Below are 70,754 nucleotides of genomic sequence, written 5' to 3' on the forward strand. Positions count from 1 at the left end.
GCGAGCAGGGACAATTCGTGCGACGATGTTAAAGCGGGCTCTACCACTGCTCTATCTTAAAAGTAACAAGATAAATAAAACAAAATTTTACATTTATATAATCTTTTATCGTAAAAAGTACTATATTTAATAGAAAATGACTCTACCTAAATGTAATCTCTACGTTGTACTGAAATAGTTACGAGGATCTAACATTTCAGTGGTGCTATTTGCAGTCTGTTAGTTTTATACTCTATGACAGACACGTCATAGAGTATCGTAGGCTTATTTTTGTGTCGTAGCCGAGTCTCAGTTTGAATAAAAACGCTATTGCGAAATATTATGAAGTACTTATTCATATTATTAGAGCTATAAATATACTTAGAATCTATTTTATCTGCAATTTTTCTTTTTTTTTTGTTTGTTAAAGTAAAAAGGTATATCTGAATTGGAAAGTTTTAAATAACTTCTTGTTATTTTTATTAGTAAAATAATATTTTTAAAAACTAAAACTAAGCAAAACCATAGTAGAATTTAAATTTTCGAACGTAGACTATTAGCGGGAAGACTGCAGTAAACTTTTGAAGGTCACATTTGCTATCTATTAATAAAAAATTAATACTAGAATAATTAATTACACTATCTTAATTCTAATTCCTAATACATTGTGTCTATTAAACAAAATACCTAACATTTATATTCCACGAAATTATTATAAACGTTTGCAATATGTCGGGTAATTAACAGCCGTAGCAAAGATCTGCGTTTAAAGTGGGTCGCGAATAAATCTACCTAACATATTGTGTTACACAGACTATCCGAGATAATGTACAGAACACGTGTCTTATATGAAGTGAATCTTTGCTATTAAATGTGCAAAATATTAAAATAATCGTTTTTTATAACCGTGTTTACTTTTTCGTAAATTGTGTTTGTTTCTGTGTGTGTGTCTTGATTCTTTTTATTATCCGTCTGACAAGAGTTGATGTTTTTATTCTTGAGGAATGGTATGTATAAAAAATCTTTTTTTTTCGAAGTTTTCGTGCATATTCCAAAATAAGAAATGTCACATAAAACATTATAGTTTATTTCTTTTTAAATTAAAAATTTCAAAATCGTTGTTCCAAAACGCGGATAATAGATGGCGCTATTTCATCTATTGTTTATTCAGTCGCTTTTTTAATGAAGATTAGGTTATTTTTTAATTAATTAGCCCTTGCCTTATAACAGTAATTATTTAATATTAGGAAAATTTATTTTCCGCAAATCACGTAATTGTTATTCTTTTTCCTTGCATTATGTGAAATGTTTATGTTTAATGAATTTAGCGAAGCTTCTAACAGATGCATTTATTTTGGGCGCGTTCGTTTTAATTTCGTTAACGTAACATTAACTCTGCCTTAACTATGGATAATTTATTTTAGCGATGATCAGGTGAACGCGTCGATTATATACATTACCATTAGACGTCAAACTTTACATAATTCATTCATACTTTAAAATTGCAAAAAATCCTAACCTCAAAAATTTTAAAGGTTACATTTTGTTTACAAGATTCATTTAAAATGACTCTTCTAATTTTTAAATTATTAGTTCAATTTATAATATTGATGTGATACGAAATATCAAGTCCGTTTATAAAATTATTTAACAATCCACTGCGACATATATTACTAATATTAAAAATGCGAATGTTTGGATGGATGGATGCATGTTTCTTAGAAGGTATCTCCAAAACGGCTCAACGGATCTCGACGTAATTTGGCATAGATGTGGAACAAGTCTGGAAGAACATATAGGCTACTAATTAAGTTTTTTTTTTAATTCAACGAAGCCGGAGTTAGGCGACAGTTAGTTAAATATATTACGTATCAGCTTACGAATTATTTACCGGACATATTTATCAATCGGTTGAAACAGACACAAATAACAGAGTCATTTTAAGCGATTTAACGCTCGTAATACACTTTATACGAACATCAAACAAGAAAGCGGTTACAAATTCACTTTAAAGTTCTATAATAATATATTTCAAAACTGATTTAGTATTAGAAACTACTAATCATTAACGATAACTTGAATAGCAGCGTACAGTCAGCTACATAAATATGTTTACATTTACAAAGCTACGAAAACTAATATACACGCATACGTCGTATTCTTCCGACTATGATTACACCTTATAATTTAAACCGAGTAATTTTTAAACTGAATATTTATATAAGTTTCTAAAGTTTTGTGAGCATGCGTGTGTATGCAGCTGACTGCACAAAAAAGTCTGCACAGGACGCATAGAAAGGGGAAACATGCTCTTTCTATGCATCCCTTGCTCTTTAAAGGTAGGGCAACGCATCTGTAATTGCGGATATTTATGAGCAACGTTCGAGCCTCAGAGAGCCTCAAGTTGGGGAATCAGCTTTCCATAAACTTATACTAAAACATACTTCTCTGTATTTACAAAGAGACCGTGAAGAAAACTAACGATAAGATGGAGTTACAATTGCGACAAATGAATGGATTGGTTGAGGAAGTACGGGGATTGGATATAAAAACTTACAAGTGTCTATATTTATTATACAAGGGTGATTATGTTAAGAAAAATAATTGCGATAACACCTTGCATTAGTCAGCAATCATTAAAAGTTTCCAGCCGTTGAAGATACTGAAGCTATGAGTCATAATTATTTTGCTCCTCGACTCTATAAATACATATTTTAGCATTCCGTTGTATAAATGTACCGTGGACAGAGATTAAAGATTATTTTAATTCTGTAAAATTACCTATAAAATTATATTTAACTATAACAATAACAAAAGACAAATAACATTAACATGCATTATTCTGATAGTCGTATCGGTGAATGGACTGATAGCGAAGAGTTTCGACCAACATCTCAAGAAGCTCTCGCTAAACAGTTGGATTAAGGGCCCGATACAAAAGGCAGTTATCCTAGAAACCGCATACATCGTGAGAAGGTTCCTGTCTCTGCAGCCCTCACCACTGGTTGTTTGACTCCGCAGCCGGTGGTGCTATATTTTTAATATAATATATAATATTTTGTATAATTTTTAATTTTTATAAGAACTGTAATATATTAAAAATAAGTTTAATAAATGAATAAGTATAAGACAAATAATAATATTCTTTAGGGAATCGTGTTTTAATTTTAATGCAACAGTTAACAGCCTGTTGTCTTTTGTGGCTAATTTCTACTAGCAACACTACCTCAGTTTTTCTTAATTTCATTAGATCCTGAATTTTGATCGAATGTATGTATTCAAAACTAAATAAACTAGACTGATTATACTAATATGTTTTATCATTTTGTGTGAGTTGTATTTAACTCAATTAATACACAAATAACCTAAGAGTGGTAGAGCCCGCTTTAACATCTTCGCACGAATCGGCCCGGCTCGCCCGGTGAAATACCACGACCACACAGAAGACAGATGTCAAGTGGAAGCAATTCTGCATTTCGTCTGATGAGTTAGCGTCCCAGAGGCCTAATTTAGTCCGCTTTCCTTCCCATTACTTTTTCCTATAAGGAAAGGATGGGAAGTGGAAGTGGACTTTCCGGATAAGAGGATGCATGGAAAGGGAAGATATTTTCTTTCTGTTTCTCCTCCGTCGATTAAAGGTAGGCAACGCATATGCAATTGCGTAAGTCTATGGGTAACGGTCACTTCGCTATTTCAGCGATTTTAGGTGGCCGGTATAAAAAACATATTAAAATGAATCATTTGCGTGAAATACGATAGAAAATAAATCCATAATTAAATACTCTATTCATTCATAAATTCAGTTTGAGATTTTTATCTTTAATACTTTGCAAATTTTATTAAAATGACATCTGTTTTTAATATGTTTGAATATCAAAAGAAAAGACATTTTAAATCATACTGTATAATTAAAACAGAAGGAACTGCCTCACATGAACGTATCAATAACCCATCTGTTATTACTAATCTTATTTCCACGTAAAATTATTTTCATCTCTTTCCTTTTCATAGAAAACAATAAAGATAACAAAATTATACAATTTTTTTGACAGTAGAAACCCAAGTTATCACTGAATTGCGATGGTCAGGACAACTCCTGTCGTAAGATCCATAAGAGCGTTAGTGATATCACAGGATATGAAAATATATTCATCTTAAGCTATTTGTAGATTTTACTACTTGAAGTATTAAAGATTTGTAAAAATGTCTACGACTATTCTATTCTACGGTTCCGAATTCTTAATTAAGATAGCATTTCTGTGACTCTGTCAAAGTCAATGTCGTATTCGAAATTAATGCAGAGGGTAATCTGCGCATTTATGTAAGATAGAAATATAACTGTTATAACTCTATTGTTATGCAAATTATTACATACTATCCTATATACATCGTGAGAAGGTTCCTGTCTGCAGCCCTGACCACAGTTTTTTTTTTATATCATAAGGTGGCAAACGAGCGAGCGGCCATCTGTAATCGCTGAAATAGCGAAGTGACCGTTGCCCATAGACATACGCAATTTCATATGCGTTGCCTACCTTTAATCGACGGACGAGAGGATGCACAGATAGAAAACATTTCTATGCATCCTCTCATCCGGAAGGTCCACTTCCACTTCCCATCCTTTCCTTATAAGAATAAGGGTGGGAAGGGAAAGGGGACTAAATTAGGCCTCCGGGACGCACATTCATCAGACGAAACGCGGAATTGCTTCCACTTCACGCCTGTCTTCTGTGTGGTTGTTTAAGTCATGGGATTCCGCAGCCGGTGGTGTTCTGTTTTTAATTATCCTATTATTTTTAGTTTTATTAATTACCGTGTTTTCTATAAAAAGTGTTCAGATTTAAAATCTTAATCCTTTTTTATTTTTATTACCTTACGAGGATTAAGTAAACCATTTAAAAGTTTATTACTTTTATATCGATAAAATAGTAATAAGAGATATCGTAAAAATTTACGCGGATATAGATCGTATGTAACAGCCGAATAGTGAATGTAAAACACATTCATTTGCACATATCTGTGTATTTAGGTATGTTTTCAATAACCGCTGTAATACTTTATCATGGTTAATTTCATTTTATAAACATTGATGTAATAGATAAGATACGGAAGGGCATAGAGTTCGGATGGTGAGCGCTCGACGTCCGCGGCGAGCGCGGTAGCAGTGCGCGGCCACGCAAAGCAGTCGCTCCAGTGAAAGCCAAGCCCGTCTGAAAGCGTCGCCCGCCCAACGGCCGGTGGCCCGGCGGCGCGCATCCGCCTAAAATGGGGTGATCGGGCGTCGTGGTGTCGTGTTCCCGGTATAAAAAGCAACCGCGCTCCCCGCCGCCGGTCAGAACGGCTTCAAACGTAAGTAGGCACGCACGTGCACGCCCCGTGCGATTGTGTTATCGTGTACCGCGAGTGTCCGTGTGACGTCGAACGCGCCAGCTGATTTGCCGATTGGATTTGGATTTTTGTGCGAGTGGTCTCTCCAGTGGATACCGTTTGTTTATTGATCGATGGTGATGGTCGTTGCGCGTTGAGTGTGAACAACAGTAAACGAAATAGTAAATATTACCAACGAGTTCGAACCGATTATCGTCCCGCCCAGACGCCAGTAACATTAACACAACACGACACACGAATAACAACAGAGGTACAGTCATACATTATACTCTCGATTGAACAATTAATTGAGCGAAAGAGGCGGAACGACAATCGGAATTCGAATCCATTAGCCATTGCCATAAAAGACAATAAACAACAAAGCACGATCGAGTAAATCCGCTGGCGGTGTTCCAGTGCGCTCCAGTGACGTAACATCCGCGTAGAGCCGATCGGGATAGCCAATAAAAACGAACGCACGAAAGTCGGGTATTACGCAAACGGCGTCCGCGCTGGCATCGTTCCCAAATCGGCCTCTACTCGGGTTACGGCCACAAATAGCCGCACGGGCGGGCGCTGCGGCGGCACTCGATAGCGGCCAGTCTAACGCGCTGTGCTCCACAGGAAGGCTCCAGGGCTGTGTTCTCGTGTCTCGACTAGCCCAAAGTCTCGTTAGCCCTCCGAAATGCCGAAGCCACAAGTACAAGAGGGCGAGGACCCCGATCCGACCCCGTACCTGTTCGTTTCTCTGGAACAGAAACGTATCGACCAAAGCAAGCCCTACGATGGCAAGAAAGCTTGCTGGGTACCAGACGAGAAGGAGGGCTTCGTGCAGGGTGAAATTAAGGCCACCAAGGGCGACCTGGTGACCGTCAACCTCCCCGGAGGCGAGGTAATTATGGCAGCAAGGATAAGTTAAAGTTACTTTCAAAATAAGTTTATAAACTTAAACTTAGATAAACTAACAGTTCACCACTATTGAGAGATTAAATTAAATCTAATGCAATTACCCCATGAAAAACAGTAAAGCCTTTATGAGGATATAGAACATAGATATGGAAATAACTTTCTTAAAGACAATTAAAAATAGAAACAATATTAGACTTAATTAAGTGAATATACTGCTATCAAAGATAACTTTAATTTTTATTTTAACTTAGTACTATCATTAAGGAATAACTTAAGGGGAAGTGCACGTTTGTAAACACATACTTAATGCATTTGTTGAATGAGCAGGAGAAGACACTTAAAAAGGACCTTCTATCACAAGTGAATCCACCGAAATTCGAAAAAGTCGAGGACATGGCGGACTTGACTTACCTTAACGAGGCCGCTGTGCTGCATAACCTCAGACAACGATACTATGCGAAACTCATCTACGTAAGTAGGCGCGAAAAGCGCCTTTACCACTATAGTAATAATGACGATAATATCTTTCCCACAGACCAAAGACTTCAAGAAGGATCTTGTAGCTCAAGTGAACCCGCCTAAGTACGAGAAATGCGAGGATATGTCCAACTTGACATACCTCAACGACGCTTCGGTTTTGTATAACTTGAAGCAGAGATATTATCATAAGCTTATCTACGTAAGTCAGGACTCGGCAGCGGTTGCAGCGTTCAAGTGTGCCCCGTCTCTCCACGTGCATGACTCCAAGCAAACTTCTCTTTCTACATCTACTCTCACATACTTGATTTGCGACCAAAACTTAAAGTAACTTCTAAGTTTGAAACTTAATTTTAGACTTTACATGTTCAAGTTTAAAAAAATATTGTTTGAAGAGAAACTTCAGAATAATTCCTTGGAAAGTTAAGTTACCAGGATAAATAACCAATAGTTTAATTTTAAATCTATAATTTTTATCAATAAAACAGAAAAACTTTTACAATCAACGCTTCATAAGCGTATTTAAAAGCAAAGTGTAATCAAGTTTTTACGTCTCTATTTATAACTTGTCTTAATTAGAACTTGAATTTGATTTGATGTACAATTAAGAAATTAGTACATCCAAACTTAATTTATATTCTACAACACAATTAGACAAGAAACTCAAAAGAATAATATTAAGATCATTTTGTAAGAATTTGGGAAAGTAAAAATTAACAAAGGTCGCATTCAAGTTTCCATTCCCTATCAATCCATTTCAGATTCACAGCCGATCTTGAACCCTTTTACACAGGACAAGTCGGTCAACGGACAGCTCGGCGTCTAAAAAACAATTCTTCTTAGTATAGTTTTCTCAGTGTTGTCATAGTTTTTTCTTCAGAAATTGCCGTGAATTTCTAATGACGTTACAATTTTATTCTGTATTGCCATCTCTGTTATTTTCTAAAGAGAAAGGGATGGCAATATTGTAACATTTACGAGCGTCGAGATTCACTGTTATTCTGAGTGTTTTCCAGACATTGGATATTATGACGTCCTTTGTTATATGTTATTGTGTTTTAACATAGTATTTTGTACAGACATATATTATTGTTTATATTATAATAAATATACTTATCAATGTATGTACAGAATATTTTGTTTATAAACTTTCTTAGCACATAGAGGGAAAGTATCATTACAATACAATCTCTGTGCTGGTGTGGTCATTTGAGTTGTTTTGTTATTCAGTTGTTCCTATCAATTCCCACTGCCGTAAGACTTGTACAAAAATATATTTTATCTCTGTTTATTCAAAGAGGATAAGTGAGATGACAGGATGTTTTTGTATATCTGTTACGTCAGTGGAAAATAGTAAGTTTCATAAATAAATATCGAATGTTTTTTAAAATATTTATCATGAAACTTTGGAATTTTTTACGTGTTACCATTATTACGTGTCGAATATGTAACAAAAATGGTCGTGTAAAAGCTAAAGCAAGAGCGTCCCTTCCTAATATTAGTACAGCAAAAAATTAGTCATAATCTTAGGATAGTAAAAATTGCCCATTCCAGTCACATTGAAATAATAATTTGAACAGATACATTAATTTAACGATTTGAAAGTCAAGAAACTAAAATCCAAAAAGCATACCCACGACCAATTTTCGTTACAAATTTCTCATTAAATTATTGTCTTCACCAGTACTAATGTTCATATAATCAACAGACTTACTCGGGTCTCTTCTGTGTGGCCATCAATCCCTACAAGAGGTTCCCCGTGTACACGACCCGATGCGCCAGGCTGTACCGAGGCAAGCGTCGCTCGGAAGTGCCGCCTCACATTTTCGCCATTTCCGATGGCGCTTACGTAAACATGTTGACCAACCACGAGAATCAATCTATGTTGATTACGTAAGTTATTATAACTTTATGAAATGCTACTTCAAGAAATCTTATACATTAAGGTTCCATACCTCGAAAGGAAAAAAACAGAACCCTTAGGATCACTTTCTCGTCCGTCTGTTTGTGTCTGTCAAGACCCTTTTTCATATTTCAAAATATTTAATGCAGAAACAAAATTTGAAAACACCAAAATAATCTCAAACCAATCCCCATTTTATGATCTTTTTACATTAGTAAAATTAAGGAAAATACAAAAGTTTACTTCTAAAAATTGAGGTCAAAAAGTTTCTTGTCAAAACTTAACACGACACTTGGAACCCCTGTTTTATACAAAAAATAACTCAACAGCGGTGAGTCTGGTGCCGGAAAGACTGAGAACACGAAGAAGGTAATTGCGTACTTCGCCACCGTCGGTGCTTCGCAGAAGAAGGACCCGTCGCAAGAGAAGAAGGGCTCCCTTGAGGACCAGGTCGTACAAACTAACCCTGTTCTTGAAGCCTTCGGTAACGCCAAGACCGTGCGTAACGACAACTCTTCCCGATTCGTAAGTATCTTTTTATACAATTTAAACCTTAGTCATAATATTTTTTTTAGTAATTTTACCTTGTTGATTCATTTAAATGCGATACAGTGATTCTTGACTTTATGATATGTTCAAATAGTTTCTTTTCACAATCTTAGTTCGTGATATTGACATATAAAATGTGCCCTCGAGAGTGTTTTGATGTCCAATTTATGTTTGTATCTGATACTAAAAGATCTTTTCTCTTCTTCTCCAGGGTAAATTCATCCGTATCCACTTCGGACCTTCTGGTAAACTGGCTGGTGCTGATATCGAGACCTGTAAGTTCTTCATCACCTGAATTAAGTAGATTTTGACTTAATGAAGTTTGTACTTAACTATGATTTTATTCTTTTTCGCCAGACCTGCTTGAGAAGGCTCGTGTCATCTCCCAGCAAGCCTTGGAGCGTTCTTACCACATCTTCTACCAAATGATGTCCGGATCCGTCGCTGGCCTTAAGGGTGCGTATAGTCAATATACAAATTGTACAAGAAATATTAAGTTTTATAATTTATTTTGTAAACTAAATTGTCATTTATTATATTTGTAGTAAAGTTCAATTTGTTATGTTCAGTTTACTTTTAAGGTGATATGTTTTTTATTAGTTTACTGTTAGGTTATGAAATTATTTTATTAAGTAGATTAATTTTGAATAGAGAAACTATCACGTACACTATACAAACACCTGTGTAACGAGACTGCCCCTACCGATTTACCATGTAGTACCCTAATAATTTAAATTGAGTTCCGCCATTTAGACATGTGTCTCCTGTCAAACGACGTATATGATTATCACATCGTATCGCAAGGAAAAACCACCATCCCGAACGTAGACGATGGAGAGGAATGTCTATTGACTGATGTAAGTTGAGCCTCCAAGAGACTTGGAGTGCTCTGACGACGATGCAATGTGTTCATTGGTTACTTCTTTTGTACCGCGCGCCGCACGCAACCGGCGCGCGGGATACAGACTATATCTCGCCCTGGAACGGCCTGAGATGTTTAGAATAGTTTATCCGTTGTATTAGAGCATGTTCACCCTTTGAACCCTTTAGTTGAGCACCAAATACCAAACGTGACTGTAAATGGTGTAATTTTATAGCAATCTGCTTGTTGTCCAACAACGTCATGGATTACAACATCGTATCCCAAGGCAAGACCGTAATCCCCGGCGTCGATGACGGCGAGGAAATGAGGCTTACCGACGTGAGTCTAGAACGAGACTGATGGCTCATCTCATTGTGCAAAAACATTTTTATCTGTCGACTTCTCTACTTCATTCCGCTTGCTTCGCTTACGGCCGCACCGGTCTTTGCATGTGTATGTCAGATGATTTCGTGTTTACAGAGTTAACGATGCTAAGCAACCGCATCGGGGACTATCCCCTCATTAGTCAGGGGAAGACTCGGATACCTGGAGTCAACGATTCCGAAGAATTTGATAAGACGCTCGTAAGTTGCGAACTTTCGCATGGAGCGCGCGTCTCGATTGGATTTTTCGGACGTAGTCCTGTTATCACCAAATTTCTGACATTCACATGATTGCTCGCTCCTTGCAAAGGTTCAGATGGGCTTATTGCACAGGTTTTTATATCACGATATATATTACGCTCCTTCCCTGTCCAGCACCAGCACCCCCCACAGTAATATAACACCGACACAATTACAGGTGAACTATTTGAAGAGTACGGTTAGGTTAGCAGATATCGGAGCGTCTAAAATAGTGTTTTGTTTAACTTTAATAAAATTATTTTGATTTCTATCTACAGAGATGTGTATGTTATCCAACGACGTATATGATTATTATAACGTCTCTCAGGGTAAGATTACCATCCCAAATGTCGATGACGGCGAAGAATGTGTCTTGACTGATGTAAGTTACATAGAAACAATATTTGGTGTCCCTTGTGAAAAGCGACCAGACGTTCCTTGAACATTCTAGAACGTAGTGATTAGATTAGATACCCTCCGACCATTTGTAAAACTGAAATTATTGGTGACAAATGGTTCAATAGACCCCGAAAATATTGTATGCTCGCACGATAGTGGGTGCTATATTGTACCCGTACCCGAACATAGCATTTCGCAAATCCTGTGCATTAGTTCAAGAATTATAGCACTAATTCCGCCTTAATGCTTTTAATCAATTACTAACAAAAATACTAATATTGATTTAATATTGTTTATTTCTTTCACAATAAAGTGTTTTTATTTTTTAATTTCATTTTGGTATTCACATTTTGAAAATTTTACACTAGTTAATTAAATTATCATATTATTTATGAGCACCTGTTAATAATTTCATTCATCACAATGTAAATCAGCTAAAATAGCTTAACCTAATATTTGTTTATACAATTGTAGCAAGCCTTCGACATTTTGGGCTTCACCCAAGAGGAGAAGGACAATGTGTACAAGATCACCGCCGCCGTCATGCACATGGGCTGCATGAAGTTCAAGCAGAGGGGTCGCGAGGAACAGGCTGAGGCTGACGGTACCGAGGTAAAAACCATTTTTACGACTTAATGATACAACAAAACGTTCTTAAATATCCGTTACGTGCAGAATGTTGCAGCAAAAGTAGACCACTCATAGGATCTAAATCATTACAGAAAGTCTAGTTTTTTTATGGAACAGATAGACAAAATGTTATAGATTTAACTTATTAAAATTTGTCTCACATATCGTGTTTCTCCTTCTACAGGATGGTGACAAGGTTGCCAAGCTCCTCGGTGTCGACTGCCAGGATCTGTACAAGAACTTGTTGAAGCCGCGCATCAAGGTCGGAAACGAGTTCGTCACCCAGGGTCGTAACAAGGACCAGGTCACCAACTCCGTGGGTGCTCTCTGCAAGGGCATGTTCGATCGTCTCTTCAAGTGGCTCGTCAAGAAGTGTAACGAGACTCTAGACACCAAGCAGAAGAGGCAGCACTTCATTGGTGTGCTGGATATTGCTGGTTTCGAGATTTTCGACGTGAGTATTTGGAGCAAGGGGATCTTGGGAAACTTGGTGTATTAGTTCCTTGTAGGTAAATTTTAAGGAACATCTCTAAGATCAAGAGACAGACGTGACCATCTGATACACCTGGATCACGTCAAATTGGAAAAAAAGAAAAAAGGCCTACATCTAGCTGTAGATAATACTTATAATGTGTAATTAATATTTATTTTCACAGGATTTACTTAGCAGGTAGCACAGAATCCTTGTCAGTAGTGTATTCATATGCTGGGTTCGAATCCCAGAAAAAATTTTAAAGGTGATTGGAAATCGGGTGGATTAATGTACAAAAAAATCCACCCAAACGATTTCTTTGATAATATTATAAATTTACTTCTTTAGTTCAACGGGTTCGAACAACTTTGTATTAACTTCACAAACGAGAAACTGCAACAATTCTTCAACCATCACATGTTTGTGTTGGAGCAAGAGGAATACACCAGGGAGGGCATTCACTGGGAGTTCATTGACTTTGGAATGGACTTAGTGGCCTGCATTGACCTTATTGAAAAGGTACATAGGGTCTGCGATACCCTGGGTTGGGCGCACCGCCCGCAGCGCTATCAATGTTTTGTCAAGCTATCTCTGAGTATCCTGCTGACTAATTTTTATATGTAGCTTAATGTTTATAGTGTAGACTTGTCTTAACATTTTTTTCCTATCCATTCATCTGGGTTTCGTATTGTTTATAAAAGTTCAACGGTTTCGAGCAACTCTGCATTAACTTCACAAACGAGAAGCTCCAGCAATTCTTTAACCACCACATGTTCGTATTGGAGCAAGAAGAGTACAAAAAGGAGGGCATCAATTGGGCCTTCATCGATTTCGGAATGGACTTGCTCGCTTGTATCGATCTTATCGAGAAGGTAATAGGCCACGTGCCCGTTGCTCGTCGCCCGTCATCGTTAATGAACAACTGAAGGCGGGTCTACGTTTGGTTACATTCGCCAAGTCTATGGGGATAGATACGGCTCGTAGATGTATCGTTTGCAATCGCGACTCTATCGGGATAGAAGCGACTCCCAAACCCATCACAGTTCCTCTTGTCACTCCGTAAGGTTCAACCGAAGACGGAATGTGATCCGTACTTGTTGTATCTTATAATAAACCCCTAACATTCCTTATTAATTGTCTACCTGCAGTACAACGGTTTTGAACAACTCTGCATTAATTTCACCAACGAGAAACTCCAGCAGTTCTTTAACCATCATATGTTCGTGCTGGAGCAAGAGGAATACCAGCGCGAAGGCATCGAGTGGACTTTCATTGATTTTGGCATGGACCTTCAACATTGCATTGACCTTATTGAAAAGGTATATGGCGGCAACGCAACTATGAACGCTTGCATCTCGCCATAGCCTCCGAGTGAAGTCTTTAGATAACCTTTAACTAAAATGGATATTTAAGGATATCATTTGGAGGTGTTAGGGAAGCTAAATGCTCATTGTGTTTTGTGTGCTACCTTTGTGTGTTCTTATGTATAAAATCCTTCTACTCACATACACACTTCTCAGATACACACACATACACGCACACACAAACCACGCCACAACAATTAGCACCACTTTGATTAAGTTAGATTATTTTTTTCATGTTACGATGCAGATGAACAGTTTTAACCAGCTCTGTGTAAACTTTACCAACGAGAAATTGCAACAATATTTTAATCATTACATGTTCATATTAGAACAAGAGGAGTATGAGAGAGAAAGGATCCAATGGACCTTTATTGATTTCGGTTTGGATCTTCAACCGACGATAGATTTGATAGAAAAGGTATTAGAGATTTTTGATGCAATCTTAGAAGCTGAGCAGGAATACTGGAGGCTTCGGGCAAAAATAGAAAAGTAAAACCCGCAGACGCAATAGATAATAAAAATATTCTGACTTTAGATGCCTTGCACGCGGTAATTTACAACTATAGAGACGATTGTTAGATAAAATTTCTGATGTAGTTTTTACATTCACAATATTACTATAGTTTTCTACACAGCAATTAGTGAAGCACACAAACAATACTCAAAGTAACATCCAAAGAATGATAATAATAATATTCGCCTATAAAATTTGCAAAATGCCTTTTTTCGTAGATTACCGGCTTTTCTCATAGTGATTGCAAATAATTTAAAATATCACGTAAGTTTTATTTAGCACAGAGGAAAATAAATAACAGTTTAAAAATCATTATAATATTTGATGGTACAACACACGCACAATTTTCTTCTATTCGCATGTTGCTTTTTATTTTAACGCATAACACTTTTAGTATTAAGTTACACAATACAATTTCAATTATTATGATCAAAAAAAAAGTATATACAAAGTTAAAACAAAAGAATAAAGAAAGTAATTCACAATTACATATTTTATTACACATTCAAGTTGAATTTCTTGCAAATATTTGATACACTATTCAAATCAGACAATTTAGGAAATACAGTTCATCGTCTAACGTATTCCATACGTTTTCAGCCTATGGGTATCCTCTCCATTCTTGAGGAAGAGTCTATGTTCCCCAAGGCCACTGATCAGACCTTCGTTGAGAAGTTGAACAACAACCACTTGGGTAAATCTGCTCCCTACCTGAAGCCTAAACCCCCCAAGCCTGGTTGCCAGGCCGCCCACTTCGCCATCGGCCATTACGCTGGAAATGTAAGTATCTACAAGTTCCTAAGAAATCAAACCTTAATCAAGTAATAACTACACTACGATTGTTAAGAGTAGATAATACACACCTAAGAAATAAAGCAATAAAGCTAGTAATTATGGAGTAACATAACGTCTGTCAAATTCCATTTCTCCTGCTAAAACAGGCGTTTCCTAGGAACTCTTCGAGTAAAACAATTGTTTACTTATATTTTGTTTGTCTGTTGAAATAGGTCGGCTACAACATCACTGGCTGGCTTGAGAAGAACAAGGACCCTCTTAACGACACCGTTGTCGACCAGTTCAAGAAGGGCGCCAACAAATTGTTGGTTGAGATCTTCGCTGATCATCCTGGCCAGTCTGGTGATGCCAGTGCTGGTGGTGGTGGCAAGGGTACGTGTTAATTTCAATCATGAAAACTTATCTTATTTATTATTATTTAATTTATAATTTTCTTTCAAGCATTCCCAGGAATAGTCTTTTTTATATTATTTTTATAAGAAACACACAAGTGCTGAAGGAATGGGTACGTGAGCTGTAAAACACTTCTGTGAACATACGATAGATATTAAAATCATATTCATTATTGCACTAATATTTCAGCTCTATGAACATAATAAACATCATAAAGTTGATCGTACTTACAAAGTACAACAGTAAGCCGATCTTCATTAAAACATGTCAAAAAAAGGATGAAATCTTTTCAATACTTTGTCATATTACTTACTTCTTTTTTAAACAAATTAGGCGCTGGAGGCAAGCGCGCCAAGGGTTCTGCCTTCCAGACTGTGTCATCACTCTACAGGGTAAACATAAATCTCCCTTTCGAGATTTGCTTAAATGTCTTCTATGTAGCTTTATTGTCTTCGTCTACAACACGCTTAGGGTTGGTTTCAGATGCTCATATCGTCAATACGATTGCACCCAGAAGCCAGTCCTCTATGCTTTCACATTAATCACTTGTCCACGTCAATGTATGTTTTACAGCACAGCTCATGTTGCCGAGTGTCCTGTCGGTGTATCTACGAGTCTTATTGTCAAATGTGTAGTCCCTGTGACGTTCTTGTGTCCGTCCGTTTTAACTAATCTTTGCTTGTAAATGTATATCCATAGGCGGTCGCGGTAAGAAGGGCGGTGGTTTCGCTACTGTCTCCTCCGCATACAGGGTACTTATGTGTTTATGATTTTCCTTAGTTGGATTTGATTTTATATCATCCTAATGATGTCAACTATTACTACTTGGATGTAGTGCATCAATTTTGCATACCAGTGGCTTTCTCTACACAGGACAGTGACGAGAAATACATGAAACTTTCGAGACCAACGAGGCAATTGTCACCTCCGAAATTCATTTATTAAATGTTTAATATTCAATTAATATCATTATCATTTAAACACGACACGCTTAAAAAGCAGTTGTGTCGATCTGTTTTATAATTCTAAAGAGTATAAAACCGGAAATTGTTTTTAAAAGTATCATTTATTGGTCTTAGTTTCGACCTACTTACTGCCGATTAAAAACTCGAGCTATTTGTGTGTGTGTTTGTGTAATTTTTGTTGTGTTTTGTGTGATCTAACCATGTTACTTGTTCATTTTACCATAAATTACTTCATGTTTTCACCTCATGGTACGTTTGCTTTTTATGTCCAAAATATATTGTCATTATAAACATGGCAATAATAAATTATTTGTAATTCAAAACCTTGATCTTAAAAATCATATTGCTTTTGACTAAAAACATGCTAAAGACAGACATTTTAATGGTGTAACTCTTATAGGAACAACTTAACAACCTGATGACAACTTTGAGGTCAACACAGCCTCACTTCGTCCGTTGTATCATTCCCAACGAATTGAAACAGGCTGGTGAGTATACAAAATCTCATTACTAAATCCTAATACTTTTACAAAAGTAACAACTTTAAATTATACGTAAAATGTTCTTCTCAAAACTGAAGAAATTTGAAATCATTCCCCGTATTACAGGAAATGTGTTAATCTTGCGAAAAGTTTAGATAGTGACGCATCGCAAATTTTCAACTGTATGATTCAGCTGTTCAAAAATAACATCGCTTTACGATACATGAAAAGTTTTTAAATGTGTCATCATTTAAAAGAATTAGTTATGAAGATGTTTATCTAATAGCCCCAGATTCTTTGGCGTTACTAATTGAAATTAGTCGGGGAATGTGTTCGATCTTTTCACTAGATAATGTTTAAAGAGAATGCTATCACTGACCTCGATCTCTTTGTTGTCCAGGTCTCATCGACTCCCACCTTGTGATGCACCAGCTCACCTGTAACGGTGTGCTTGAAGGCATCCGTATTTGCCGTAAAGGTTTCCCCAACAGGATGGTCTACCCCGACTTCAAGCTCCGGTAAGATTTTGATTTCAAAAACAAACCAATAAAATCTATTTCCAGCGCAACTCTCAACCGACAAATATTTATGATCCGTAGGAGTATTAAATAAACCACGATATTTTTGAATTCAAGGATCATATTTATTCTTATAAGTGGCGTCAACACTGTTAGCTGGTGTAAACTAAATTCTTTCAGCTCTGGAAGTTTCTATAGAAACTATTTTATTCTGGTATTGCAGCTGACTTCTGACGTCATTACAATATGTGCACGCGACGGTGAGCAACCGTTTCTAAAATTGTTTCCTCATGTAAACTCTGTCTTAGACTCCGCACCTGGGGATGGCGATGAGCAATCGACTTTTATTAGCAAGCACCCACCACTTTTGAAATAATAACATATTATTATAAACAGTTACATGATTCTTGCTCCCGCCCTCATGGCTGCCGAAAGTGATCCTAAAATAGCAGCAAGGAAGTGTCTGGAGTCTGTCGAACTCGACCCTGAGAGTTATCGTATTGGTCATACAAAGGCAAGATAGTAAAAGGATTAGATTATGAATGGTAGTGTTGACTTAGCATGTTAAGACTATAGCACGAAACTCTAAAAAATAGAGTGTAATTACTAGTTTACACAGTTTGAATTTTTCTTCTACATACGTATGGTACATTTGGAATTAGGACTTGAGTATTTCTTCCTTAGTTATTAAATCCCACATAAAGGTATACAAGCAGATACTGATACAACTATAAAACATGACAATGAGAGTCATGCTGTTATTTTTTCTCCTTCGACACCAAAAAGCTACGACGTATATTAAGCTGTATGAATTTTCTATGACATTAGCTTATCGAGTGCGTGTATATTTTGACAATGTAGCTACAAGATCCTGGCTCCTCAAGCTGCTGACAAGGAGACCGATCCTAAGAAAGTCGCTCAAGTGATCCTGGATGCGACGGGCTTGGACCCCGAGTCCTACCGTCTCGGTCACACCAAGGCATGTCTACAGTCGGTTTTTGTAGTTTAGCGGTTTGACATCATCGGTTCGAGAACACCCGATAGATCGCAATATCCTTACCCGTACCGTTTGGGGCACAACTTGACAGTGTCACAATGATCCTTAAACCTTAGTGTACCAAGGTCGCTTTCCTTTTAGAGCCCACGCTACACAGGCTCGTTTGGTATCCTAGTGTTATATCATGTATTTATTTGTTTTTACAACTTGTGTGCTCCTTAAACGCAGATACAAAATTCTGTGCCCGAACCTCCTCAAAGAGCCAATTACACCAGAGAAAGCCACACAGAAAATTCTCGAACACACCGGCTTGGATTCAGAGTCTTTCAGGCTCGGAAAGACCAAGGTAGAATACCGTGCTTAAGAAAAGTAAAATGCATGCATTCAACACAATTTTTTAAATGCACTAAATGTCTGTAGTTCCACCCTGTCTCTACACCTTCCTGATGTATGTTAAAATAACATTATGTTTTCAAAATTAACACATATATATTTAATTTATTTTGTATATATAAAAATGTTTTGTTACTATAAAATCGTATATATTACTAAACCGTCTACGCACTCGACGCATTACTTTAACACTGAATATGGCTGAGCAGGTGTTCTTCCGTGCTGGTGTCCTGGGTCAGATGGAAGAGTTGCGTGACGATAGGTTGTCCAAGATTGTGTCCTGGATGCAGGCGTACATTCGTGGTTACTTGTCTCGCAAAGAGTACAAGAAGCTCCAAGAACAAAGGTACAATTGATTAAAATCTACATACCTCTTACACTTTGTATTCCGCTATTTTATTTTATGAGTGTACTGACATACATGGATATTTGTTAGGTTGGCCCTCCAAGTGGTACAACGCAACTTGCGCAAGTACTTGCAGCTCCGCACCTGGCCCTGGTGGAAGTTGTGGCAGAGGGTCAAGCCCCTCCTCAACGTCACCCGCATCGAAGATGAGATCGCGGTGAGTATCTCCTCCTGTGATTTATCATTATATACTGTGACCCAATAAATTCCAACACTTTTAGCACGCGTGAATCAGGAAAACGCAAATAGACTCGACCGCGCCCACCTGGCGGTTACGTGACACCGCAACACCTGCCGTATCCATTTCTGGATTCCGCCCCCCACTCGCTGGCGCGCGCTTTTTCCACACTCGATGTATAACGTGCGGGGGCGATAATCCCGACCGCTGGAAATCTCCAGCGGGGCTCAGTAGCGGATCGGTCGGCGGCGCGCGCACCACCCTTCCTTACCCAACGAACGAACCGAATTACATTCCTAGTCTTAGTTCATGGTGTGATCCATTAAATAACGATGGCCGATAATCACGTGTCGGTATGGGACGGTGTGGATAAAAGTGGGGACCGTTTACAGAAATTGGAGGAGAAGGCACAGAAGGCCCAGGAGGCTTTCGAGAAGGAAGAGAAGCTCCGCAAGGAGGTTGAGGCTCTCAACGCCAAGCTGCTTGAGGAGAAGACCGCCCTGCTTTCCACCCTTGAGGGTGAGAAGGGCTCTCTCTCCGAGACCCAGGAGCGCGCCAACAAGCTCCAGGCTCAGAAGAACGACCTCGAGAACCAACTCAGGGTAAGTTATGCCATAAGATTATTATAATATATTTTGGTATGAATTTTTAAAATAATTAGTTATCCTGTAATCAATATATTTCATCAAAAGATTTTGATATTAAGAATATTTTCACATTTTTTCAGACAATCCAAAATGGATTACAAACTTATATTCTAAAAAGAGTTCGTTGTTGATATTCAAATTCGTTCAGGTGAAACTGCTTACGAATCAGCTAAACCTTGTGTTTAGGTTATGGCGGTTCATTAAATAAACACAAACTTCGAATACGAAACATTTTCCGTGCGTCTCTGGCCCACATGCGCACTTTATTGCAACTTTTATTACTTGTCTATTGTAATGATAGACACTGCGCAGACACTCTTAGCGGATGTGTGGTAGTAATTAATATAATCGTTAAGCAAATTTTGTAGCAATAATTCTTTATTTAGGACACACAAGACCGCCTCACTCAGGAAGAGGATGCCCGCAACCAGCTCTTCCAGGCTAAGAAGAAGTTGGAGCAGGAGGTCTCCGGCCTCAAGAAGGACATTGAAGACCTCGAGCTGTCCGTCCAGAAGTCCGAACAGGACAAGGCCACCAAGGACCACCAGATCCGCAACTTGAACGATGAGATCGCCCACCAGGATGAGCTTATCAACAAGTTGAACAAGGAGAAGAAGATGCAAGGCGAATCCAACCAGAAGACCTCCGAGGAACTCCAGGCCGCCGAAGACAAGGTCAACCACCTCAACAAGGTCAAGCAGAAGCTCGAACAGACCCTCGACGAGCTCGAAGACTCCCTGGAGCGCGAAAAGAAACTGCGCGCCGACGTCGAGAAGCAGAGGAGGAAGGTGGAAGGAGACCTCAAGCTCACCCAGGAGGCCGTCACCGACCTCGAACGCAACAAGAAGGAGCTCGAACAGACCATCCAGCGCAAGGACAAGGAAATCTCCTCGCTCACCGCCAAGCTCGAGGACGAGCAATCGCTGGTCAGCAAGCTCCAGAAACAAATCAAGGAACTGCAGGCCCGCATCGAGGAGTTGGAAGAGGAAGTGGAATCCGAGCGCCAGGCGCGCGCTAAGGCTGAGAAGCAACGCGCTGACCTCGCCCGTGAGCTTGAAGAGCTGGGTGAGCGCCTGGAGGAAGCCGGTGGCGCCACCTCTGCTCAGATCGAGCTCAACAAGAAGCGTGAGGCCGAGCTCAGCAAGCTGCGCCGCGACCTCGAGGAGGCCAACATCCAGCACGAGTCGACGCTCGCCAACCTCCGCAAGAAGCACAACGATGCCGTTGCGGAGATGGGCGAGCAGCTCGACCAGCTCAACAAGCTCAAGGCTAAGTACGTATTATACATATTAAAAAGGCTGTTTTTTCCTTACAGGGTCTTACTGTATTCAGAAATTTGAGACAGAACATTTAAACCTTAATTAGGTTCCCGATCGTTTTTCAATCGTAGCATATACCAATTCCAAGTGTTATGTTTTCGTTATGTGCTGATACACAATCACTTCGTTTTTCTTGCGTAAGTTACGGAGCAGGCGAATAACAAATTTGATTGCAGGGGTATTCGTTGTACAGTATAATTTGAAAGTATATTTAGACATTGGCAATGGAGTGATTTGCCTGCACTTGTGTTCGGCAGTGACACAAGTATAGAGAGTCACAAACTGATAGTTGAATATATATTCAATTAAAAATTCAGGGCTGAACACGACCGTGCCTCGTGCTACAACGAGCTTAACAACACAAGGGCGGCCATTGACCAAGTCGCAAGGGAGAAGGTAAAATGTCACCCACAATGGCATGGATGCCGCCTGGGTTGATCCTTGCATGGTGTCTCCTTTTATGGAAACAGAGCCACACAATGACAAACTTGACAATTTCACTGTCTCACTGTTAGGTTCGCAATTGACATCATAGAACTATTATTTATTTATATATTTTTGTTATATTCCAACCATTCAGGGCTGAGAAAGAGCGCTCTCAATACTTTAGCGAAGTCAATGACCTTCGTGCCGGTCTCGACCACTTGTCCAACGAAAAGGTACAAAAAAAATAAAAGAATTGTTGGCATCACCAGCTGGATAGCGCTTCGCAGCTTTTACAAAAATATTTCGAAGAACTAAATATAGATCAAACAGAACACGTGTAAACACTTGCACTATAATACGATACGAATAACATTGACCTATTAATTCTTAACCAATTTTTCATTGAGAAAACATGCACGAAAGCTATAACCGCTAAAATAAGTTGTGTTGTATTAACCATATAGTTAACGAATAAAAAATGATTTTTAATTTATTAATCAAAATATTATGCATGATGAATTTCAATTAAAATAAACAAAATAACTTATGTATCATATAACAAAATCAAAATAGGTATACTATTTTAGAATACAACCACCAATAATGAAATTAACTAACATTTTGTGACAAACAAATCAAGGTAAAAATTAAACATGTCCATACATATTAGAAATGACATTATAGGCAAATTTTATTGACACAATTAAAAACAAATCCATTCTCACCATAACTTTCCATTACTAAACTATCGTTTCTGTTAGGCTGCCCAAGAGAAGGTTGTCAAGCAACTGCAACACAACCTCAACGAGGTGCAGAACAAGGCTGACGAGGCCAACCGCACCCTCAATGACCTGGATGCTGCCAAGAAGAAGCTGTCCATCGAGAACTCCGACCTGCTCCGCCAGTTGGAGGAGGCTGAGTCGCAGGTGTCTCAGCTCTCTAAGATCAAGGTGTCGCTCACCACACAGCTTGAAGACACCAAGAGGCTCGCTGACGAAGAAGCCAGGGTATGTACATTTGCTTCAGTCAATTAAATGACGACAAATACATTGGTATCTAATAAATAAACAATGAAATAATTATATTTTATTAACAGGAACGCGCTACCCTTCTTGGCAAGTTCCGCAACTTGGAGCACGACCTCGACAACATTCGTGAACAGGTTGAGGAGGAAGCTGAAGGCAAGGCTGATCTGCAGAGACAGCTTTCCAAGGCTAACGCCGAGGCCCAACTGTGGCGCTCCAAGTACGAGTCCGAGGGTGTTGCCCGCTCCGAAGAGCTGGAGGAGGCCAAACGCAAGCTCCAGGCCCGCCTCGCCGAGGCCGAGGAGACCATCGAGTCCCTCAACCAGAAGGTCGTTGCCCTCGAAAAGACCAAGCAGCGCCTCGCCACCGAAGTCGAGGACTTGCAACTCGAGGTTGACCGTGCCACCGCTATCGCCAACGCTGCTGAGAAGAAGCAGAAGGCCTTCGACAAGATCATTGGAGAATGGAAGCTCAAGGTCGATGACCTCGCCGCTGAACTCGACGCAAGCCAGAAGGAATGCCGCAACTACTCTACTGAACTGTTCCGCCTCAAGGGTGCCTACGAAGAAGGCCAGGAGCAGCTCGAGGCTGTCCGCCGTGAGAACAAGAACCTCGCTGACGAAGTCAAGGACTTGCTCGACCAAATCGGTGAAGGTGGCCGCAACATTCACGAAATCGAGAAGGCCAGGAAGCGTTTGGAGGCCGAGAAGGACGAACTCCAAGCTGCTCTCGAGGAGGCCGAGGCCGCTCTCGAACAGGAAGAGAACAAGGTTCTCCGCGCTCAGCTCGAGCTCTCTCAAGTCAGACAGGAAATCGACAGAAGGATCCAGGAGAAGGAAGAGGAATTCGAAAACACCCGCAAGAACCACCAACGTGCTCTCGACTCCATGCAAGCTTCCCTCGAAGCCGAGGCTAAGGGTAAGGCTGAGGCCCTGCGCATGAAGAAGAAGCTCGAGGCTGACATCAACGAGCTCGAAATTGCTCTTGACCACGCTAACAAGGCTAACGCTGAAGCCCAGAAGAACATCAAACGCTACCAGCAACAGATCAAGGACCTGCAGACCGCCCTCGAGGAGGAACAACGCGCTCGCGATGACGCCCGCGAACAGCTCGGCATCTCTGAACGCCGCGCTAACGCTCTTCAGAACGAGCTCGAGGAGTCCAGAACTCTCCTGGAGCAGGCCGACCGTGCCCGTCGCCAGGCGGAACAAGAGTTGGGAGACGCCCACGAACAGCTCAACGAGTTGTCTGCACAAAGCGCATCGCTCTCTGCGGCCAAGAGGAAACTCGAGTCCGAATTGCAGACTCTTCACTCCGATCTGGATGAGCTCCTCAACGAGGCTAAGAACTCCGAGGAGAAGGCCAAGAAGGCCATGGTTGACGCTGCCAGGCTTGCCGATGAACTTCGCGCTGAACAGGAACACGCTCAGACCCAGGAGAAACTCCGCAAGGCTCTCGAACAACAGATCAAGGAACTCCAAGTCAGGTTGGATGAGGCCGAGGCTAACGCACTCAAGGGAGGCAAGAAGGCCATCCAGAAACTGGAACAGAGAGTCAGGGAACTCGAGAACGAGCTCGACGGTGAACAGAGGAGACACGCTGACGCACAGAAGAACCTGCGTAAGAGCGAGAGGCGTATCAAGGAGCTCAGCTTCCAGGCCGAGGAGGACCGCAAGAACCACGAGCGCATGCAGGACCTCGTCGACAAACTGCAGCAGAAGATCAAGACCTACAAGAGGCAGATCGAAGAAGCAGAAGAAATCGCCGCCCTCAACTTGGCTAAGTTCCGCAAGGCTCAGCAAGAGTTGGAGGAGGCTGAGGAGAGAGCAGACCTCGCTGAACAGGCCATCAGCAAATTCCGTGGCAAGGGACGTGCAGGATCCACCGCGAGAGGAGTCAGCCCAGCGGTGAGTGTCGCTTTTACATAACTTTTCGTATATTACTTTTTGCAGTTGTAATCATTTTCTAAATAATAATTTAGACAGAAATACGAATACAATGAACACTGTTTAGTGTTTTTAATCCACAATTCTAAATTGCTAAACAAAATATCTTCTCTTATTCAGGCGTCCGTTAAAGGGCGCCCCTAGATCACCACAGGAGTATAAGTAAGTGAAAAGAGTGGTTCAACCTTATAGCACCTTAGACAGTGCCACTCCCTTTATACTACAAAAGAAAAACTGATCTCATCAAGTTAAAACCGGTTCGAATCAGATCAAAAGCTTACTATGAAAAGCTTTAAAAGATCATGTTTTCTCATTTGTGGTTGTAATAATCTCTATAGACACCTTTGGTGCCATAGATCCTCATAGTTTTGTTTTCTCCTGCGAATATTTGACCCATTTGTGATTCTTGATGGGAATATCAAGTGACAAGTTTATGTTTCTCCCTTTATATCTATTATTCCTAAGCACGCGGCATGTGCCCTGCATGTTTTGGATGTGGTTTAAGTGATGTGTACTCATAGTTGTCTTTGTTTCCAGCCCCAACGTACGCGCCCCGCCCTCGACGGTTTCGGCACCTTCCCACCAAGGTTCGATCTGGCGCCTGAAAGCGATTTCTAAACGTTCCAAACAACTCAAAAAACGGACTGTACAGATTTTTCGTTGAATTGTAACTTAAAATAAAAAAAAATTGTTATACCTAGTTGAACAAAACGTGTTACGAATGCCTGAAACGAGAAACTGTAAATTAAGGAAAGTAACCATACAACCTTATTTTGTAACGCCAAAAAAACATTTACATTAGAATCTTAATCTTTTTACGGAAGGCTATTTTATAATTTGTTGATATTTATTATTATTTATGATAATTTATTACCGTGGAGTATGTATCGTGTGGAGCGGGCGGAGGGGTGCGCGCGGGGCCGAGGTTACAGAGACACACCCGCCAACCCCTCACCGGCCCCGCGAGCACCTTCCCGCCCGCGTCTCCTTTGACATCCAATAAAGCGATATCGTTGTCATAAAACATTTACCTGGTGTTTTCTTTTTTCTTACCAACCCCTTACACATTACTCTTGGATTAAATAATTGAATGATCGAAAATAAGTTTTAGTTAAACAAGATTGTGATATTTAAATGCCTATGCAATAGAACTCTTATCTAGAAGAGCAACCGAATGAAGAAAGGAAAGAAAGAACATGTTGCAAAGTTTTTTTAGAGTAGTAAAGTAATGGGTCGTGCATAAAACTTATCCATCCATTCTCACAAAGGATGTAGCAAAATGCAACCGAAATGTCTTATAGATTTTGGCTGCTATAGTTGCAGAAAGTGTGATTTTAGAGCTCCAAAAGGTCAGAAATTGATGGAATGGTATACCTAGCCTTTGTATCTTCTTAGTATCTTCGAACGGACGACGTCAAAGTCGGCGAAATCAAAATTTATGAGCTGACTTCTCATATTCAAATTCCTAAGTTCAAAGTCTAGATATTTTGTCAGGTTGCTTATATAAGATGTAAAACATAAACATTTCATGTTTAATATTAATAATTTGGCATAAATTAATTGCATAACATGCTCCATTGGGTTTTCATTAGCAGAGGGAATGACATAGTTGGCCGGTTGCCTGATCTATGAATAAATAATCTATCTAATTTTACTACCACCTAAAGGAAGTGCTATAGCAGTTGCTAGGAGTCAACATTTTCTAAATAGGTTAGTTATGTATCGTTAGGTTAATAATACTATTGGTTTTTACCTTTAAAATACTGTGATACTGACATGTTTTCCAGATTAGAATTGGCACTTACAATTTTGCAGCGCCCAGTTTTTGTCCTACATTGTTAGATCATCATCATCATCTGACTATACGTCCCCACCGAGGGGCTCGGAGCCTAACCTAAGTTACGGGTGGTCATAGTCAACCACGCTGGCCAAGTGCGGGTTGGTTGACTTCACACATATCTTTGAATTACTTCTCAGATATGTGCAGCATCACGATGTTTTCCTTCACCGTAAGAACGTGGGATAAATGTACATATGTAAATCGGAAATAGAAAAACACATTGGTACATGGCGGGATTCGAATCCAGGACCTGCAGATTGTAAGTCAAATGCTTGACCCCTGAGCCACCGACGCTCTCATTGTTAGATATTATTTATCATTTATGTGATGAAATTATTACACTCGTTTACTTTAATACTCGTTTATTACCATAAATAATTATAAATTATATAACAATAGAGTCAACTCCCTGAGACTTCGTAAAAAAATTCGAGAGTTCCCTTACTCCTCATCATCCTGTAATTAAATTAAATATTTTTACTTATTTATCAATGATGACGTCATACTTGCAGAAGAGAGTCTGAAGATTAATTTAATTAACTTTATCGATTACTTTTTCTTACTTTTAGATTATCTTTAATTATCCTGATTAGCTATCCTTAAATTACTTTTTTATGTTACTTATAGCTGATGTAGACATCTTCTGTATTAGAATAGCGTCTACTAAGGCTAACAAAATCGTGAAGGAAGAAATTAGCTATCGCCCTAATCGACTAAAAAAATATTAATAGTCTATGTCTTCTTGACTATGTTCTATATTCATGTCAAACTTTATAGAAATCCGTTCAGCCATTTAGGATATAACTCCTAACAAACATTCATCCATCCATCAGAAGTAAGATATTTTGAATTTGATAGATTTTTTCTAAAATTTCTATAACAATCATATCTGAGCGTTAGTTTTTTGCACAAGTAGTGTTAAGTCTCAAATAACTATCGCATTCAGGTATATTTTGTTATAGATATTATAATAGAAAAAAGAAATAACGTAAATTGAAGAAGAAAAAAGGCCATTTATGAAGACACAATTGTTTGATAATGACAAAATACAAGAATATTTGCATAACAATGTAAGGGGAAAAGGAAAGAAGCATTTCTAAAATTAATACTCTAAACATAAAAAGCCAATTGTCCACTGACTTGTAAACGATAGAGCTTTACTTTTAGATATAGCAAAAAACGATACAGCAGTTTTACAAGTATATTTAAAAAATAAGTCTTAAATCTCTCTTAACTAATATCTTATGATATAAGCAATAACTTCCACCATCATTAAGATGTTAATTACCGCGGTAAATGACGATGCCTTTCCTCCAATAGGTTCGGGTTCATTGACTTTGTTTTCCATGCTACAGAAATCAAGATTAGCTTCTGTGAACTTCTGGAATTTCTCTTGGAATTGTTCCCAAGTACAACCAGCTAATGGACAGAGTTCCGTAACGAGTTCGTTCATAAAGAATTGTACGCGGTACGTCTGGGTGTCTGATTCTTGGCAACTGGAAAAAAAATGCACATTAATCTCCAAGACCTGAACAAGAAAATATCGCGTATATTCGTCCGGTGGCGGCACCGACTAGTTTCGAGTCCATCGGGGGCCCTTTATCAGGATGAGTGGTACTGGTATTATTTCGCGGACAAGGCCCTCAGCTCACTAACTAGTCGGTGCCGCCACCGAACGATTATACGTGAGTGTTTAGCCGTGTTTATATATCAGTTTAGTATAATGTCTCACGAAAGTTTGAATAATTTAAGAAAATATCGCAAAATGTCTTCCCCAATTTATGTCTTTCAAATAGCATGGTAAGTTGCGAAGTTAGTTGCACAAAGATTACTGCCCGTGAACAGTCACAACCCAAAAGCAAACTACAAATGTATCCGATCTTGGTAAAAGAAGTACATTCTTGTAAATAAGTTTTAGTACGGTCCGTATTCTATTTTGGAAACACTTTAAATAATAGGTTTCAATATTAATAACGTAATAAAATTAAAAGAAGATGAAAAGTTAGAACAGAGAAAACTATTATAAATGAAAATATCAAATTATACTCATGTTATTTATGAGTTTTAACAAGTTTTCCGCTTCTACCAATATTTTTATAAAATACGGATAAAATCAATCGAGAGAGATAGAACAGGCGTCACGCCGAGCTCACGTCCAAAGAGCTTATGTTATCAAGATATGTCTTCAACAATAACTGATATAGATAATATTGATAATTTATCATTGAATCATCGTGTTCTTACTAGTAATGCATAATATTATAATAGTTGAAACTTCCTTTTAGAGTACAGATAAAGATTTTATTATATTATATTTTATAATCTAATGCCCGAATACTGAAACGTCACTCAAATATGTAACGGCGTCTTAAAAGATAAGACCACGCTTAAACTCCAATATGAAATTCTCAAACGTCAGTTAAAGGCGCATCTCAATTTTGAGGCTACTCAAGTAAGACGATGCTTACAGGCCACTCAAACCAAATTTCGTATTCTCAATCGTCACTCAGTGTCATTTTTCTGTCAAATGAACTGTCATGTCGACTTAAGTTTGCCAAAAATTTAAGAGCGGTCGTGAGGCATCTCAAATCTCTCTCAAATCTCAAATCTCAAAAACCTTACGAGGAACCATGTCAGTATCGTCATTATCATCGCTTTCGGACCATGAAAGGCCTAGTGTGTGTCGGCGAAACCCAAAAAATCCTCGATTATTTTGAAAAGTATACGGATGCGGAGTTTCGCGCAAGGCTTCGCTTGTCTAAAGAAACAGTACTGTATTTGGATACCGTCTATGAACCACCACCACCATCGTAAAACCAGAAACACAGTTGAACGGCTTTTTGGCGTTCTCAAATTCATTTCTAGCTTATGTTTATCATATATATTATTTATATTCTAAATCAGCATTTCTTAGCTTGGCTCTAAAATAGGCTTGCTAGAGGTCATCCCCATGCCTTTTTTGAATTGTTTTTTTTTGCTTTTACCTTTCCTGGAAAAGTTTTAGCAATAAATATATTTATCAATGTAATAAAAACTTATTGAATATTTATGTTCAAAATATTTATCTTGTAAGCAATATAAAATTCTCTCTTAACCCTTAAATGCATATATTTTTTTTAAAATGCCATAAATTGAGAGAGGTGGAAAATTTAACATAGATTATGGGAAAATGAAGAAATAAAACTTTTTCTTTTCTAAAAAGTATATTTTATAAAAAACTTACTGATGTGAATCTACATCAGTATGCATAACGGTTACTATTAAAAATTTTAATTGAGTACTATTCTGCTGAACGATGGTCTTCTAGTTAGGCTCATTGCAGTGTATAAAAATCTCTGAAACAATTATTTTACCGGCATTGCGCTCCTTACAGGATTGTGCCCAATCTTCGAATGCCAGTATGAGCAAACACTAGGAAAATGCTCCATTGACATAAATAAAAGAATTCCAAAGATTTTTTTAACTCCCCAACAGTAATACTAAAATATATTAAAGGGTTTTTTTTTTGCACTGCATATAAGTTAATTTCATCAACAATTTTTTAAGAAACTCTGGTGTAAAGTAATGCAAAAAACATTTATATGGTGTATCAAGTTCAGTTATAGCAGAGTCTGTTGTACTTGGTTGGCAAATTATTTTTGATTCATCATACAATATCATACAAACTGTCTTTTTTCCAAACAAGTTTCCTTTAATCAAACTACAAAATATTCATGACCTTCGTGCATGGATAATGAAGAAATAATTTTACTCAATGAGTCAGGAAAATCTTGAACCAGTGGTGGATCGCTATAGGTAGGATCTTCATGATCCTCTGCATCCTCGTCTTCTTTCTCTTGAATTATCTCTCTTGCATAAGCTAAAAAGGATTCGTCATCTTCACTTTCATCTTCCAAACCATCTTCAGAAACATTTCCGTCTTCTAAAACCGCCAATAGTTGTTTTATGTCTCAATTCTATGTGCCAATTTTCCGAAAATTCTGAAAGAATAATAATAACAATTCATGTAAATAAATTACGTATCTATAACCAAAAAGTCAAAAACAAAAATATATCCACATGAAAAGTACTTCTTGCCGATTTTGCATACTGACGTATTTCTACATCACAAGTATAAAGTTATTATTTACAAAAACTGTTATTGAATTCACCAAAAAACCCATATACTGTGTTCTGCTTACCTGTATTTTCTCGTAAATCACAATATCAAAATAAACAATAATGTCCGGTGCATTCCATTCTACAAAAATACGGTCAAAATTATTTATTTTTTGTTAAAAAAAAATTAAAACAGATATGATATTCTTTTATTATAATCTTCTTTGCTTTAAATAAAAAAAATACGAAATACTCATAACATGCAGTATTTTTTGAATATTCTTTGATATTTGGGAATAAACTCATCTTACAACTACACATTGTCTAACCCATGCTGCGTGAACCGGATACAAAAAGTTAATTTTAAGAAAATGTAATTGAGAACAAATCTTTTCTACATACTCTTTGACACAGAACAGAGGTTGTTGCCATGACGTAAAAATGTTACGTCTACTTACGGAATCACGCGCTTAGATGTCTTGATTTGCGTTTGTGAATTCCACTTAAGTTTTGACGTCTCTTAAATTATAAGCACTGCTTACGAAAGTAGATATTTGAGTGACGTTTCAGAATTCGGGCATAAGGTAACCATAAAAAATTTGACAGACCGACGGATGGACAACAAAGTGAACCTAAAAGCGTTCCGTTTTTTTCTTTCTTTTTCTAAATCTAAACGTAAATTGAATTTTTTTTTATTAATATTGATTGATGTAAAAGAATTGGTTCCTTAGATTTAACCAAAATTCTTACTAACTGAATTTGAACCACTTCTAAATAAGAAAGAGTTAATCAAATTTAACAATATCATAAGATGTATTGAACTGTTGGAAAAATTGAGATTTAGAAGAGATAAGATTTGTCAGACTTACGTATTTAAAACAGCAATAATATTCACGGAGAAGGGAGCGATAAAACTGGTCTTCCATAGTCTATCTGGATTCCTGACTGCTCCCCTGATTGGAGCGTCATCTTTGAAGAGTCCCAGAGCGCAGTAGACCATCTCCATCATTGTGTCATGGCTGAAGTAGGAGACAATATTCTTTCCTGTCCCGTTGACTGCAGCTTCGAAGTTCTCGTAAAGATTTTTAACCAGATTTTCACCAATACTTCCGGGTACCTTACAAAAATAAAAACCCAATTCATCGTCTTCTTTTACAGTCCGTTTCTGATTTCATCTAAGGATGTTATTGTTAAAGGCCGTTTTATACACATTTTCATTAAATTATATTTTTGCATTGGAGCATGAACAGATATAATAAGTATGTACCAACTTGTATCGATAAAAGCAACCGAGAGAAATAGAACAGGCATCATACACGCTGCTATGTTATAAAATCAAATATTTACCCAAGACCCGTATGCATTCCTGTAATAATGCCGTACATCATCTCTGTACTCCAAGACGATAAGATCCTGGTCGGAGAAGGCAGAGCACCAGGGACACTGTTTGGTATCCGTCCAAGATCGGTAGAAGCGACATATCTCATAGATAGAATACACATCTTCTGCAGATAATAGAGTTTGAATACCCAAGCGCTCTTGAACATTGTTCTGAACCTGTAAACAATAAAACATTAGAAAATGTATGAGGTTTATTTTAGTACAAGTGAATTCAAGTATTACTTAGTCTGCGTTAATGATTATTTCCTCAGTGATTTAGATAAAGAGATTAAGAAAACTCACGTCTTTATATTCGGCTGATTCAAAGTACGCTTCAAGTTCGGCCTCTACTTGAGGACCTCCTTTCACCTCCTGCTGGTATCTATCACAGTTCTCATACGGCTGTAATATATTGATCATGTTAAATAACGTTTAGAAGGTCACAAACAAGTAAAGGAACAATAATTGGATGTTTTTGGAGAGCAGTTCAGATTCTTGTAATGTGTTGCAGTTGGATAAAGAAATAAGTAACATCTTAAAATTAACGGTATTCTTTACACTTACTCTTATTAAGTCATCCCTTTCATATGGTCCGTCTACAGTTAGATTAAGATTTGTTCCTTCCGCTAAACCATGGACAAAAGCCATGCCACTGGTGACAGTCCGTTGCTCATTGGTGACCCTAAAGTAGTAATCGTCATCAGATCCCCGCAGCAAGTGAGGATATCTCTCACGAAGACGTTTGGCAATATCGTAAATCTCTTCATAACCAGTCCCGGTTAGGAAAGACTGGGATACTTCAAGGGTTTCATTCCATTTCCAATTGCGGAATTTATCAATGTCCTAAGAATAACAACATTTTTTTTTTAAATTTTACGACTAGTGCTTGTTAAGGTTAAAACAATGTTTTCTATAGTAAATACTTCAATTTATCAGTATATTTTCCATTGACATACCTGTGAGCACAGCTGTCCCCTGCCATTCTCAAAGCTCTGTATGATCTCATCTTTAAGACCGGCAACCACTTTGATCCTGTTGGTGACGCTGGAGCCCGGGTTGCGGTTGCCATGCCGGTGCAAAGACCAGATGCTCACGGCTTGACAATCTAAAGAGAATAACGCTTTTAGACAAGTAGAACTAATAATCTGTAAATATTTAAGTAACTAGAGATCTAGACTGAAAGGAAGTATACATAACAAGTATACGAGTATATAGAATATTGATGTGAAGAGATTGTCTGATATGCAACTGGAGAAAATTATTAAAATCTTTCTAATCGTCTCTGTTAGCCTTTTTCTTTTTTTTTGTCTTTTCATTTAAAAAGTCTAACAAAATTGATTAGGGAGAGAGGAGGATAAAGCATATTTGACTTATCGCCTGGCTTTCGTTTTCACGCTTCGTACTTATTAGGGTACCTTACCTCGAAACGAAAAAATGGAACCCTTATAAGATCACTTTATTGTCCGTTCGTACGTCTGTCAAGACCTTTTTTTATGGTTTTTTTTTTATAAGAAAAGGGGCAAACGAGTAGCGGAAACACCGAGGTGATCAACGACACCCATAGACATCTGCAACACCAGATTAACTGCAGATGCGTTGCCGGCCTTTAAGGAAATGGCATGCTCGCTTCTTGAAGGAGCCTAAGAATTAGTGAAACATATTTAACTATTAATAAACCTTACTATCTATAGTTGGTTGGTCTCTTATATCCCCTCGGATGGTGTCATAGGGTGTCTTCGTGGAGTAGAGGAGGTATGGGCATTGCGCGTTCCAGTAACAATCCCGCTGGCCATAGACACTAACCGCCACACAGAGGAGGACTAAACTTATGATCATGTTACACATCTTCCTAGCCAAGCCATTATCAATACGTCAATCTAAACCTTTTATAGTTTTTCACTTATCTTTTTTCTTATAAATATTTAAGGGTGATTTCACAATTGTTTTATTGTTAAATGACAGTGTTATTCATTTTGGTTCCGTAGTTTTCTTTGAAAAAAAAAACAGATTTGTTTATTCGATTGTTCTAAAATTATTTAAATTAACACATTCTCTGTTCACTTGAGATTGAACGGCACATTTTTTTATTTTTAAAACTTAATCACGAGATAATTTCTTCATATATTTAATTTGTAACGTGCACACAAGATTTGTGACACGTGCATAGAACACGCTAACCTTAGCGGAACTGTTACTTGCAATATAATTCAACACTTACGTGCGAAGTGAAGTGTTCTTTGTTAAACAATGGCTGAGACAAAAAGTTCAAGGTGAAAACAGTTTTCACATATTTAGAGCTGTTTTAAGCAAATAATGCTTAACGTATAAATGCTGGAAAATCCCCGACCATTCGTCCGTTTTAAGCAACTAGCTGTCGCTCGCGATCCCGTCCGCAAGGAATTAAAAAAAGATAATTAGTAGCATATCTGTTCTTCCAGACTGTGTTCTAGATCTATACAAATTTTTAGAGAGATCCATGTAGCCGTTCTGGATATATCATCTAACAAAGCTCTATCCATTCATCCATCCATCTACATACATATCCAAGGCATTGCATTTATAATATTAGTAAAATATTAAAAAAAATTACAAATATGCCTCTAGTTATTTTCAATTTAAAAAATACATAATAAAAAGGTCAAATATAATAATTTCAAATGCTTTAAAAAATGCAATAAAGCAAATAACGTATGTAAATAACTATCATTTTACTAAAAAATGTTACAATGTAAACATACCTTTATCGATAATATTTTCGCCAATGAAAACCTACAATAATGTAGCGTCATCTACACGCCTTCGATTCGTGTTTATCTTTATACCTTTTAATATTATACAGATCATAATTTTACAATAGATTTTTAATCAAGCAATCTATAAAGGCGGTAACCTTTTTGTTTTTCTTACTACACTATAAATTGCGGCGTAAAGTTGTAATTCATGCATCATCATCAGCTCACTATACGTCCCCACCGAGGGGTTAGGAGCCTACCCTAAGTCACTAGTGACTAGGCAACCACGCTGGCCAAGTGCGGGTTGGCTGACTTCACACATATCTTTGAATTACTTCTCAGATATGTGCAGGTTGCATCACGATGTTTTCCTTCACCGTAAGAACGTCGGTTAAATGTACATATGTAAATCGGAAATAGAAAAACACATTGGTACATGGTGGGATTTGAACTCAGGACCTGCAGTTTGCAAGTCAAGTGCTTGACCCCTGAGCCACCGACGCTCTCGTTCATTGAATACTTTAAAAAAATAACATAATTAGCAGACTGATTAAGACTTAATTAAAAAAACAGTGATGTCCAAAGATTGTACAACAAAAGACGATTAGCCTTAAAAATATTAAATACTCTTTAAAATAAATTGTCGCAAAGTTTCCTTTTATTTAAGTGAAGTAATGCTTTAAGTTCTAATTTCGAACGCCCTGTATAATATAAATATCTGAATCACGAATTGAAATTCGGAAACCACGCGGCGTTCACTTGCATAATAAAAACATCAAACATCACTTCCCTAATTTATTAGATCTTGATAAAGTAATATATTGATTAAACATTGATAAAATTATCAGTAAGTTCCAATATTTCCTTGATTTATGCAACTACTAACCAACCAACTACGACCAAGCCACGGACACTTAAATGACGAAGCCTATTTACCAGCCTTGAGTCGCATTCGTTACTGGAATTAAACAGACAAATCCCATCGAATCAAGAAAGAGCTGTTAATCTGTCAATCTTTCCGGTCTCCAAACCGAGTTATATTTCCCGTGTTGTGTTAAATTAAACCGCAGACTACACTCTTGGTTAATTCCTTTAAGTTTTAACTTTGGATATACTCCATCCGGAGTCCAAAATCATTGGTTTTTCGGGAACCTGTCGCGCTATAGTATTAACGTCGGCGGAGCGCTAGATGACATATTTTCGGTTAGAACTAGGGCAGTATCTAATCGCTTTCGAACGTAAGTGAAGACTTTAATTTTACTGCTGAATGCAAGTTTATATTATGAGAGAAAATCAAACTACTTTATAATTTATGGTGCTGATTATAAGAATCAATTTAATTTTATTTCACTTATGAAATCCTTTATTCCTCCACTTGTTGAAGTACTGTGAAGAATGTATACGAAGCTTTGATTATCTGAAAATTCAAACGTAATTAAACTATTTATTTCAATCTAAAATAGCAAGCAATTATATAACACTTTTGCCCGCAAATCCATCCGCACGGAATTAAAAAATATATATAAGTAACCTATGTCTCCTTCCAGACTGTTTCATCGTAATCCATTGAGACATACCTTAAACCTTTAAACAAATATCCATCCATAGAAACATTCGCATTTATAATATTAGTAAAATTGTATGCATACAATTGTGCTATACTAGGTTCATCTAGAAGAAAGGTTGTGAGAAATGCGCACATAAAAAGTTCCTCCTTAAATTTTATAAGCATATCGTTAGGATCAAATTTAGACTTTAGCGGTTAAATGCACGCGACCGTCATTTGTACAAAGTCCTATAACCATCGCGGCCAAAGCCACACAGCTAGTCGCTAAGTGGAAATAACAACTAACTCCCATAAACGAAGCTAGGGAGAGTTCAGTGAACCCTCCTGCTCTCAGCCTGACAAGCCGGTAGCTCCTCGTGGTGAGGAGGAGCAACGCGCGCCGCACTGGGGTGCTGCAGTAGTACCACGGGCACGCGTAAGCTGCCTCTTTTATATTCTCACTCTGAAAACGGTATTTATAAGACTAATAGTGGTTTCTGAGACCAAACTTCAACCAGAGATAAAAATATATTGTCATCTCTGTTTGGCAAAGTTAAGTTATACAGATATTAAAGTCTCAGAAAGCTCATATAGGTTAGCAGGTTAGCTCATATCTTGAGATTTTCTATAAAGATGATTTGAAAATGGCCAAAAACATTATACGATACAAATTAAGGGCTACCTAAGTATTATATTTAAGATTTTTTTTAGAATTTAGATTCAACGCTGACTAGAACACGGCCGTCAGTCGACAGTATCAAAAGTAATCTATTTTAGAATTCCCTTGATCACTTATATCCTCATGTTCTTGCGCTGACTTAGGTATTAAATTAAAAAGCACACATTAATTACCTGATCGAGCAGTTCATTCCCCTGATAGCAGTAGAGAAACACTTGTAACATCATGTCCACTAAATATGCTACCATTGCAAATACTCGTAATAGGCTTGATGACTCCTAGAAACATACTATTATCAAATAGCTAAATATCACAGTCCTTCATCATGTCAAGAAAAGACGACTCCATCCTTCTCCATTTAATTGGTTCCTTCTATAGCCTCTCTATTTTATATTCACTATCATCATGGAATTTGCGGTGTACCTTAATAATGCTTTTATATAAATTAAGTACTTACAAAGGCCAATTGGTAAGCAGTCGCACATATGATAAGCACAGATACTAAGAACTGGCCAAAGATCGGAGCGGAGAAGTAGATTTGCAAAAGACGAGCGTGTTCCAACGCCGACTGGTGGCGCTCGACGCATTTACGTAGACGGGACATTACTACGTCTTCATTACATGAAACATGACTCTAAAGAAACAATGGTTAAATGAATCAACTAAATTTAAGACAATATTAGTTAGAATCAATTGGAGCGAATGACGCGCTTTCCTAGTTAAGTGTCAAATCGATTAGTGAGGGGATGTAAGCGTTGATATTTAAATAGGTCTAGTGATGCGCCGGCACAATGTCGGATTTTGTTCCAAACAGAACGTATTTAGGTCTCAATAAAACAGATATGTTGAGTAATTTTTTGTTCCCTGCACAAATGACCACAACAAAATTAAAACATCACCATCATATGACATGAAAAAACAATTCTCTAATGATATCACCTAGCACCCAGTTAAATGAAAGTCATAGTCATTTTTCTTCTTATAATACCTTGTTTTCCACCAGTGCTCCATCACAAAGCGTGGTGAGGGAAAGAGCCAGCAAACGCAGGCGACAGCGGCACTGGCAGATGAGGGTCGTGGCCAAGATATCCATGCTGATATTCAGTGCTGAAGCGATAAGGAGTGCTATACACTGAAAAAACATTCTTAAATGTTCACGAGGTCTTACCTCTTACATTGCGATGAAACAGGTTAATGTTGAAGAAAGATGGAGAAAGACATTTTGTTAAAGTAATTAAAAAACTTGTGAAGAATTTATTCTTAGTTATAAAAATCGTACTAACCTGATGCGAGTACGTAATCTCATAGGCAGGAGTTTTAGACACATCATAAGGATACCTAGAAAGAAATCAGCTGCAGTCAGAATCTGTCTCTATATTAATATGTATCTTTTTTCTAACATATCTCACTGTTGCTTTAAGTTTGAAACTCATTCCATACCAAGCTCGCAAAGGTAGCTGATTTTTCTCGGCACTGGCAGCCCAACCCAGTATAGTCACGTAAGACAGCCAGATATATCCGTAATATTGGATAGTCGTCTCACGGTTACAACTAAGAAAGAAAACAGATGACAATTTTTCAATTACCAATTCTTTCTATCGCTAACAATAATATCTTAGTCAAACACAACATTTTCAAAATTATCTATTCTTCTACCAATTTTTACACCCAAGATATCTAGTCATTTTTTAGTCACTTGTTCTTTTAACTCTTTTTCTCTTTCATCAGACCTTATTCAACCAATCTTGTATACATCTTCAGATGGATGTTTAAAGTTATGTGGTTTCATCATCATCATCAGCCTATACTAGTCTACTGCTGGACATAGGCCTCTCCTATGGCACGCCACTGAGCACGATCCTCGGCCACTCTCATCCAGCTCTATGTGGTTTACCTTTTAATAATTGTTATTCCCTCTTCTCTAGTCTCTGCATCTAATTCCTCCTTCACTTCAGCGATCAAGCTTTGTATTTGCGTCTTTCTTAACACAATATTTATGAATTTACCACTTAATGCAAGATTTGTAAAGATTAGAAACATGGTAGCTGTCATCAGAGATATATTACCCCATACTTTGTAAAGATCACCGAGTTGTACAGTGATGTAAATACCTAGAAGAAACAAATTCAATATACAAGTTGGTCCTTCTAGCAGGATATGAATCTGCGACTTAAGTAATACTAGCTGTCGTCCGCGACTCCGTCTGCACCTAATTAGTTATGAACTTAATGAGTAGTCTATGTGTTCTTCTAGACTATGTTCTATATGTATGACAAATTTCATCAAGATCCATTCGGCCGTTCCGGAGATACCTTCAAACAAACATCCATCCATTTAAACATTTGCATTTATAATATTAGTAGATACTCTTAACTTACCTACTAAGAACATGTAAGAGAAAAAGGTATAAATATTAAATAGACGCTTTCGTAACCCTTGGAAATGGTTCGGTGCCCACAAACCTAACACTAAGAATAAGGTCAGTGGAATTCTGAGGGTAGAATTAACTTTCCCGACAAGTGAAGTCATCGTGTAGACACCTCAATCTACATTAAGTGCAATATTCCTGCAACGCGTTATATATTTGATGGTACACTTTAATTTATTACTAAGCAGGTGTTTCAAACCTTTTTTTTTATCCGCAAATTCAAAAGTTGACAGCTAAAAATATTTTAATCACCAATCAAAAACTGTAATCTAGGCGTTTTCAAATATAGAATAAGCCCTGTTTCTTGTGTTCTGCACTTTTATAACGTAATGTTTTAGGTATTGTTAGAAAGAAAATCCGACAATGTGCCGGTGTACAGCTGCAATACTAGCCTTACTAAAATGTTTATGTCCCCTCACTTATCATTCTGACACTTGACTTGGTAACGAAAGCGCGCCATTCGCGCCAAAAGATTCCAACTAATAATGTCTATGTATATATTTAATTCTATTTAAAATGTTGGCGATACCGTTGCTCTTTGTTTATATAATTATTGGTTAGAACGTGTCGCTCGCTTTAACAACTTGCTATTAATTTAAACACCACTTTGCTGTATTTGATTTTGTCACATTTTTAATCGAACCAAGCAAACACTACGTTTACGAGTACAACATATGTATCCTATATTATTTTCTATGCCTTTCGTAAAATATTACATTGACGTTTAAAAAAATATTAACATAAAACAGTATCGACAAATCTATATATTTTTTTTATTTCAAAATGAAAATAATCAAATTCTACTTTTTTTCTTCAACTTGCTGCAGCAATGTGAATAAAGAGTACGACGCCTTGATTATCTGAAAAGGAAAAAATGCTTTTTACACACATGAAAATTCAAATAGTTAATCTCAAAATCTTATAAAGTTTTATATACTACGACAAAACAGTATTGTTCAGATAGGATAGTATGGGTTCAGACAATGTTAGTACAGCACTGTTCTGCGCTCGTCTGAATCTAACATAACTAACAACAATTCTCGGTAGACTTACAGACGTGAACGAAGCGAGTGAAAGCGCGGTGAATCCCCCAGCGGAGATGCGAACGGCGCGGCGGCTGCGCGACATCACCACGAGCAGGGAGCGACGCAGCGGTGTGCTGAAAGTGTGCCACGGAGCGGCGTATGCAGACTCACAAACTCCTACACTCTGAAGCAAAATATATGTTATTAATTTGCCAATGGGCATACAGGAGGGGAGGCGGAAGGGAAGCGATGGAGGCGTTTTAGCTCTTAATGAAGTAAATAGTGTCTTATGTACGAGATAATAGCATTGTTAATCTGAAAGGTGTGACGTTTATAGTGATATTTATCTACATAAAAAGTTCAATTTTGGTAGAATACCTCTTCAGACAATTGGTTCCCCTGGTAGCAGTAGACGAAGACCTGGAACATCATATTCAGTAGATACGTCCCCATAGACAAAAAACGTACCACGTTGCCAACTTGCTGGAAACAGATTTTTCTTTCAATATTAATAAAAGTTTCAAAGGACTAAAGCTTTCATGTATAAATTATGCTAATTCCTACAGAGACTAGCTGGAAAGCTGTAACGCAAATGATGACGAGGGACACCGTGAACTGCGCGAAGGTCGGCTCCGAGAAGCAGGTCTGCAGTTGTACCGCTGCATGCAGCGCCGCCTGGTGACGCAGAACGCAATCACGTAGTCTAGCTGTCACAACCGCCTCTTGCTTAACTGTAAGACGCTGTTAAAAACAAAAAATATTTAATATAGTACAGCGCCATCTATTGTACGGGCAGTAGAATGAAGAAAATTTGTTTTCTATAAGCTTTCACTAGATGTCACTTAACAAAATTGTTTATTATTTGTTCCCAATGTGCTTCAGGTTTCATCCCAATACACTTCCAATATCTACCAACATCTCGCATAATTAATTCCATCTTAATGTCTCACATCTCCTTTAACATCCAAATCATGGCTCAAACTCCTCAAGGTGAGTGCCAGGAGACGAAGACGGCAACGACATTGGGCGAGCAACGTGGTCACCAACGAATCCTTGCCCACGTTCAGGTTGGCCGCAACGCACAGAGCCACCACCTGATGCAAGTACGTCAATTCGTACGCCGGAGACTGACGGGTGTCGTATGGGTACCTGGTGTGACAAGAAAAATCCAATAAAACCTGTTCTAAATGAAGCCTTACATTAAAAAGAGAACACTTAAATACAGAGCACATTCAACATTTAAAAATGTAATTTGTAAATTTGCCATAAATGATTCAAATTAAATAATAATTAGTACCAAGCACGGAGAGGAAGCTTGTTCTTCTCAGCACTGAATGCCCAGCCGATCATCGTCACAAGTGTTATGCCCATATAAAAGAACTGCAATACCGCAGTCTCACGATTGCATCTGTATACATAAACACAGAATAATATACTTGATTTTTTTTATTAAAAGGTATCAAACGAACTACCAGTCACATGAATTCACCGAAATAATAAAGCGACTGGTTCCTATAGTCATCTGCAATTACAGATGCGTCGCCTACCTTTAATGGGTGAAGGAGTAGACGCACAGAAAGATAATATTTCCTCTTCCTATGCGTCCCCTCTGATATTAAATACACTTATCGTTTTTATAAGTTAACGTTATCGTTCCTTATAAGAAGAGTGTGGTAAGAGAAAGAGGACTAAAATCAAGTCTCCGGAACACACACTCATTAGATGACACGAGTAATTTCTTGCACTTGACACCTGTCTTCTGTGTGGTCGTGGTATTGTACCGGATGAGCCGACTTATCAACAGAATTTATGCTGGTGTCTACCACTGTAATGAATACCAAAACTTACTGCTTCACAATATCTTTTCCTTCTTCTGTATTCTCTTTTCGTAGAATCTGATCTGCATCATTAATGATCTGCCGTACCATCTTCTCTCTCACCGCCAGGTTGACGAACTTAACCACCTGCGCTAGATTTGTGAACAGCACAAAAGCCGTCTCCGTCATCAACGGTAGGTTGCCCCAGATCAAGAATAAATCCACAACTTGTATTATAATATATGTGCCTGTTTATTAATAATAATTTTGAATATTAAATATACAATGACAACAAATGTCTTTATGTACGCTTTAATTTCGTCTACAGCACGACAGCTCCATGCATCAGTCACACCTTGATAGTGGTGTTCAATGCAGTTTTAGAGAAACTTTTGGCCTCTCAAATTCATGTCTCAGGCCCGATATTAGATTAAGGCAGTTGTACGACCGCGCTAGACAGAAAGTGGCGCTACAACTCCACGAATTAATGTCTAACATAAGAAATCTAAAAAAGAAATAGACATGTCTAAAAAAGAAAAGAAGAGCGCCGTAGAAAACCTATCCGGGCCTTAGTAAACTTAAAGATGCGCCGCGTTTTCTGTGCCGTCGGTGTTGTATTTATCTTATTCAGTGATCACTTAACACTCTATTTGTTTTTATGATTCATTTATTACAGTCCCATGACAAATATCATATTAGTAATACTTATGAAAGGTCGTCGAAGACCGCTTTTGTAACTTACCCAAAAGAAACATAAAGCAGAAAAAACCATAGGCATTGTACCACCATTTTCCTCGCTCAGTCAGTCCCTCAGGCGCCCAGAAGCCGACTAATCTTAATACTGTCAGCGACACACGGACTGACAAGTTTATATTATCAACGATGACCGTCATGTTTGATGTGTTAACGTATTGTATGAATAGAAAAGCTCGCATCGAAACAATTGAGTTTAATTTGATTTTCTTTAATTATTTGTTCCAGATGTTCGAAACATTTTTTGTTACCTCTTTTACAGTCAGGAAGCTGTCCAATCAACAACGTTTAATACAAGAAAAGCTTTTAGGAGTTTTTGTCTAGAAATATAAATTTTAGATCATACATCCCTACATTCCTCGACTTCTATTATCAGTCGCCCGCGAATCCAACCGCGGGGGATTAAAAGAAAACTTAATTAGTATCCTATGTGTTCTTCCAGACTATGTTCTATATGTATACCAAATTTCATCAAGATCCATTCAGCCTTAATCATTTGCACTTATGATATTAGTAAGAAATAACCATAAAATTATCTTTCATCGTCAACTATACGTCCCCACCGAGGGGCTCAGACCCTACCAAAGTTAGGGGTGATTAAGCCATAGTCAACCACACTGGCCCAGTGCGATTTGACTTCACATATATCTTTAAATTTCTTCTCAGATATGTGCAGGTTGCATCACAATGTTTTCCTACACCGTAAGAACGTCGGAAAAATGTACATACGTAAATCGAAAAACACATTTGTACATGGTGGGATTCGAACCCAGGACCTGTAGATTACAAGTCAAATGCTTTAACTCCTGAGCCACCGACGCTCGATCCTTTGAAAATAACCTTTACAAAGTTACATATCGCAAGGAACACAAGTTGTTTTTTTTTAAATGAATACAAATATTAAAATGTTTCAAACCTCTGTATCCATTAGATTTAATCACTGTCTCGCAACACTTTAAGCAAACACAATTGTGTTATTACAATAAATACAGCCTTCGACATCGTCAGCTTTCCTTCTAAATACCATTCTCTATGTTTTTATTTATTACAAAATTATTGTTTTGTAACTTTTAATTTCTGATATACGCTTCGACGTGATTACCAAAATAAAGTTACATATATACTATAAAGACATTTTCTAGGAAATCTTTACTCTAGCATTTAAAAATGATAATAAGAACATAAAGGAAAGAGTTTGGACACGCTAACTCTACATAAAGTCTTAAAAACTTATTTATTTATATATCAGAACAGAATTAAGTTTATGTCTTTGCCTCTGACAGTAAAGAAATTAGTTTTTTTTTAATTTGTGTAAAGAGTCGCAATAAATTTTCTATGTATAATTCGTTGGAAGTCCTATATATTCGACAAATGAATACGTTTAAGCCTATGTTAGATTTGTACAAGGTAAAAAAGGTTGACTATTCCGTGCCTGGTCGATATAGTACTAATAACACAAATATTTCCAAACCGCTACGACTTAGGGTGCTTCAAGAAGCGAGCTTATCACCATCTCAAAGGCCGGCAACGCATCTGCGGTTCCTCTGGTATTGTTGATGTCCAGGAGCGTCGTTGAACACCTCAGTGTGGCCGCTGCTCGTTTGCCCCCTTCTAAAAAAATATTAGACGCATTTCTTTAGGGATAAAGGTCTTATTAATAAGTACGTATGAGCAATAGTGATTTCAATTTAACGTTGTTTGAAAATTTAACTTAAAATGTTAAAGATAAGGGGACGGTCAGACGGTATGCGGGCTGTTATCTTTCGCATAGCCATATCGTCTTTATACATATAAAAGAGATCTGTTAAAACTATAATAAAATGGGCACGTATTAATTCAAATTCACGAATGAACCTGCTGGTGTGTAGCCTAGTGTGTTACGATGCTCTTTCTGGTGATTAAAAAAGTAAAATAGTCTTACTAATAATATAAATGCGAATGTACAGATGAATGGCTTGTTAGAAGGTATCTCCAGAAAGGTTCAACTGATCTCGATGAAATTTGGTATAGATGTAAAACCCAAACTAAAAGGACACATAGGGTACAAAGTTTATTTTTAATTTCGCGTGGAGTCGCGGGTGGCAGTTAATATTAAAATATTTTCATATCGCTTGTTTAATTTGGTATTTTTTTAATTTAACTTAAACTTAAGGTCTGCAAGAGTAATGACGGTTTTGCAATTCCTTAGGTGCCTTTAACAAACACATAAAAACTCACCTTTAAGTTATTAAATCAATTTAAGATATACTTGAAGTAACTTTTTTTTTATATCAGAAGGTGGCAAAAGAGCGACCGGCCACCGAAATCGCTGAAATAGCGAAGTGACCGTTGCCCATAGACATACGCAATTGCATATGCGTTGCCTACCTTTAATCGACGGAGAAGAGGATGCACAGAAAGAAAATATTTTCCCTTTCCATGCATCCTCTCATCCGGAAAGTCCACTTCCACTTCCCATCCTTTCATTATAAGTAAAGGGTGGGAAGGGAAAGAAGACTAAATTAGGCCTCCGGGACGCACACTCATCAGATGAAACGCGGAATTTCTTCTCCACTTCACGCCTGTTTTCTGTGTGGTGGTGGTATTTCACCGGGCGAACCTGGCCAATTCGTGCGAAGATGTTAAAGCGGGTTCTACCACTCTTCACATGACAATTTTTCTTAACATGACAATTAAGTCAAAGATTTCAATTTTAAATTCACGCTTTTTCTTATTTAACTTGAAAATGTTGAATAATTTAAAAGTATACATTTATTCAAGAGCTACATAGACTCGCAATCAACATTAGAAGACAATGCGGACCCCGGGGGAGAAAAACTGCGGCCCCCAGATGATTGGTCCAATCTGTGAAGATCACAGGCCGGGATGTAGGCGTGTCATCGATACTACAAACTCTTAGACCACGTTCAGGAATAAAACTAGAAAAAAAAATAATCGTAAAATAATTCGTATTTGAAAAATAAGAAACAGTACTCAATAGTTAAAATGCAGAGAAATATACAGTTAACATTTAATAGTTGCGGCTTTTTAATATCAAATATTTAAACATCGTGATGAAACCTGCACATATCTGCAAAGAAAATCAAAAGATATGTGTGAAGTCAACCCGCATTAGGCGAGCGTAATTAACTATGGCCTACTAACTTAGGGTAGACTCTGAGCCCCTTAGTTGATGATCTCTCCAAAAAAATACATATTCTAGCCAGGGTACTATGTTAACTTTGTAACCAGACGAAAGTTTTTATTGCATTTTAATACTATTATAAGTTTAGAAGATGCCTTGTTGTTGAAACATTTGTTTTTACATTCGACTAGTAGTCAAACATTTCAGTAGCATAAAAATAAAGTGGCTGGGTACTTCTTCTATGAGTTGATCAGTCTCAGAGTCAAATTACAAAGATTTTAATTATCCCTTACTAAGGAATACATAATAATATTCCTCAATTTAATATCATGTCCAAGAGTGTGTAAATGGCCTTAGGATTTCTAATAAATCCCTGATCCTGTCAAGAGGGCTGCAACTTGTTGCGGATGGGCGGAGCTTACTGCCACGCCCATTTCACCATCGTGAGCTGTCTGCTGTCCAGCAACAGTCAGTCCTCTCGGTGACGTCGCGGAGACCACAAGTATACTGATCATGGCGCGTATGCTGCGATTCGACATGAGCTTCCTTTCACCGGAACGCTGACGACTACTAAAACATAAGGTATGATTCATATTTTATTAATCTTTTAACCGTGGGTTTCTGAGACCAACATTTTCATTTAAAACATATTGTTTTACAAAGAATGACGATATGATTTATAGAGATTTAAGTCTCAGAAATCCATGATAAGGCAATCTTAATCTTGCTGTGGTTTAATGATCAGTAGATTTGTGTACTAATTACTACACTAAAGAAGTCAACTTTACGACTCTGAGTACGACAATTAAGACTATTTTCAAGGACTTAAAGTTATGTGGAGGCTTGTAATTGGATCAGTTGCTCGTAATTTGTGAATTATTTTAAAGAAATCTTCACTTAGGAAAAGTACAATTTCTTTGGACACTATGGATCTAGCCAGAATATTTGTGACAATCGCCATCCTATCGTCATCAACAAATATGTATTGAAATTTGTGCAGCGCCTCTATCGGGCGTAAAGTGCACCAAAATCGGATTTTTATAACCAAATTTTTGAATATCACCAACATTTATATGAAATTACAAAGTATCATAAAGTTTTTACAATAATCTGTAAAAAATACTTAAAAGCGATTAGAAAAAGAGTTCACAGAAGTGCAAAAGATTTCCGTGTTCCGACTATCACCTGTTGAACGCAAGATCATGTTAATTTAAAATAACTCTTTTAGTACAAACTATAAGGTTGCTTTTACAAAGTTGTATGCTCGCAATCCTTTTTTTAACTGAAACTTTCACACGGATCTATTTAATCTTTATTTTTATTAGTTCAACGTGAAATTTAATTGAACCGAAACTTTAGTCGTAACAAACGATCAAAAATTTTCATATATTCATCATATTCACCTCACTACACGTTATCACTGAGAGGCTCGGAGCCTACTGTAAGATTTTCTTTCGTTTCGTATGTTAGGAATGTATAAAATAAGACACAATAAAATCAAAGTTTAAAAACCATATATTAATGTATAACTGTAAATCGTTACTTAAGTTTGTAATTTTACGACAGTTTAAAACTGTGAGATTGTAAATCTAACGATGTTTTCAATTTTACGGTAACATATTACAAAACAGTATAAATAGTTAATTAAAGTGACAATAATGACAAATATCTAGAGTTAATGGTCCAAAAAACACACGGGATTTAACACAAAACTAGCAGTCACCCGCGACTTCGTCCGCTAGGAACAAAAAGACATAATTAGTAGTTTATTCTTCCGGACAATGTTCTATATGTATGCCAAATTTCATCGAGATCCGTTCAGCCGTTCTGGAGATACTTTCAAACATTCATCCATCTAAACATTCGAATTTATAATATTAGTAAGGAGTATGATTATTTTAGTAACGTTTTATTAAGTAAGAAACTAAAATTCAACTTAAAAAAACCCTAGAATGCAAAATACGCCACTGTCAGCTATTCACATCATTTGTCCGGACTAAGTTAAAAATTTCAGCAATTTCTGCTCAGTGGTAATTTAATTTCCTTAAAAACTCTTTACAACATTGTTCCGTGAATAAACTCGAATAGTTTGCATAGATACACTTCTAAGAACACAAATTTTGAAAAAGGAATTTAAAAGGTCATTCGACATAATGAAAAGGGCCTTTCCCAAAAGAGAAACCGCGAATAAAAATCTAACTGTACTATAACTTTTTTTACTACAGTAAAAGCAAATTATTTATCGATAGATAATTTCAACTGCTTACACAGTAATGCAAAAATTATATTCTCTTCCTTGATCTTTTGAAGATATTCAAAAATATTCTCAAGCAAGCAAGTCCGTCCGCGCGGAATAAAAAGAACTCAATTAATAGCCTATGTTCTTCCATGCTATGTTCGACATCTATGCCAAATTTCAGCGATATCCATGTAGCCGTTTTGGAGATACCTTCAAACAAACATCGATGCATCCAATCATTCGCATTTATAATATTAGTAAGATGTATGCATTATATTTTTAAGATTTTAACAAAAAGGAACACAGCAGTAGATTCTTAAACACTGCCTCTACTCTATTACGGCACTCGTTCAATTTTTTTTTTGCTATTACGATCAAAAAAATAATATTTTCAGTTAGATTTATCCTTTATTATAAAACCAAGTTATATTGTAAGAGAAAAATGCTATCAACATTTTGTTGCAAACATTCCAATTATGGAAAGACAAAAAAGTAATGAGATTGAATGTGGATGGCTACAAAGGTAGAGAAAGACCAAAAAAGTATGGATCAATTGTGTGAAAGAGGATATGCATAAGAAGGGGGTTTTAGATGTGACGGCTGATAGAGGTGTATGGAGGAGTACAATACCGTGACTCTCCGTAGGGATAAGGGCAGGTTAATAATGATCGTCGGAGGCTCAGGAGTCAAGCACTTGACTTGCAATCTGCAAGTCCTGGGTTCGGTCCCGCCATGTACCAATGTGTTTTTCGATTTCCGATATATATGTATATTTACCCGACGTTCTTACGGTGAAGGAAAACATCGTGATGTAACCTGCATATATCTGAGAAGAAATTCAAAGATATGTGTGAAGTCAACCAACCCGCACTGCATCAGCGTGGTTAACTATGACCTAGTCCGTAGACCCGTGACTAAGGATAGGCTCCCAGCCTCTCGGTGGGGACGTATAGTGAGCTGATAGAGATGATAATGATTACAACTATAGATAGAATAATTTCTAACATCTTATATGTATAATGACCAAATAAATACCGCATATTGAAAGCAAAAGGTCAACATAACAAAGGTCAGATGAATACTTGAACTTAGTTAGCAAGTGTATTAAAGTTAAAGCGCCGCAAGTTATCTAAGTAAATGCAGTTCATGGATAACTTACGGTATAGTAATTAAGCTTTATCTTCGACAACTTACAATTACTATGTTATAAATACTTACAAGGAAGATGAAATAAAGAAAGTTGCCGGCACTACATGGCCACACGTTGCACAAGATAGAGAGAATTGGGCATCTTTGGAGGAGGCCTTTACCCGAACAGGGGTTCCTACAGAATAGTAATAAATCAGTAAATCGGCTTGATTACAGTGGTATAGGGAGGGAACAATTTTTTTATCAAAAACTAACTGGCGCCCGCGACTCCGTCCGCGTACAAAGAAAAGAAAAGTTATTTACTTTCCGGCAAATATTCGAATTTTTCTCACCTTTTAAACCTTCCCTAGACCTCCACGAACATTTCAAGATAAGATAAATCCATTCAGCCATTCTCAAGTTTTAGCGAGACTAACGAACAGCAATTGATTTTTATATATATAGACTAGCTGTCGCCCGCGACTCCATCCGCGTGGATATATAAAGAACTAGAATTAGTGTAGCCCACCCATTCATCTATCCACATCACATCCATCTAAACATTCGCATTTATAATATTAGTAAGTTAAATAAAAAGCAGCTCTTCAAGACATAAATTCGAAAAAAAAAGTATCCTATGTCCGTCTCCTGGCTCTAAGCTACCTCCTAACTAATTTTCAGCCATATCTGTAAAGCCGTTCTTGAGTTATAAATAGTGTAACTAACACGACTTTCTTTTATATATATAACTTGTAATATGAAGGTATCTTTATCTCTGTTTTAGGAGTAGGAGTATAGAAAGTAGATGATATAAATTATCCGTTTCCTAAACCTAATGTCCTTCATATTATTCAAGTTTTAGGGTCGTCTGTTATGTTTGACACAATGAATCGTTGGCCTTCCGTACGTAATTCCACGAGCTATGACACCGCATGCCTTACGCGACCTTGATACCCGCCATAGTCCGCATTGTTTTAACTTCGGTCTAAAACATAAGCGTTTATAAATGAAATACAAATATAAATAAATTAATTAATTAAACTTCTTTATTGCCATCACACAAAAACGTCGTATCACACAGTAATTACATATATATATATATATATATGACGACAATGGGCTGCAGGCTCAGCGTGTACCGCATGGCATGACCATGACATAGATATAGAAAGTTATATAACAAAAAAAGTATGTTAGATACATAATCGTTTACCAAATCGGTAAAAACATCTACGTGGCCATTAATTTTAAAAAAAGTTTGATCGCCCTAAACTCAGATAACACCTATTCATCATCATCATCAGCTCACTATACGTCCCCACCGAGGGGTTCGGAGCCTACCCTAAGTTAAGGGCGATAAGGCCATAGTAACACCTATTAGATTTAGAAAATCTTTTTTACCATTATAAGACTATCTTTAAGGAATGTAAAAGGCTATATAACAACACCCTGTATCTATCTTATAACGAGTGAGAAGAAAACAAACGTTGCTTGTAAACCTAACCAACCAACATACATAGCGGTGGTGAAAAAAGTATACCAAAGCTATCCATATAATACAAATTCAAGATAAATAATCGATTTTGATTCCGATTTTACTTAAATCGTAATAGAAATCGATTTAATAAATCTTTAGGCTATATCGAATCATGGAGTATAAAATGTATTTAATTCGGTTTGTCTTAACTTCTGGAGTAATCGCTAACCGTTGATTATATTTACTTTATTTGATAATGTATTCAAAATTCAAATTGAAAGAATCGTTCGATTTTCTAATTTAATATATAACTTTGTTGAACTTTGAATTTTCTATTAATCTTTTATTTCAACGAACTCGGCAACTTTGTGGATTAAACATCACCTCCATTCCAAGACCTTCACCATATAGTCAGCTATGGGTCGGAATTCAACTATAAGTTACAATAAAGATTTTTTTCATTAAAAATATCTTTACGCATTTGTTCTCCGTAGTAGATGTTCGTAGTTAATAACTAACTGTCGCCCGCTACTCCGTTGTTTTCTTTCAAGCTATGTTTTAGATCTATGCCAAATTTCAGCGGAATCTATGCAGCCGTTCTGAAGATACTTTCTAGTAAACATTCATATAAACAGTTACATTTATAATATTAGTAAGAAGATTCCGCCTAGGAACTTCCACTTTTCTTTCATAACTTGTATCGTAAAATATCCAACAGCAAACCAAACACGTAATAATACTCGTAAAATATCAACAGTTAATTATAATAACCTTTCGTTTCGTGAGAATAGTTAATACAAACTTTATTGTAGTATCAAGGTCACCCAATTTTTTTTTTACCGATGGCGAATTACTTCGTCCAAAATTTTAGTTCGTCGGAAATATTTTACTTAAAAATTTTCAGTCAGTTCGAGATCGTATTTTGTATTGTTGTTGAATAAAAAACAAACTTGGCTCGAATTTAGCATTTTTTTTAGTTAGCCTATACTAAGGGGGACAATTATTAGTCCGTTCCTTCTATGTTATGTTTCTGGTACGCGTGATTACTTACCAGTAGATTAAACAAATCTAACTTCTTACTAATATTATAAATGCGAATGTTTAGATGGATTGATGTTTGTTTGAAGTTATCTCCAGAACAGCTGAACGGATCTCGCTGAAATTCGGCATAAATGTAGAACATAGTATGGAAGAACACATAGGCTACCAAGTTTTTTGTCGAGGACGACAGCTATTTGTTTATATAAATTTTAATCAACTTAGTATAATTATGAAATGACGAAGTGGACAATCGATCGGTAACATACCTAAAGCACATACATGCATGTGGACATAAGATTAGGGAATAAAATGCAAAACATCCCACGCAAGGGATATTCCACTCTTTGTTGTCTCTTTACGACGTCCACAAACTGTTATTGTCAATAAAACAGCCAATACACGACCACACAGCTTCTTTTATATAATAAAAATTTAATTTTCCCCAATTTTATTAATTCATTATAAAATTAACTTGGGTAATTTCGCTATGAGGGCTACACGGGATAGTAAAAAATGACAGGGTTATATGTAAACTGATATATAAACACGGCTAAACACTCACGTATATACTTCGGGGGGGGGGACCCGACGTATATACGTGAGTGTTTAGCCGTGTTTATATATCAGTTTATAAGTTTTTTTATGTAAATTTACTAATATTTCTTTTCATTCCAAATAAGCTCTAAGATTGTGCTAGGATATGGTTTACGACAATATTCGAATGGCGGAATTCGAACCCCCAACCTCGTGATCGGAAATCCGTACCCTTAACCATTAGGCTATTGACGCTTGAACTTAAGAATAAGAAAATAATCTAAAAACTCAATTTATCTAAAACGCATAGTTACAATTATATTAGACTTTATAATTATTATGTTTTTCAGCATTTTAAGAGTACTTTGGCATTAAAATAAATACAATGTTGCTGCAAAAATATCAAACTGAAATTATCCTGAACTAAGGCAATAAAAGTATAGTCAGAAAGTTGTCCATTTCAATTATCCAGCTCTACATACGTATCCTCATTAAGTAAGTGTGGAAAGCTTTCCCTAGTTCCCTCGCGGCAGAGGATTGACTAAATTAATTGGACGACGGCACTTAAGCGTTTCTTATTCAATAAATCACTTCACTTTACGCATCCTTAGAAATACTAAGATACGGGTTGTTAATTCAACTATATTCTATCGTTGTAAATAAAATTAATTCTAAGTTAATTATATTAAAATTTTTCAAGGTGATATGCAGTTTAATATCGACAGTATTTCCAAACCAATACGACTTAGGTTCTTTCAAGAAGCGTACCATTTCCTTAAATGCTGGCTACGCATCTGCAGTTCTTCTGGTGTTGCGGATGGGCCGCGATGATAACCTTGGTGTTCGTTTATTTTTATAGAATAATAATTGTCACCCACGACTCCATCTGCGCGGAATTTAAAACATAATTAGTAGCCTATATGCGTTCTTCCAGATTATGTGCTTCATCCATGCCAAATTTAATCGAGATCAGTTAAGCTGTTCTGAAGATACCTTCAAACAAACATCCATCTAACATTCCTTTTATAATACTAATAAGATTAACATTTATTTGTTTGAAAAATTGTGATTAATTTTTCAATTTAAATTCAAAAAGATTATTTTTATACCATTGTGATTATTCTCTGAGAACTTTACATATTTTATAAGAAGAGTTTAAACTTTAATAGTAATTTCATAATGCATTAAAAATTGTTGAGAAAGGAACTCGGTCGACACTCGAACGTCCAATGAACGGACATCGCTAAGCCTACGGTTACTCTTTATTATTTTTATTTGCGAAGCAATCGTCCCAGCGGCCGGACGTGTTTGTACAACTCTCCGCAAATACAACAAATTGTAGACGATGTTTACAAGACACGGGACGTTTATCCCGTTTTTTGATTTAAAAAATTATATTCCTTAAAGATCAAGAACAACTTCAGACGTTTAAAAAATATACATTTCTATTAATTTCTATACCTATTTTACTTAGAAAATTGCTTTTAATTGAGTAAAAGCTCTCATCGTTATTTTTCAAGAATCCTTTTGTTCATAATCTTGTACATTTATCAAATACCTTCTGTCGCCCGCGACACCATCCTCGCGGCATTGAAAAAAAAAATTAGTAGCCTACGTGTTCTTACAGACCATGTTCTATAACTATGCCAAATTTCAGCGAGCTCCGTTCAGTCGTTCTGGAGATACTTTTTAACAAACATTCAATCATTCGTCCATTCAAACATTCGCATTTATAATATTGGTAAGAACATAGTATAATAATGACCGTGTTATGGCTAGTTAACTCGAACATACATCAAAGTGAACTGTGGACAGACTGCAGAAACATTGTGTCGAGTAATGAACTTGTTTAAATCCTTCTATAATTACGTAAGATTGTTAGTTGTTTTTCATATAAAAACTAAAGAAAGTTGTAGAGGAAATTTTCACTCACTAGCCCCCAACGGTCTCGCTGCGATAACTATACAGCGTTCATCTCTTCAAACTGTTCAGCGGTAAAACGGCACGCAGTCGCTGCGACGAGATGCACAAATTTAATCGTGGTTAGTTCAAGATATCGTTTGTCCGTAGGGCGAGAGCCCAGGGCCGGAGCGGCGTAACGGCGAATGTGAGCCGCCCGCCGTGGACATGGCAGCGACGCCATCCGCCCCTGCGCCCGCGCCCACCCCCGCCCGCGACGACCATGCACCACCGCCTGTACAACCACCTGTAAGTCATACTGATATTTTTAAGGAGTAAAACTACGTTTTGGAGTATAGGTAATTCACCAAAAGGTACCTAATGCGTCGTAACACACAGACACGTACACAGACAACCTGCGACTAATTTTTTGGCACAAGTCTTAGAAATTCCAATGTGTTTTAGTTTTAATAATTCTTTTAAGTTATATTTTTCAGTAATAAGCACTTTTAGGTATTGATTATTGTAACACAGCAACATCAGAAGACTCGTTCCATCGTTGTGTCGCTGACGCCCGCGCGGGAGCGAGAAACATGGGCGAAGAAGGTCGAGTTCCTGCTGGCTGTCGTCGGGTTTGCGGTCGATCTCGGCAACGTGTGGCGCTTCCCTTACATCTGCTATCAAAACGGCGGCGGTGAGAACACTCTATAACTTAAAAACGTTAAAAAAATTGGTGTGAAATATTTGTACCAAAAGTTTTCGATGGAAACATACTCCAACATTAAGATAACTGTTTACTTTTTAATCGTACCTTACCTTATCTTATGCTTGCTTCATAAAGCAGAATATCAAAAGAATAAGTCTGCTTTTCTAGTCCATTGTCCACCTTTTTCATTTGTAAAAAGTCTTTGTACGTTAGGTGCGTTCCTGATCCCGTACTGCATAATGCTGCTCTTTGGTGGTCTTCCTCTGTTCTTCATGGAGCTGGCGCTGGGGCAGTACCATCGCTGCGGATGTCTTACACTCTGGAAGAAGATCTGTCCTGCACTTAAAGGTAGGACTTGATTAAATCTTCAATAACATCACGAGACAAAATCTAATTTAATTACGTTTACTTTTTATATCATAAGGTAACAAACGAGCGAGCGGCCTCCGGAAATCGCTGGAATAGCTAATAGTTGCCCATAAAATACGGAATTGCATATACTTTACCAATCTTTATTTGACGGAGGCGGGGATGCACAAAAATAGAATATTTTCCTTTCTCCAGGCATCCTCTCATCCGGAAATCCACTTCCTCTTCCCTTATAAAAAAAAGGGTGAGAAGGGAAAGAGGACTAAAAAAACTCCGGGACGGAAAAACTTACGTAGTCATTTTCATTCATATCAAAATTAACTATGCTTTTGACATCACACTAATGAGGTTATGTTACTAAAATAGCAAATTACTTGATATTCACTTAATTTTTTTGTAACCATTATACTTATATATAATTAATAACTGTCGCCCGCGACTCCGTCCGCGCGGGATTAAAAATAGATGTTGGCCGAATCTCAGACTTACTCAATATGCTCACAAAATTTCATGAGAATCGGTCAAGCCGTTTCGGAGGAGTATGGGAACGAAAATTGTGACAAGAGAATTTTATATATAAGATATATATAATTAAAATTTACTATTTACCCATAAACATACACTAATTTTGTTGAGGAGTTAACTCAATTTATCTGATAGATCAGCTTGAGTATCTTACGACTGTTATAAAGAATTATATTGCATAAACGTTTTAACTGATGAAGGACTTACCGCACATCCCATGAGACTGCCTCCTGTAAGCACTCCGCATTCATAATGATTGATTGACTAGCAAACAATAAAATAACCATTTGGGAAATCTCGATAATAATTCTACTATAGATAAAAATATATAATATACAAATACTTTAATATTGATCTTTTAAATATCTTTTAATTCATTGCACGCAATTTCTTTGATACATTTTTGCATTAGAAATAAATGAAAATCAATTCACGATCAACGATCTTTGTATGTGTAATTGGCATTAAATTAGTTACCAGTTTAGAAGTTCATCGTGTCATCGACGTTTCACCACACAATTTCAAATAGAATCAACATAACCTCATTTCGTTCCCCACTAGAGCAGTCTATCGAGCATTACAACGCAAGACCTTTATAAATATACAAGAGGCAATGCTTTTAAGACAAGACAAATGGTGGCCACTCAATGGATAGTGCTTGTTAAAATGTATGAAACCCACGAATTATCCAATTTGCAACGGCCGAGTAACACTTGGCGGGAAAAGTGACGGAATTGCGCGCGTTCACAGATTGTATAAAACGTTTAGGAATCAATCGTGTCTATGGTAATGTCGAATCATTGATGCTGTAAGGAGATTTAATCTTATTGTAATATTTTAGTTTCTTTCTATTTCACATTTCTTTCAAATGGTGTATCTTACTATTACAATATTTTAACACGACATATACAAGTGGATCTACGTGTGAACTCTTAAAAACTATCTAGATTATTGATCTAGAATCCTACTTAATAAGTAGACTCTGTGTTCTTCCAAACTATGTTCTACATCTATACCAAATTTCAGCGAGATCCATGACGCCGTTCCGGAAACACCTCGAAACAACATCAACATTCGCATTTATAATATTAGTAAGATACATACGTCGCGTACGACTCTCGGAACGTGTAGAAATATTAGATAAAAGCATAGATTCATTTAACTTTTTTTAATATTTTCCAGTATCCCTAACTGGTACATTCAGAAAGAGCCTGATCTGTCAGACAAATATTAACTGTGCTCTCCGCGCTTCCCGTCCGACCGTTTTGAACTCTCCAAATTCGATGCCTGTTGAATTAACGTACAAATTGTCTACGCAAACTAGTTGTTTAAACAACAATATAGGACTATTTTTTCCTCTTATTAGGAATAACCGTTGAATTTATTTACCTACGATTTGTCCAATATATTCATTTTTATCTGATAATCGCGCCATCATATTATTAATCTAAAGGTCATTTTTAAATCCGTTATAGTGAAAATAAAGTCGATAAAATGAAGGGACAATTAGAATGTAAAATCTTCAGATAATTCTAATTATGATTTTTTCTGAAGATACCTATTTCTGTGGAATTTCTTTACAAAATTCCTTTTCTACAAAATTGCCCTTATAATATATTTTTAAGGTGTATAGCATTTTTATTCGTGTTGCCAGTTTATCGCTCGGAGGTCGACTCCTGTCACATAATTTGACCAATTCGATATCTTTCAGAAAGTTTCACCCTCAGCAACTTATTGGTGATTTATAAAGTTCTTTGTTTAAGTAAAGAAGTTTGTTAAAATTTCTGAACACAATTGCTTTCTTTGATTTTATTTAATTTTGAAGTTCGATATTTAAAATTTATTTAAAAAGGAAGGTACACTAATAGATTCTGGCTTTATAAAATTTTTTATAAAATCGCATCTTAATTTTAAAAAAAGGTTTATTGTACCAACTTAAGAATATTTATACTTCATACATATATTTACAAACATGTTTTCCGTCCTCATCAATATGCTTGCTGATGGCGTATATTCTGTTATCTGTACCCCATGCATCATCCCCTCGCCACCCTCACCCCTCGCCCCCTCACTCGCTTATCAAGAAATCGTGACTCCCCGCTTTGCTGCTGAATCACTTATAGCATTCACTTATAAATGTTACACGGTACACGAATTGTATAATACTAAAATTTTTAGAAATAAAAATGTACAAAAAAAATATTATCCTCCTTTGAAGTTTTGCTCTCCGTGTTAAAATTAAGTTAAACTGGTTATTTTTTTTTTAATTAAAATCATTGTTAGAGTTATTAGACATTCTTACGATGTTTTATCTGTGTAATTGACATTTCTAATATTAACAGACGAAGACAACTAGTAATAAGCTACGTAAAATAAAAATATAAGTTTCTCATCACTTCATTTGTGTACCGTGGCATGACGATTTAACAGAATCTTGAAGATTTGTTATCAATCGTCATAAATAACACCATCTCGCAACCTAAACCAATTAACGACATCCAATACAGTGTCATTTGATTACCCGATAGATGGCGCTGATTCGATCAAACATGGCGTCCCGAGTTCGCGCCAACTTTGCGTTTGCACAAATTGATGCTCGCACCGGATGATTAATTTGATTCTAAACGTTTAGAGATTTATTGTGAGACGGCAAAATGGCTTAATCCAGTTTTATACCCACTTGTGAGAGGCTTTAATTTAATTAGAACTTGGTTTATTGTACCCGTGTTTTGTTGTTTTTGTTCTTGTTATTTTAATTTGTACGCTGTATGTATGTAACAGACGATATTCATTTGTTTAATTCTCTATGAACAAACTGCAATTTGCTACGAGACTGCTACACGCATTTATTCTACTGTAATGTGCTACGCTACATAATTGTTTGTCTGCAGGTGTGGGTTACGCGATTTGCATGATCGACATCTACATGGGCATGTACTACAATACGATCATCGGCTGGGCAGTGTACTACTTGGTGGCTTCGTTGGCTTCTCTAGGCTCGCAGTTACCATGGACAAGTTGCGACAACGAATGGAACACGCCGCTCTGCACACCCATCACATCGCCCCAGATCTTTCTCAACGCGACTACGCCTGCTAAGGAATTCTTCGAGTAATGCTATTTAAGAGACAGTTGACTATGTTTTAGAATTATGATGGTCCTAACACCACTTAAGATATTATTTGAAATAAGACTCTAGATTTATTATATAAAATAGCTGTCGCCGAAGGCTCCGCGGAATTAAAATAAAACCTAATTTCAGCAACATCCATGCAGCGGTTCTGTAGATACCTTCAAACAAACAACCATCCATTCATCTATCGATCCATTTATAATATTACTAAGATTCCATAGCTCATCTCTGTTAATTTTGATATTCGTTACCTGATATTCGAGTTTGATAATAATATTCGGAGTCTACAATAATGTGTATTTCCAGACGCAACGTGCTGGAACAACAAAGGTCTAACGGACTGGACGACATGGGTCCAATTAAGCCGTCACTTGCACTCTGCGTTTTTGGAGTCTTCGTCCTCGTCTACTTCTCGCTGTGGAAAGGTGTTAGGAGTGCTGGCAAGGTATATCCAAGAAATTTTATATCCACTATTAATGTCAGATGTTTACCATTGGAACAATGTATTTACTTACTAGTTTTGACATTGGCACATGAAATCTGGAAATCTGGTACTTTTTGCTATAGTTTTAATTTAATTTGTTGTTGTTTAGGTGGTATGGGTGACAGCTCTGGCTCCGTATGTGGTATTACTGATTCTGCTTGCGAGAGGTGTCACCTTGCCGGGAGCTACTGAGGGTATCCGTTACTACCTTACGCCTGAATGGCATAAGTTGCAAAACTCCAAGGTAATTTTTATCTCTATAACTTCCATTTTCACAATGAGCTGTTGATGCACTATGAGTTTTAGACAGTGTAGGGGGCAGACCGGAAAAAGGGATATGGAAAGGATAAGGAAAGACAAGGTCGGAATTGGACCTACTTTCCTATCAAGTTCATCAGCTTAGCATAAAACATTCACAGAGAAAATCTTGTCAAAGTATTAACATACTGGTAAACCAGGCCAACAATAACTATTGCAGCACCAATAATTTGGCTTTTCTATCTAAATCTTACGTATATTTCTTAGGTGTGGATCGACGCAGCATCTCAGATCTTCTTCTCCCTGGGCCCTGGCTTCGGTACACTATTGGCGCTGTCCAGCTACAACAAGTTCGACAACAACTGCTACCGCGACGCACTCCTCACATCTTCTATTAACTGCCTCACCAGCTTCCTTGCGGGATTCGTCATCTTCTCCGTTCTAGGGTTAGAATTTTAAGTGTTATTTCAGATCTAATCGAAAAAAAAGATTACTATTAAATTTAATTATAGAAGCCGTTCACAGTCGTCCACAATTGCAGATGCTTTGCCAACCTTTAATAAGAGAGGTGGGGACGAAAAGGAAGGGAAATTACCCTCTTTTTGTACGTCGCCTCGCACAGAAAGAGAATACTGACTTGTTTATACACAGATTACAACCGTGGAAACTTTTATTGTTTTTCTGTGCATCAGGTACATGGCGCACGTGCAGAACAAGAGCATCGAAGAGGTGGGTTTAGAGGGCCCGGGGCTGGTGTTCATCGTGTATCCAGAGGCCATAGCCACCATGACTGGTTCCGTCTTCTGGGCAATCATATTCTTCCTCATGCTCATCACCTTGGGACTGGATAGTACTTTTGGAGGTTATATTTATATTTGTATACTTATAATGTAAAAAATGAATAATTAATAATAACAGTTTAGCGGCAAACAAAAGAATTTCGAAGAGTTTTTTTCCTTAAAACTAGATTTTCTTTACACATTTCCTGGAATTCGATCCTATAACCTTAAGTAAAAACTTGTGACTGAGACACGTAATAAGTTAAACATTTGTATTAAAAACCTTTCATATTGAGGCTCCTATAGAGTTTTGTGAATGAAAGAACCAATTTGAATAACCCATTCAATTCAAGTCTTGGCAGAATAAAGATTACCTCCTTTTGATGTCGAATTTAATAAAAGCCATTTTCCATATAAAGTGATATTAAAAGACAAGAATATAAAAAAAAGAATTTAAAAAAACACAAACAAATAGAAAAAAAATATTACCAAAGGCTTAATCGTGAATTTAAAATGGCGTAACATGTATACGAACGGAAAGGCTATCGTTGTTTTTTTAAAAGAGAATTAGTGGGATGGCAAAATTGTTGGTTTAAAGGGTTTTACGATATTGAAGACTCACGGTTCAATTGTTCTGTATAGGTTTAGAAGCAGTGACTACAGCACTTTGTGACGAATATCCTCGCGTATTGGGAAGACATCGAGAGATATTTGTTGCTGTTCTTTTGCTCTTCATCTACATTTGCGCTTTGCCGACCACAACATACGTAAGTAGTCCCTTTAAATTAGCAAGAACTTAAGAATATTCATCGTTTTTTTCTCTTTATTGTTTTACAGTTGGAATAATGGTAGTTGATTTTATAACCCATTTTAGGATTCCTACCATGAAACCTAGTGAACCGAGTCTACGTCAGTACGAGCGAAAAAAGAGTTTTCTCTATAAGCGATAAAAATATCGTGTTCCCTTGAAACTCTTGCTTATGGTTCGACTGTAAATATTTTGCGTCTAATGTCCACTCTAAACGGATCGTCAGGCAATATTATACTTAATATTTACGACTGTATACAAACATTTCTTTACGATTTAATTCGACAATAAAATAATATCAAGTTAACTTCAACAAGGGTTCTTCAGAGTCGAAGGATTACGATGATAGCTTTTTTGGTATTACGTTTTGTTTCAAATCAGCAGTTGTTTTATGATATATGTTACGGCAAATTGAAGAATTTCAATGCGTAGAACAAATGGAGCGTAGCTTGTGTGTAGCGAGCGATTATCGACATCATAATAGAAATAAAGTTTAAAGCAAAATAACATTTGGCCGTATTATTTCGTAGTATTATTGTACGCGTCCATTGGTCCACGCCCGACGCACGGCCCGCAACGGATTTTAGTTTCTTTATATGATTTTACATAGCTGCGTCCATCATCCGTGTCGTCCGCATCGCATCAAGAGAAATCAAATTCGTTTAATTCCTGCATGCAGTACGTCCATAGATGTCCTTACGACAATAGACGCGTACCTTTAGCTAACATTGTTAATAAACTCACGTGATAAATAACACCGCTATCTTACAACCATACCTCTGGACGTGTTTGAATAATTCAACACTACCCACTCAACACGATGACCCGACGAAAGATTGACTACTGGCACTATACACTTTTGTTTCTGACTTATGTTTTATTTATTGAATACTAACATGGTTTAGTGTACTACGTCAAGTACTTCTATAGTAAGTAAGTGCAAAACGGCACTTGAACATACTGAGTTTCCACTTTAAAAATTATTTATCTTCGTTTTATTTCCAAAGACAGTAAAAGGTCACCATGATAGATGGATCTTTTATTGATTGCCAATTTTGTTGGACTGTATAACGCCACTAGTTATGATGAAACTACATTTTACATACGAAAAGTAGTTCTTCGCACAGTTTTTATCATAAACAACAGATAAGAACCACCGATTTTTTTGGCCATTCCACACTGGCTTTCTCAGAATTAAAATGATTTCAAAGACTAAATACGTATCCCACTTAAATTCTACTTTCATCAGGGCGGTGTATACTTGGTGGATCTCCTGAACGTCTACGGCCCTGGTCTGGCGATCTTGTTCCTGGTGTTCGCGGAGGCTGCAGGCGTGTGCTGGCTGTACGGCGTCGACAGATTCTCTGCCGACGTACGCAGCATGCTTGGACACACGCCCGGGATATTCTGGCGCGCTTGCTGGACTTATATCAGGTAACAACCACAAATAAAAGCGATAAATACTTCTTAGCCAAAACCTTATTAGTCCAAGAAACACATCATTTTTTTTATAATACTTTAAGAAAATACGCTTTTTTCCAATTTAATGATTGTCACTTGCAATAGATAGCCGGGAATAATTAAATAATATGTTTATATCCCACCTTCTCTTAGTCCTGTGTTCCTGCTTGGTCTGTTCGTATTTTCCGTGTTATCACACGAGGAGATGTTGGGCGGCGAGTACACGTACCCTGGCTGGTCTATTGCTGTCGGCTGGGTGATGACAGGCACCACCGTCTCTTGTGTGCCTTTGTACATCATCTACAAGTTCATCATAACCCCGGGCAGCTTCTGCCAGGTATGCTGTATTATAAATACTGGAGAGATATTGTTGCATAGTTGAATAGTTCACTTTTAAAGCCATAAGTGGTCAATTCTTCAATGTTCTTTCAAGTTTAGAATTCTTGACTTATTTATTTTCATTAGAAATTTGTCCGAGACATAGTCTACAGTGGTTACTTTTTACACTGAAACTTTGCAGTACAATTTGTTAACGATTTATTTTGTTTTCTTCTGTACATACATATATATGACTTTGACATTTTATAAGGCATTTTTTGTACTAAATATTATAATTTGTAAGATTTCTAGCATTATGAACAGCATATATGTTCTTGACAAAGAAATTTATTTTAAGAGTGAAGGCAATTGTTTAATTTCTCATGTTTTTGCAGCGTATAAGAACAATTAAGCGACCAGAGGAGAGTTCGGCACCGGCGGGCGAAGTGGCCGTCTGCAGCCTGTGACTGCCGCCTCCCGTCGAGTGGCTTGTCTAACTCTGATCTTATTACGTACGTATCTTACCTTGATCAATCTATAGAAGTATTAACAGAGAAGGAGAGAATGACAACAATATGTAACATTCTAACTCTTTCTTTCACCGTGTCTGATTCTAAACATAAATAATTAATTCTTGTATGTTTTGACTACATTATTATCTTATCTCGCTTATAGTCAAATTCAATCGAAATAATATAATGTTATATATTTAAATATAATTCGGATATGTATTTTTTCATCAATACAAAGTTCATATTGTTAACTATAGAACAGAAGATTTTGGTCAAGACTCTGTCTACACGGAATTAGAAAAAACTTCATAAGTAGCGTGTAGACGTGTGCGTCTATGTTCTATATCTGTGCCAAATTTCATTAAGCACTATTGAGCCATTCCGGAGATACCTTCTGTAGCATTGGTTGCGTTATATTTAGCTTGTTCACGTATCGACACGTGCTGCCGGTCCAAAGGTCCAACATCGACTGTGTACGCTCGAGACAAACAACACTACATTTATGCCTACACTACAACTTCAAACATCCATCCATCTACCTAAACTTTCGCATTTATAATATTAGTAAGATTGAAAATTTTACGATTATTCTTTTCCAGTATCATCAAAATCAAATATGCCGATAGAAAATATACTGGAGGTTCACAAGTACATTTCATAACTAGTGTTTTGTCGTTATAAAATAGTGATTTAAATTTGCTTATTATTTATTTTGCGTAATTCAAAAGTGTGTATTCAGAGATAAGAATAAAATATAAGTTTAATGTTTTAGTAAAATGCTTTGGTAATAAAGTTTATATAATCGTAGTGTTTTTAAGTACATAATATCATAATCTCAAATATCACGTTATTTATTTACTGTAGTTTCTAGGCTACTAATTAAATATAATCGATATAATTATATAATCGCTACATAAATAATATTTAAGATATAAAAAGTTAGAAATGGACGGGTTGTAGCTTGTAAATTATAATTAAGTTTTTTTTTCTAAATTTAAATAATATAAGATTCTTTTTTGTTTCATAAAATATATGTCAGTTTTGAGTACGAGTTTTCCAGTCATATATATTTCGTTCATAAATTCCATCTAATGTTTACGAATTTTCAAATTATTTTTATGTAAAAATATATACGTAAAAGTAACATTTTTCTTATTTTAAATGTTATAATAAAATTGTAAATATAAATAAAATTGCTGAGCAGACTATAAAATAAAAAATATATGCTTATTTATAATTACTTATTTATTTATATATATTTCTGTATTCTCGGGCAATGAATACAGAAATATGACATACATGTTGTGAAAACATAATACATAGATGTTAGTGTAGTTGATTCATTACTCTTATATACTTAAGGTTATATATTAAAGAAAAACTGTATTATGTAATGTGTTGTAGAGCTTATGTGTTGATATAATATATAGGCGTTTAGCTGCCTTGTAACTTTAGTGTAACATATATGTGTTTGCAACATTGAAGTACTTAGACTACATAATATTTAAAAGGTATATAACAAAAAAAAATTGATATCCAATACTTATAGTTTTATAGATGTTTGTAGTAGAATTTTACTAAAAATGTATTAATTATATTTAATGTAGAAATGTAGAAAAATATATAATCTTATTTATATAATAAATAAACTCGTATTTAACTATATATTTAATCCGCATGTTAATCTATAAATTTAATAAATTGTGTAACTTGGTAGTGAAAATTAGTGTTTTTATAAAAAAATTAGCGAAAATTGTTCATATACCCACAAAAACAGTTATTTTTTTTTAGTTAAAATTATTTATTGTAATTAAGTTGTTAACGATTAACTGTTGTTGTGTTAGGGAAATATATAATCTAAAAAAAAACTGTTTAATAAAATAACAAATGTCTAGATGGGGCATGTGTCAGCCATTGCATGTCTCTCTAGATGTTTGTTTTAAAAAAATATTGTGTTTTATTCATAATTCCTTTAGAAAATTCAATAGTATTTAAAACCAACAACATTTAAGTTCTGATGTTCAGTTGAAACTGAACTAATCAAACCCTAACTACCGATACCAAACGCAACCGTTAACGCCAAAATGGCAAAAATCAAATCGGCACAAATTATCTCTATACGTCCCCACCGAGGGGCTCGGTGCCTACCCAAGTTAGGGGTGACTACGCCATAGTCAACCACGCTGGCCAAGTGCGGGTTGATTTCACACATACCTTTGAATTTCTTCATAGATATGTGCAGGTTGCTTCACCATGTTTTCCTTCACCGTAAGAACGTCAGATAAATGTACATATGTAAATCGAAAATCGAAAAACACATTGGTAAATGGTGGGATTCGTACCCAGGACCTGCAGATTACAATTCAAGTGCCTAAACCGCTGATCCACGGACGCTAACATATTTCAAACTTTTCAATATTTACAAAATATCTGTCACATAAACGTCACAGCCGTCTAGTTTCTGACAATACTAAAAATTATTTGACATAAAAAAAATCAAAAAGCGTACAACGTACAAAAATATCAACAATTAAAAGTTTAAAGATAAATTTCAAGTTTTGCGATGTGTGTTGTGTTCTAAACATGCTCGGCCTGGAAGGGGAGCTACTGGAAACCAGCCAGCGGCGCAAGCATGGCGGTCCAGTCTGTAAGCTATTGTACACTCTACGTAAGTACTGTTCTCATTATATTAAGATAGGCCAATAATAGACAACGAAGTAACCTAGAACGTCGAGGAAGTTCACTGCAGTGTTAAATTACAATAATACTAGAAAGACAAAATTTCGTGGAACTCCAAAGCAACGCAGATATGTCGCTATTGCATTGGGGCACAAGCCCATCTTACAATGTGACTTTCGACACAGAAGCTTTGATAAGACCAAATGGATTGAATCTGTCAAATATAGTACACATATGATGTTAACTATTTTAAGAGAGAAAATAGCAAGGATAATCGCAATAAACAACTCATGTAGATATAATATAAAGATTGATTCACAAAGTAGTCGGAGTAAATAGGTAGAATGTGTAGGATCTGGCCACACGCCGCGGGAACACGATAGTGACGTGGCTGAGTTGCAACGGCGAGGGCTGGGGGATGGGCCCCACGGCGGTGTTCGCCAGCGCCGCGGCCCTCTTCCTGTACAGCGAGCTTCAGGCGACCATCAACTCTGGCGGCGCTCCGGCGCACCCTACATTGCTAGAGAATATGCTCATAGTAAAAACTCTTACTGTATCTTCCTCTAACTCATTAGTGGCCTTGCGTAGTTACGAGTACGTTGTTATACAAATTAAGTATAAATAGCCTTTAATTTTGAATCCTTAAATGTCTTCAAGTGTAATTAAAATTCGCTTCCTACCACTCTCGCAAAATGAACTTTTGTAACTAACTTTATCTTAGTCACGTTATTTTAGTGGCTTTTTGTTCCATCAAGTAGTCTAGGAATATTTTCTATGGGTAATTAGACCATATTTCGAATATCCATTTTATTTAATATTTCAGTCGACGATGGTACTGGGAATGCTGGCGCTTATGGTCCACCTGTGGGTGTGTTTCACGCGGTTTTTCCTGTGCTATTTGGACACTTTAATTAGAGACGTAAGTATATTTAATCCGTACATAAAAATCATTAATAAAATTAATGAATAGGCCAAAGAGAAGACGATGAAATAAAAGGAAATAGTGCATTCGAAGTCTTACTATCCGTGAACCAGAGTCCAGGCGTCCTGTTAGAGATGACAACGGTGGGCCTACTGGGAGGGGAGAGCGAGCTCGTGCCGTTGGGTCCGCTAACGCGCTTCCTGCGCCAACAGCAGGGACAAATACACATCACCGCATGCTGGTTCCTTGCCCTCTGCTATGCAGACTTCATCAGGAAGCACTACTGTGAAAGATTCACCGTGCCCTACATAGAGCAGTGGTTTGTATATTGAACCTTCGCCTTACTTCCAACTAAAAATATCTTAGCCTTTAAATTAAGATGGAAGTTAGCTAGTACTAATTTTGATTACTCAAATCAGGAAAAACGAACTGCATGTCTTCACTGCCCGAGGAGTGGACAGGACCATTATGAACCTCCAGACATTCGTAGCCAAAGTGCAGCAGCGCCTCGGCAGGCACGAGTCTGAACCGCCGCCAAATAGCTACGCACAAACGTAATACTATTTTATAACTCCAGAATGTATTAATTGCTTTTATATTTTAGATTCACTATTGTTATAATAACCGTTTTAAAGCAGAAGACAATAAGCTTAATCAGATATAACTAGCAAGCCTTGTTTTAGTGATACAGTAACCAAATCACCATCTGCATGCTTTTAACCGAAAGTTCCAGCCTGAGATTACACGTCAAGTGGTACTGGTAACTTTAGGTTTTCTGTTTTCACCTAGAGTGACAGTACGCTGTACACGAGGAGAGCGTCGTCGGTGGACCTGCGGGCATACGCGGCGCAGCTGGCGCACCCCTGCCCAGTTGGCGGCCAGCGCACCAGCGACTCCGCCCTCTATGTCAAGAAGCACGACGGACCTCTTCCGCCTCTCCCCTTCCCGATACAAACTAGTGACACCACTGGCGAAGCGATCGAGAAGCTTAAACATTTTATAAATGTAATTGTAATTATAACATCATCATCATAAGGTCACTATAGGTCCCCACTGTGGGGCCTGGAGTCTACCCTACGTTACGAGGTAACTAGGCTGTCAACCACGCTGTAAATTAAAAACGCATTGGTACATGGTGGGATTCGAACCCGCCTGTAGATTACATGTCAAGTGCTTAACCTCTGAGCCAACGCCGCTCTTTTGGTTGTAATCATATTTCTTAGCATATTATTGATAACTGAAGTGAACAATGATGATGATCAAAAATACATATATACACGTATCTAACCAATCATCATGTTAATGTTATTTTTATTATCATTGTATCATCTATTCCAGGCCACCAGGTGTTATTGTAACACCGACAAGCCATGTGAATACCCTCGTGTTGAAGAAGCTACGTCAACAAATGTTTTATGGCGTTGAAAATGTTGTACAAGAAAAAAATGAAAATAAACTAATTAATATCATGAGGTTTTGTATGTTTTTATTTCTCTCCACAGTGTACTCCTCCAAGATAATCTCTCAAGTTAAGTTAGGTAAAACGCACTGGTAAAAACAAGCCCAACATATGTTTAGCAGACGGAGGATGGACTTTTTTGATACGATTGATTTTACTAGCATACCAAGAGCAAACCAATTGAGCCGACACGCTCTTTTTTGTTATACTTTTCCTTCGTTCACTTCCATTTTCACATCAATTAAATCCAGCAAATCTGAATTCTTTAGTATCCAAGCTAATTGTAGTAATATTAGAGACAGAATCCGAATCTTCCCAACTTAAATAAATTTATAAAAAAATCTTTTTTCAATAAAAGACACGCGAGCGAATACCTTTGTATCAAACTAAATAAAATTAAAAATATCTTGACAAACATCAGATATATTGTCAAATTTTACAAATTGTCAATAAAAGTTGCAAAAAGCCTGTCAAAATGCGAATCAAAATCAAGGACTGCACAAACACAACTTAAGCAGCAATTATACTTAACAGTTATACATAGTATTGGCATTCAAATTCCTGATGAGATGAGATCTAAATATGTGGACACAATATTTATGGAACTTGCTTCTTGTCGAAGCTTCAGAGGTAAGTTTGCTAGTCCTCACTCACTGTTGAATAACGTGGGACTGTTAAAGGAACGGGGGAAGTTCCAGTCTTTCACTATCTTTCTACCCAAAATCTGTCTTTGATTATTAACTTTGACAACCTACCAATCAATCACAACATAAATAATATTAACTAATTAATTACATCCCTATCCTTAACCTACTGAGTTGGGTCGACAATGGCTTGTCGTCCTTCAAACCGATCTATCATTTATTTTTAGCTAATTGAATGGGCAAAATGCGGTAACCACTACATATCTATAGTGCCCACAATCCTGTGGGCAATCGGTGCCTCCGCGTTCGCCCATCGCTTGCTCGTCTCCATGTTCCGTAGATTCATGTTCAGAAGAGTGGCGCTATGGGAACTCGTTCTGCAAGTATGCTCACACTTTGTTATGTAGAAACGAGGTTAAGTAACATGGGTATCATATAGATTGGTTAGAATACTTCTAAGATCTAGTTCTTCATCGCTGCAGTTTTTTCAGACTGGTTGTGGTCATGATGTCTCGTAGACTTACTTCACCAGCTGCCGCCACTCCTCCCTAGTTAGCTAGTTTTAAGTCAAGAATACGTTCTAAAGGCACTTACAGAAGTTTTTAACTAGAACCCCAACTTACCAATCTTTTGGCGAAAAAGATCATCTATACCTAATTGTAATTTCCAGCATCTCCTGTTCGTATGGATGGTGCTATACAGCCTCCACTTCTGGCACGTGTCTGTGGGCCTCATCAAATTATTCATAGACTATTGCGACGAAGAAGTAAGTTCTTAGGATTATTTTTACTCGTCGTTGCAAATTTATGCTCAATTACCCGCAGTGTCAAGTTGCATTGGTTTGAAAATTCTACCCGAGTCTCATCATTCACATTCATAATATAATTTGCTAATTATGTGTACGTCTTACAGGGCGAGATTCTGATGGACGAGGAGAAATTGGCGACAGTGAACATAATGCAGCAATGGGTGATCTGGTTGTTCGGTGTGTCGCCTCTTGCGGTGTACTGGTACACAAGACCACGGCGATCTTCACCACCCATTATGATATGGTATTTAGCATCAAATACTATGTTTCACCACATTCTTACGTTGAAGGAAATCATCGCAACTGGACATGTCGGCGAAGAAATTAAAAGATATATGCAACAACCCACACTGGGCTAGTGGGATGGATTAGTCACCCTAAGTAGGCTCCGTGCCTCCTAGGTTGCGACAGATGATCTTGTCGTATCGTGAACGTATATGACTATATTTTAACCTATTTTCTATATAAAAATAAAATATCTTTGTTTCACAGGATTACAACCAGTCCATGGCAGAGAAGAGAAATGGGTCCTTATGGATATTATTTAAATCGACCATTTTCATCTTTACAATCCCTCACAAACCTATCTCTACAGGAACGTACGCTAACCT

At 37.1% G+C, this 70,754-nt stretch overlaps 7 protein-coding genes across 38 annotated transcripts in view; 4 read left to right on the forward strand and 3 right to left on the reverse strand.

Moving 5' to 3' along the window:
* The first annotated feature begins 5,271 nt into the window (after nucleotides 1-5,271).
* On the forward strand, nucleotides 5,272-25,566 carry Mhc (myosin heavy chain). 32 transcript variants are annotated; one of them, XM_013308833.1, is made up of 26 exons: nucleotides 5,380-5,528; nucleotides 5,971-6,238; nucleotides 6,791-6,934; nucleotides 8,441-8,625; nucleotides 8,965-9,160; nucleotides 9,396-9,459; nucleotides 9,542-9,640; nucleotides 10,282-10,385; nucleotides 11,543-11,680; nucleotides 11,883-12,152; nucleotides 12,519-12,689; nucleotides 14,649-14,828; nucleotides 15,056-15,215; nucleotides 15,570-15,628; nucleotides 16,602-16,689; nucleotides 17,084-17,201; nucleotides 18,063-18,180; nucleotides 18,801-18,937; nucleotides 19,028-19,154; nucleotides 19,568-19,777; nucleotides 20,209-21,095; nucleotides 21,722-21,800; nucleotides 22,329-22,574; nucleotides 22,664-24,499; nucleotides 24,659-24,700; nucleotides 25,076-25,395. In XM_013308833.1, the coding sequence occupies exons 2-25, from the start codon at nucleotides 6,032-6,034 to the stop codon at nucleotides 24,680-24,682; spliced, it is 5,847 nt and encodes a 1,948-aa protein (XP_013164287.1). In that variant the 5' UTR covers nucleotides 5,380-5,528; nucleotides 5,971-6,031; the 3' UTR covers nucleotides 24,683-24,700; nucleotides 25,076-25,395.
* Nucleotides 25,567-26,723: 1,157 nt separating this feature from the next.
* On the reverse strand, nucleotides 26,724-33,809 carry LOC106115517 (multiple inositol polyphosphate phosphatase 1). Its single transcript, XM_013308939.1, has 8 exons — nucleotides 33,539-33,809; nucleotides 32,813-32,961; nucleotides 32,421-32,699; nucleotides 32,160-32,258; nucleotides 31,824-32,033; nucleotides 31,346-31,593; nucleotides 27,667-27,874; nucleotides 26,724-26,834 (listed from the first exon to the last, which is right to left on the reverse strand). The coding sequence occupies exons 1-8, from the start codon at nucleotides 33,699-33,701 to the stop codon at nucleotides 26,820-26,822; spliced, it is 1,371 nt and encodes a 456-aa protein (XP_013164393.1). The 5' UTR covers nucleotides 33,702-33,809; the 3' UTR covers nucleotides 26,724-26,819.
* Nucleotides 33,810-35,951: 2,142 nt separating this feature from the next.
* On the reverse strand, nucleotides 35,952-39,342 carry LOC106115408 (odorant receptor 46a, isoform A-like). The gene is made up of 9 exons (XM_013308762.1): nucleotides 39,192-39,342; nucleotides 38,708-38,924; nucleotides 38,254-38,364; nucleotides 38,097-38,151; nucleotides 37,802-37,945; nucleotides 37,271-37,447; nucleotides 36,987-37,091; nucleotides 36,442-36,597; nucleotides 35,952-36,005 (listed from the first exon to the last, which is right to left on the reverse strand). Exons 1-9 carry the CDS (start codon nucleotides 39,340-39,342, stop codon nucleotides 35,952-35,954), a joined length of 1,170 nt encoding a protein of 389 aa, XP_013164216.1.
* A 699-nt stretch (nucleotides 39,343-40,041) lies between these two features.
* On the reverse strand, nucleotides 40,042-42,976 carry Or-63 (olfactory receptor 63). The gene is made up of 8 exons (XM_013308807.1): nucleotides 42,826-42,976; nucleotides 42,115-42,331; nucleotides 41,564-41,674; nucleotides 41,217-41,415; nucleotides 40,831-41,007; nucleotides 40,645-40,749; nucleotides 40,295-40,450; nucleotides 40,042-40,101 (listed from the first exon to the last, which is right to left on the reverse strand). The coding sequence occupies exons 1-8, from the start codon at nucleotides 42,974-42,976 to the stop codon at nucleotides 40,042-40,044; spliced, it is 1,176 nt and encodes a 391-aa protein (XP_013164261.1).
* Nucleotides 42,977-46,449: 3,473 nt separating this feature from the next.
* On the forward strand, nucleotides 46,450-63,652 carry Sert (serotonin transporter). The gene is made up of 13 exons (XM_013308778.1): nucleotides 46,450-46,542; nucleotides 54,450-54,587; nucleotides 54,813-54,972; nucleotides 55,198-55,332; nucleotides 58,770-58,989; nucleotides 59,318-59,456; nucleotides 59,605-59,739; nucleotides 60,021-60,199; nucleotides 60,446-60,615; nucleotides 61,175-61,299; nucleotides 62,590-62,774; nucleotides 62,955-63,138; nucleotides 63,515-63,652. The coding sequence occupies exons 2-13, from the start codon at nucleotides 54,507-54,509 to the stop codon at nucleotides 63,584-63,586; spliced, it is 1,785 nt and encodes a 594-aa protein (XP_013164232.1). The 5' UTR covers nucleotides 46,450-46,542; nucleotides 54,450-54,506; the 3' UTR covers nucleotides 63,587-63,652.
* A 2,436-nt stretch (nucleotides 63,653-66,088) lies between these two features.
* On the forward strand, nucleotides 66,089-68,699 carry LOC106115536 (uncharacterized). Its single transcript, XM_013308965.1, has 7 exons — nucleotides 66,089-66,299; nucleotides 66,663-66,848; nucleotides 67,134-67,229; nucleotides 67,346-67,551; nucleotides 67,652-67,786; nucleotides 68,024-68,237; nucleotides 68,571-68,699. Exons 1-7 carry the CDS (start codon nucleotides 66,264-66,266, stop codon nucleotides 68,655-68,657), a joined length of 960 nt encoding a protein of 319 aa, XP_013164419.1. The 5' UTR covers nucleotides 66,089-66,263; the 3' UTR covers nucleotides 68,658-68,699.
* An 82-nt stretch (nucleotides 68,700-68,781) lies between these two features.
* Nucleotides 68,782-70,754, forward strand: part of LOC106115537 (uncharacterized) — a 2,095-nt gene continuing 122 nt past the window's right edge. Inside the window, exons 1-5 of the mRNA XM_013308966.1 lie at nucleotides 68,782-69,321; nucleotides 69,563-69,718; nucleotides 70,006-70,101; nucleotides 70,248-70,387; nucleotides 70,636-70,754. The exon at nucleotides 70,636-70,754 is cut by the window's right edge and continues 122 nt beyond it. Of these exons, the coding sequence (XP_013164420.1) occupies nucleotides 69,274-69,321; nucleotides 69,563-69,718; nucleotides 70,006-70,101; nucleotides 70,248-70,387; nucleotides 70,636-70,754 (559 nt within the window). The 5' untranslated portion in view covers nucleotides 68,782-69,273. The remainder of the gene's footprint in view (nucleotides 69,322-69,562; nucleotides 69,719-70,005; nucleotides 70,102-70,247; nucleotides 70,388-70,635) is intronic.

The sequence above is a fragment of the Papilio xuthus genome, unplaced genomic scaffold (assembly GCF_000836235.2).
Source record: "Papilio xuthus unplaced genomic scaffold, Pxut_1.1 DF827789.1, whole genome shotgun sequence".
Classification (NCBI taxonomy): domain Eukaryota; kingdom Metazoa; phylum Arthropoda; class Insecta; order Lepidoptera; family Papilionidae; genus Papilio; species Papilio xuthus.

Bases quoted from the DNA above. Each gene is read 5' to 3' on its own strand.
- Mhc (XM_013308813.1), top strand. From the start codon at position 6,032: ATGCCGAAGCCACAAGTACAAGAGGGCGAGGACCCCGATCCGACCCCG. The intron at 18,938-19,027 runs GTACAATTGATT...GATATTTGTTAG, and splicing joins AAGAAGCTCCAAGAACAAAG to GTTGGCCCTCCAAGTGGTAC. The intron at 21,801-22,328 runs GTACAAAAAAAA...CGTTTCTGTTAG, and splicing joins ACCACTTGTCCAACGAAAAG to GCTGCCCAAGAGAAGGTTGT.
- LOC106115536 (XM_013308965.1), top strand. From the start codon at position 66,264: ATGGCGGTCCAGTCTGTAAGCTATTGTACACTCTAC. The intron at 66,849-67,133 runs GTAAAAACTCTT...TTAATATTTCAG, and splicing joins TGCTAGAGAATATGCTCATA to TCGACGATGGTACTGGGAAT. The intron at 67,552-67,651 runs GTTTGTATATTG...TACTCAAATCAG, and splicing joins GTGCCCTACATAGAGCAGTG to GAAAAACGAACTGCATGTCT.
- LOC106115517 (XM_013308939.1), bottom strand. From the start codon at position 33,701: ATGTGTAACATGATCATAAGTTTAGTCCTCCTCTGTGTGGCGGTTAGT. The intron at 32,259-32,420 runs GTAAGTGTAAAG...AATATATTACAG, and splicing joins AAAGGGATGACTTAATAAGA to CCGTATGAGAACTGTGATAG. The intron at 31,594-31,823 runs GTAAATATTTGA...TATTTTTGTAAG, and splicing joins GGAATGCATACGGGTCTTGG to GTACCCGGAAGTATTGGTGA.
- Or-63 (XM_013308807.1), bottom strand. From the start codon at position 42,976: ATGACGGTCATCGTTGATAATATAAACTTGTCAGTCCGTGTGTCGCTG. The intron at 41,416-41,563 runs GTACTAATTATT...TTGTCACACCAG, and splicing joins AAGCTTCCTCTCCGTGCTTG to GTACCCATACGACACCCGTC. The intron at 40,750-40,830 runs GTAGGAATTAGC...ATCTGTTTCCAG, and splicing joins CAGCTTTCCAGCTAGTCTCT to CAAGTTGGCAACGTGGTACG.
- Sert (XM_013308778.1), top strand. From the start codon at position 54,507: ATGGCAGCGACGCCATCCGCCCCTGCGCCCGCGCCCACCCCCGCCCGC. The intron at 54,973-55,197 runs GTGAGAACACTC...TTTGTACGTTAG, and splicing joins CTGCTATCAAAACGGCGGCG to GTGCGTTCCTGATCCCGTAC. The intron at 59,740-60,020 runs GTAATTTTTATC...TATATTTCTTAG, and splicing joins ATAAGTTGCAAAACTCCAAG to GTGTGGATCGACGCAGCATC.
- LOC106115408 (XM_013308762.1), bottom strand. From the start codon at position 39,342: ATGACTTCACTTGTCGGGAAAGTTAATTCTACCCTCAGAATTCCACTG. The intron at 37,946-38,096 runs GTTAGTACGATT...ATGTTTTTTCAG, and splicing joins AGATTACGTACTCGCATCAG to TGTATAGCACTCCTTATCGC. The intron at 37,092-37,270 runs GTAAGTACTTAA...GTATGTTTCTAG, and splicing joins CTGCTTACCAATTGGCCTTT to GAGTCATCAAGCCTATTACG.